General features: G+C 42.3%; 3 protein-coding genes across 3 annotated transcripts; all 3 read right to left on the reverse strand.

Annotated features, from left to right (window-relative positions):
- Positions 1-22,369: 22,369 nt before the first annotated feature.
- LOC138666842 (forkhead box protein I2-A-like) lies at positions 22,370-26,210 on the reverse strand. The gene is made up of 2 exons (XM_069755019.1): positions 25,640-26,210; positions 22,370-22,875 (listed from the first exon to the last, which is right to left on the reverse strand). The coding sequence occupies exons 1-2, from the start codon at positions 26,208-26,210 to the stop codon at positions 22,370-22,372; spliced, it is 1,077 nt and encodes a 358-aa protein (XP_069611120.1).
- A 14,606-nt stretch (positions 26,211-40,816) lies between these two features.
- Positions 40,817-45,780, reverse strand: LOC138666843 (forkhead box protein I2-like). Its single transcript, XM_069755020.1, has 2 exons — positions 45,228-45,780; positions 40,817-41,292 (listed from the first exon to the last, which is right to left on the reverse strand). The coding sequence occupies exons 1-2, from the start codon at positions 45,778-45,780 to the stop codon at positions 40,817-40,819; spliced, it is 1,029 nt and encodes a 342-aa protein (XP_069611121.1).
- A 10,785-nt stretch (positions 45,781-56,565) lies between these two features.
- LOC138666844 (forkhead box protein I2-A-like) lies at positions 56,566-60,084 on the reverse strand. The gene is made up of 2 exons (XM_069755021.1): positions 59,517-60,084; positions 56,566-57,020 (listed from the first exon to the last, which is right to left on the reverse strand). Exons 1-2 carry the CDS (start codon positions 60,082-60,084, stop codon positions 56,566-56,568), a joined length of 1,023 nt encoding a protein of 340 aa, XP_069611122.1.
- Between the last annotated feature and the right edge of the window lie 1,765 nt (positions 60,085-61,849).

A 61,849-nucleotide genomic window follows, 5' to 3' on the forward strand; every position in this document is an offset into this window, starting at 1 on the left:
TAGACTCTGAGAGGGTGAGTAAGGAACCAAACTGCAGCCGGATGACAGGAGGTTTCCGAAAGTGGAAACCCCTTTATAGGCTATTCCTAACATTTAATGTTATGACCTATCCAACAGATTGGAGTGATGGTCTCGAAATTCTCACTTTATTCTCTAAGGGACTGTCAGATATATCAGTCCCATGGAGGATGAATGGAGCAATGACGTTCATGCGCAGCCACTTCTCTGTTCTGATGGGACATTTCAATGTCTAGTCTCGGAAATAAATGGTAATTCCATTGATCCATTAGTTATCACCATTAGCCTTGACATGGAATGAAGCCGGCTTAGCTATTGAAATGAGCGAGTCAGCCAGACCCCTTCACACACAGTAATGATGATGACCTGGTGGCACAAAAAACATTATCCTGTGTCGGGCATAATTGTGCCTTTTATTAGAAAAATCATTGTCAAAGGGGTTGTCCAAAGCCAGCCTTCTATTTTTGCCTCCAAAACAGCCCCATAATTGTTCATAGGCTTGGATTGCAATTCAGTTCCATGTGCAATACCAAATGAATAAAAGTGGCCTTATTTCTGGGAAAAGGAATAAGTTAAGTTATTTTTTTTATCCTCCCTAGTTGAAATTGAATTTCTATCCAAATTCGAGCAAATCTAAAAAATCCCTCTAATTTCAGCGAATTTGCTCGCCTTTATTCTAATACATCAGTCTTAATGAAAACTTTAATGATTGCTTGGTGGGAATTTACACAGAGAGGGATGTAGCGAGATTGGATATTTCCACCTGGGGCCATTGGTCACAGCCCAGTGGTAAGAGGAAGATTAAGATCCTGGTAATAGAATTACAGGAGGAAAAAAATCCAGGTTTGCAGGAAAAATGTAGAACTCAAAGGGTGAGGAGGCCTCTCAGGTAACCACTTAAGAGTCAAACCCTCTTCTAAAAGAATTCTTTATTATTGATGAAGTAGGGGATAGTTTTTGGAAAGTTTGCTGTAGGCAACTCTCTGGTAAGTGCTCACTCCCTATTATATTCTGCTATGGTATGTTATGCACAATCATGGCTGAAAGCGTTGGCACCTTTGAAATAGTTCCAGAAAATGAAGAATTTCTCCCAGAAAATTATTGTCATTACACATGTTTTGTTTAAAATTGTTGTCATCTTTCCAAAAATGTGACTAAACAACTTTGTCAAGCATATGCTGCTCGTTCAAACGTACCTGTGTCAAGTAACAGGTGTGGGCAATATAAAAAAACACACTTGACATCAGATAAAAAGGGAAGAAGTTGACTCAAGCATGGCATTGTGTGTCTGTGTGTACTACACTAAACATGGAGAACAAAAATAGGAGAAGAGAACTGTCTGAGGACTTGAGATCCAAAATTGTTGAAAAATATCAACAATCTCAAAGTTACAAGTCCATCTCTTGAGATCTTGATGTTCCTTTGTCCACGATGAGCAACATAATCAAGAAGTTTACAACCCATGGCACTGTAGCTAATCTCCCTGGACGTGGACAGCAGATAAAAATTGATGAAAAGTTGCAATGCAGAATAGTGCAGATGGTGCACTAAGCAGCCCCATTCATGTTCCGAAGAAACTGAAGCTGTCATGCAGGCTCATGGTGCATCAGTGTCAGCACAAACTATCCGCTGAGATTTGAATGAAATGAGACACTAAGGAAGGAGACCCAGGAGAACCCCACTGCTGACACAGATACATAAAAAAGATAGACTGCAGTTTGCCAAAATGTATGTGAGTAAGCGAAAATCCTAGTGGGAAAGTGTCTTGTGGACTGATGAGACCAAGATAGAGCTTTTTGGTAAAGCACATCATTCTACTTCTTACTAAAAATGTAATGAAGCCTACAAAGAAAAGAACACAGTACCTACAGTCAAATGTGGTGGAAGTTCAAAGTTGTTTTGGGGTTGTTCTGCTGCCTCTGGTACTGGGTGCTTTGATTGTGTTCAAAGCATCATGAAATCTGAAGATTACTAAAGGATTTTGGGTAATGTAATGCCAAGAGTCAGAAGGCTGGGTTTGCGTTATAGGTCATGGGTCTTCCAGCAGGACAATCACCCCATACATATTTCAAGAATCATCAAGAAATGGATAGAAAAAAAAAAAACATGTTGGAGAGTTCTGAAGTGGCCAGCAGTAACTCCGGACCTAAATCCAATTCAATACCTGTGGAGAGATCCTAAAATTGCTGTTGGGAAAAGAGTAGTCCAAAAACTCCATTTGAAAGGTGTAAGAAGCTTGTTGATGGTTATAGGAAGGGGTTCATTGTAGTTATTTATTCAAAATGTGTGCAACCAAATTTTAAGTTGAGGGTGTTAGGGCTAGCGGAACGCACCATGTAAATATAGATGTTTTATTGAAATTGATGCGTTCGCAGCCCGGGGTCCACCGTACAGGAGTACCTGCTGCTAGCAAACGGCGGAACTATATGGCGGTATGAACTAACTCTGTTATTTCACAGAGTAGCCGTGAAAGCAAAGCACTGTGCCCTGTTAGACTTCACAGAGGCACAGGCTAACTACCCAACTGAGAGCAGTCAGTGGTCATGCATGCACACAAAACTCCTCGCCGGAGGTGCCAGCATTCTAGGGGCTTATTTCAGATGGGTCCCTGAGCACAAACTTACATGACCACACTGGCGCAAAGTACATAACATAGAAAGATACTAGCGCATGGCCGTGCGGCCATGCGAGCCTTAAATAGTTGCAGCACGTACAGGACCTTCCTAGAAGGACCAATGAGAGGCTGCCACATAGCCTGAGCACCTACAGGACCTTCCTGAAGGACCAATGGCTTTAGCTGCAGTATCTGAACATGTGACCCTCGATTTCCACTGAGAGATCTCACTCTGGGCATGCTCAGAACGAGAAGAGCAGGACTTAGTCCCAGAAGCGTCTGCTCGCCGCTGCCCAGCACTAACTTCAATGGCAGAAGCAGGAAAAGCAGAAGTAACTCTTTGTACAGAGTCGGACTGAGCGAGACGCTGGGACTGACATCTCCGCTGAGCAGGCTCCACTGTGGCAGGAGAAGAATGGGAGACCGCAGCAGAGATGGCCCGAGATTCCCCCTGTGCAGAGGCGGGAACTTGACCTCTAACAGAGGGTGCCAACAATTTTGTCTGACCCTTTTTGGGGTTATGTGTGAAATTATGTCCAATTTGCCTTTTTTTCTTAGTTTTTTGTGTTGTTCCATTACACAACAAGGAAATAAACATGTGTAACAAAACGTGCAATTACAATAATTTTCTGGGAGGAATACTTCATTTTCTGAAACAAATTCAAAGGTGCCAAAACTTTTGGCTATGACTGTAAAATTTATGGTTTACGTGTTCCCAGAGGCAGAGATTTACATCTTTATTTTCATAACCTCTGATCCGTAAGTGTCACCTTGTGTGGTGGCGCTAAGAAATGGAGACACACTGCAGGAGCTACATGGAGAACGGCTCTGACACTTGACTCTTACTGTATTATTAGGGTCTTGTTTTCTGGGTATTCTGATGAAGCAAAGCCTGAGTTGTGGGAATACATGTGAACTCTCTGAACTTGTCAGAGCAGGACATTTGCAAAGTGTGCGTGTATGACTATTAGGTTTCGACATGCCATAAGCGATTACAATATGATGTATTACGTCATAGTAGGAAATTCCTAATATATGAACTGAAAAATACATGCACAGTCCTCTGTTGCTTTCCATTGACCCAATGGCACTAAGAACTTGTTTATTAAAGGGAACCTGTCACCTGAATTTGGCGGGACCGGTTTTCGGTCATATGGGCAGAGTTTTCAGGTGTTTGATTCACCCTTTTCTTACCCGCTGGCTGCATGCTGGCCGCAATATTGGATTGAAGTTCATTCTATGTCCTCCGTAGTACACGCCTGCGCAAGGCAATATTGCCTTGCGCAGGCGTGTACTACGGAGGACAGAGAATGAACTTCAATCCAATATTGCGGCCAGCAAGCAGCCAGCAGGTAAGGAGAGGGTGAATCAAATACCTGAAAACTCCGCCCATATGACCGAAAACCGGTCCTGACAAATTCAGGTGACAGGTTCCCTTTAAGTCACTAGACTGCCAGTCACTAGACTGCCAGGGCTATTAATTCTGAACCCACTAGGCCACCAAGTGTATTATTACAACATCATTGGAATACTAGTAATATTCTCATTATTTAGAAGTGAAGCTGTAGATGTGCTGTTCCGTGTAAGTTATGCTCTTAAGTTTTAATGTGTTTCATGATATGTATATTCTTACATTTCTGCTCTGCTGCCACCCAATGGCCTTTTTCCGTATGGCAGCTTGTTATTAATTAATTCTTGTAGGCATGTCCTCCACTTCCGGTTCAAGGGTCAAGTCTTCTCTTCCTCTGGCAGCCATTTCATTTTCAGTTTACATGCTGTTGTGAGAGGGCACGCTTGAACCGGGCTTAGGAAGGCATCAGTCTTTCGACCTCTTGCTGTCACTAATACACTTGCTGTACTTGACTCAACTCTGTAGAAGTTACTGTATACCATCCTATGCTGTACGTCCAAATTTCCAAATGAACAAGTCATCTCTCCAGACGCTGAACAGCATTGGTCCTGTCTGCCCTACGTCGAGGAAAACTGAAGGTACGAATCTCTCACAACACTTGTCAACTACACCTCCATTCGCCTCATGTGGAGACAGAACAGTAGGAGATATAGAGGTAGTGGTAATACCTGGGCCCTGTTGCCAGAAGGGGACCAATGGTCCTCCTGCTACATAAGAACACAACAGTATTAGGTAGTTGTGAGTCCAGTTACAGATTTTGCATTGGGTTATAGAGATTCCAGTTATATGCCTGGTTACAACATAAGATTTGAGTATTGGTAAGGAAAATTCTTGAATAATTCTGTGAACGTAATACTGTTAGGCTCATCAGGTGAGGTGGATCCTCCAAGCCCAAGACCTGTGCAGGCACATGTGCCATGGATGTTGGTACAGCAAATAGGTGAGGCACGCAGGATATGAATAATTGGGATACTGGAAACTGCAGGCAGGTAGGAGATGTCCAGAAGACCACGGACAGGTAGCTGGAATGCTGGAAACTGTAGGTTGGAGACAATCAGGAGATCATGGACAGGTAGCTGGGATGCTGGAAAGCACTGTCAGGAGACATTCAGGAGACCACTGATAGGTAGATGGGATTCTGGAAACCGCTGGCAGGAGTCATCCAGGAGACCACTGACAGGTAGCTGGGATGCTGGAAACCACAGGCAGGAGACATCTGGGAGATAACTGAAAGGCACCTGGGATGCTGGAAACCGCAGGCAGCCAGGAGATGTCCAGGAAACCACAGAAAGGTAGCTGGGCTGCTGGAAACCACAAACATGCAGGCAGTCAAGCAGGTTAAGGTGTACCAAAAAACTCAGAGTTTTAGAAGCACGGAAGTTTTAATACCAAGGCACAGGTGTGTGTCTTGGGGAGCTTTATATAGGCTCAGGCAGATGATCACATGGCAGCATGCCAGACCATCTTCAAAGCCAGATGTAGAGCACAATAGTTTAGTGGTACGGGTTGAGGGATCCAGGACAGTTGCGTAACAAATGTAAGAAAGAGGCCACACCACGGTGACACTCGGGCATCACCAAGTTTCAAGACAATTCCTTGTAGACTCCGTGTGAAAAGCACGATGTGATTAGAGATGAGAGAGCAGAGTCATAAGAAGCTGAATTTGGGGGGTATCTGGCCAAATGTCGTGCACCCGCTGACTTTCATGTGCGGGATTTTAGGGGCTGGGATGGCATTTAAAGAAACCTTATATTGAAGCAGACAGCTGGGAAGATGTAAAGGATTGGCGATCTGAGCAGACGAGGCAGAAGGCGGCAAACAGAGGGCACCAGATAGAGTGACCATAAATGAGAAATGTATAGTCACTAGTGATGAGCGAGTATACTCGTTGCTCAGGTTTTCCCGAGCACGCTCGGGTGGTCTCCAAGTATTTGCTAGTGTTCGGAGATTTAGTTTTCATCTCTGCAGCTGAATGATTTACAGCTATTAGCCAGCTTGAATACATGTGGGGATTCCCTAGCAACCAGGCAACCCCCACATGTACTTAGCCTGGATAGTAGCTGTAAATCATTTAACTGAGGCGATGAAAACTAAATCTCCGAACACTAACAAATACTCGGAGACCACCCAAACGTACTCGGGAAAACCCGAGCAACGAGTATATTCGCTCATCACTAAGGCTGCCATCACATTAGCAGTATTTGGTCAGTATTTTACATCAGTATTTGTAAGCCAAAACCAGGAGTGGAACAAATAGAGGAAAAGAATAATAGTAGCACATGCACCACTTCTGGATTTATCACCCACTCCTGGTTTTGGCTTACAAATACTGATGTAAAATACTGACTAAATACTGCTAGTGTGACGGCAGCCTAATAGTCACTTTTCAGTCCCAGGAAGGAGGTTGCTTTGTTTGGCTTCCATATAACACCTAATAACACTTATTACCGTATATACTCGAGTATAAGCCGAGATTTTCAGCCCACTTTTTTGGGCTGAAAGTAACCCTCTCGGCTTATACTCGAGTCATACCAAGGGGTCGGCTGGGGATGGAGAGCGGAGCTGTGTAATAATACTCACCTGCTCCTTGCGCTGTCCCTGCATGTATGTTCCCCGGCGCGGCTACTTCTTCCTGTAGTGAGCAGTCACATGGTACCCCTCATTACAGTAATGAATATGGACTCCACTCCCATAGGGGTGGAGCCGCATATTCATTACTGTAATGAGAGGTACCATGTGACTGCTCACTACAGGAAGAAGCTGCCGGCGCCGGGGAACAGACGTGCAGTGACCAAGCCAGGAGCAGGTGAGTATAACGCAGTGTGCTATATTCACCTGTCTCCCGTTCCACCGTTGGCGCCGCTGCGTCTTCCCCGTCCTCTGCAGTGACGCTCAGGTCAGAGGGCGCGATGGCGCAATTAGTGCACGCCGCCCTCTGCCTGAAGGTCAGTGCAGAGGACGGGGAAGACTCAGCGGCTTTCGGCGGTGGAACGGGGAGCAGGTGAATATACTAAGGGCCGGGGGCCTGAGTGGTGAGTATGTGATTTTTAATTTTTTTAATTGCAGCAACAGCATATGGGACAAATGTCTGTATGGAGCATCTTATGAGGCCATGTGCAGCATTATATGGGGCAAATATCTGTATAGAGCATCTTATGGGCCATGTGCAGCATTATATGGGGCAAATATCTGTATGGAGCATCTTATGGGGTCATAATCCACATTTGTGCAGCATTATATTGGGCATATTTTAATATGGAGCATCTTATGGAGCCCATCATAAACTGTATGGAGCATTATATGGGGTGCATTTTGTATGGAGCATCTTATGGGGCCATCATGAACTGTATGGAGCATTATATGGGGCTACTGATTCAATATGGATATTCAAAAACACTTAACCTACTGATGTCTCAATTAATTTTACTTTTATTGGTATCTATTTTTATTTTTTACATTTACCGGTAGCTGTTGCATTTTCCACCCTAGGCTTATACTCGAGTCATTAAGTTTTCCCAGTTTTTTGTTGCAAAATTAGGGGGGTCTGTTGTGAATTCTGCTCTTGGGCTCCCTACGGTGGTTATGAGTGGTAGTGCTGCTGTCTTTGGATCGCAGCATTCATCAGGTGTGTCCACTTAGTGCTTTAACTGGGCTATTTAGTCTTGCTTGTTTCTTTAGTCAGTGCCAGTTGTCCATTGTTTTTGGAGGATTCACATCCTGCCTGGTCTCTCCTGTTTTTGCTGTTCATTTCAACAAAGATAAGTTCTGGCTTTGTTTTTGCTGTCCACATGCTGTGGGCCTTATAGTTCAGTGCATTTATATGTTTTGTCTTGTCCAGCTTGGTCTGTGTAAGGATTTATCCAGCCAAGCTGTATCTCTGGAGATGCAGATATACCCTCCATGTCTTTAGTCAGATGTGGAGATTTTGTATGGTCTGTGGTGGATATTTTCTAGTGTTTTAATACTGACCGCTTAGTACTCTGTCTTATACTTTCTTTCTAGCTAGAATGGCCTCCTATGCTAAATCCTGATTTCAGTCCGCGTATGTCATTTCCCTCTCCTCTCACAGTCAATATTTGTGGGGGGCTGTCTATCCTTTGGGGATTTTCTCTGAGGCAAGATAGTTTTCCCATTGCTATCTTTAGGGGTATTTAGTCCTCAGGCTGTGTCGAGGTGTCTAGGGAGAGTTAGGTACATCCCACGGCTGCTTCTAGTTGCGGTGTTAAGTTCAGGGTCCGCGGTCAGTACAGGTACCACCTTCTCCAGAGTACGTCTCATGCTGCTCCTAGGCCACCAGATCATAACAGGGGTCGGCTTATACTCGGGTCGGCTTATACTCGACTATATACGGTATATATATTTTTTATACATTACTAGATGGCAGCCCGATTCTAAAGAATCGGGAGTCTAGAATCCATATATAATTTATTTATTCAAATGTAAGAATAATACAATTAATAAATAATAGTAAGAAAGAACAAAAATAATAGGCAGTATATGGAGAAAACACCAAACAAAAGTTCAAAATTGGTGTGAAAATGTCACTGAACCACTTCACAACTAAATATATATAGTTTTGGTAAATGGTATTATCATTTTTTTGACGAAATTCGGCAGGAGCTTGAAGAGCAACGTCACTGGGCCCGCCTCCACGCAGTAGAAACTTGCTGTGAGGTAAAAATTCAAAAATCACACCAAAATGGCGGGCGGAGTGTGTCACAGTACGGCACGTTTCTGATTGGTCGCTCGCAGCAGGCGGCAACCAATCAGACACTGGACACTGTTGACGTCACTTATCTCCGGACATTAGCTCCGGACATTATCTCAGGACATTAGCTCCGGACATTAGCTCCGGACAGGAAGTTGGCACAAATTGCAGGAAGTAGTATTCTAGGCAATTATATATTAGATTATCCCAGTGCCCCAGAAGCCTCAGTTATAACAGCATCTTTTTTACCAAATATTTCCAGAAGGATAGACTCTTCTACTAGGATTGTGGGGTGGGGTGGAAGGCAAATTGTTAAGATTATCACCGATTGTCGCTGAAGGGGGCCAGGAATTTTTGGAAAGACCCTACTGTGCTTTCCAAATATGAACATGGTCACAGACATACGGTACTTATGGAAATAATGTAACTGATCTGGGGAATTAGACATAGATATCACATGTGGATATAAAGCGCTCTGCAAACATTGTGTCATTGTAAAACGGAAAATGCCTCATTATCACAAATGGCTTTTATTATATCTGTAATTTAACCAGTCTATGTCACATAAATATAATGTTATGTACTTAACTATATGATTATACCTCTATTATGGTTGTATTTATGTAATTATACCGGACCATGTGCCACATGAACGTAAACTAATATGTGCGTTATGATATTATTATTAATATTCTATTATACCTCTAATATAGCAGTAATTATGTAACTATATAATTACCCCTGTAATGTAGCTATTCTGTGTGTCAAATGATCATAAACTTATATGCACTTAACTATATTTCTGTATTAAAGGTAATCTGTCAGCAGGTTTTGCTATGTAATATGAGAGCAGAATGATGTAGGGGAAGAGACCCTGTTTGTGGCTATGTGTCACTTACTATGCTGTGTGTTTCTGTTTTAATGAAATCAGTGTTTTATCACCAGGAGATTATCGCTACAGGACTAAGTGTCTTGTGCCTTCTAGTCCAGCCACATCCCCACCACTGATTAGCAGCTTTCTGTCAACATACATAGAAATCAGCCAACCAGTGGTGTGGGCGGGGTTATACACAGCTCAGCATTGGAGCGCTGCTTGATCTGTAGCAGAGAAAATTGTGATTTTATCCCAACTGCCACACACAATAAACTAAGTGATACATTCCTGGAATCAGAGTCTCTGCCCCAACATCATGCTGCTCTCAGGTTACATAGTAAAAATAAGCTGATAGATTCCCTTTAAGATGAACATATTCCGCAAAATCCCTGCAAATACTGGTTACATCAGATGCGCGTTAGTGTTTGCCACATTTTCACCCATAATACCTACTGCAGATTCTTTTATTTTTCCTCAGATGCCCCATAGTTCCATCAGGTGTGCCGTTCTGGAATGTAATCGTACTGCTGGCCACAGATGCTACATAGCGGCTGTCTTCGATAGTCCAATACCTGCCCCAAATTCCCCTTGTGCATGCCACCCAAGTGCCTTAGTTCCTTTCATATTTTTAATTCCTATTGCATATGTTCCATTAGTGGCTCAGGTATCCCATGATGCCAACATAACACCTACCTAAGATGTGCTCATACTGCCAGCCATGGATCACTACATATTGCCTGTCCCGCATGCTTCATAGTACTGACTCCTCCTTAGTGGCGGTCAGATTTTCCCAAATATTGTGTGCTGACGTTTTTACAGTGCTGGAGCTGACCCAGAAGGCAGCCCAAGTACCAGCCTCAGATGCCCATGAGTCGTTGTCTGCTGCTCCAAGTGCCCGTTGCAGGTGCCCTCATAGGGCTTTTCAAAGATACCCCCCACAGAGCCCGCTTGAATAATTACCCACACAGAATCTGCCACCAAGGTTCTCATGCTCCTTGCTGAAGATTCACAAGAGTGTATAAAAAAATTATTCACAGTTTCATCCAGAAAATTGGTACAACCTTTTTTCTCAATTATCCGTGCGCAATCTGTTTTTTAGAGCAGCATCTATTAATCATTAAGACCATTTACATTTTCGCATGTTGTAGAATTGCAATTTATCTGTAAAAATCGGAGGCTATACCATGGCTCCTTATGGGATTGGATTTTTTTTTATACACCCATTGACCTGAATGGGCGAGTCTCATCCGATTTATGGAAGAAGTTAGTGTAGGCTGCAACTTTTTTAAAATCTAGGTTCGGTGAGTGGAAAAAAGTGCTCATCTGCACTGCTCATTGAATTGGTCCAAGTATTGTCCGTTTTTTTCACCAACAGCATTCGGACCGAAAATACGGTCATGTGAATGAGCCCTATCTGTGAAAGTTGTAGTTCTAGGCTTCAGTGCAAACTGTGGTACCGAGCCCCCCATCTGCTACTTGTCATTTGCAATGCCGGAGCCCTCTGATGTGGCTTTTTGTCCCCTTTAATTTAATGGTAATGTTAGGTAGAGTTTCTTGGTGTCTGTCCGTCTCTCCACCCTCCGCCGTCGTCGTCATCTCCTAGGATCGTGTCCGGTGATGGGGAGGTTGTGACTCCTAGTTAGATACTTTTATGTGCTTTTCTGAAGAAGTAGAGATCATTGATGTAAAATTGCCCTGAATGTGAAACCCTCCATTATAGTATTAGTGCCGCTGACTTATGGAGTTAAGGAAGGAAAAAATATCTTGCCCGAGGCTTTTTAGCGGAGAGGTTCAGTGTATAGCAAACCGAGGTTAAGTCAGAGACCAAGGTGCTAAATTGAATCATAGCTACAGGGGAATGTGTCAAAAGCTGGACATAATCTGTTACTGATTAATGACTTTCCTCAAAGAGGACAACTTCATATAGAAACCTATGTTTTGTCTGCGATGGAGATGGGCTGTTGAGAGAATCTGCCAACAAACACATTTGTGGATTTCACAAGTTTGCAGCGAAAGGAGAGAAATTCACGCAATAATTTAACAATTAAAAATCAACAAGGCCAAAGCAAAATCAGCAGCCTTCGAATGACATTTGTTCAAATCTCACAAGGCTGTCATCTGCTGAACATGTTCCACGTGCAAAACCACCGTGCATTTCACCACGTACCGGATGTGCTGCTGTAAGCTTTCCACAAGTAAGTCTAGGCTGACAATCCATGCCAAAATCAGGCAGTTTTGGGTACAGATTTGCATTTCTACTGTTGATCGGCTAAAATAAAACAAAAAAAAAACAAACTGTACACTTGCCATCTCAATCTTCTTCCACGGTTACACAAACCTGAACTAAAGAAATAAAATGTCATCACAGTGAAGAATACAGGGAAAACGATCTACCACAAATCCTTGCTTATTTTGCAGCAAAAAAAAGACAAAATGACCATTGAAGGTCAATTTACATGCAAAAATTTCTGTAGAAGCTTTCAAATCTTTTTCATCTTGCTGCTACTGCAATCTGAGAATCAGGTGGAAAATTCTGCAGTGTTTTCATCCTCTGAATATGCATCAGTACCACACGGACGGCCGCTGGGGAAGAAGCGCTACAGTAAGCGCTGTTCCCCTGCGTGTGGTGCTGAACGCGGCTGCCATTATTCTCCCTTGCTCGGCCGGCGAGCAGGGGATGATGAATGAAAGAAAAAAGAGACGTGGGGTCCCCCTATATTTTACAACCATCTCGGCAAAACTCACAGGTGCGGGCCATGCATATGGGCCCCCCAGCCTAAAAAAAGCATCTATTAGATGTGCCAATTCTGAAGCTTTGCCCACTTCTTCCCATTTGCTTTGTAGCGGTAGCAAGTGGGGTAATGAGGGGTTAATGTCACCTTCCTATATGGTAAGGTGACATTAAGCCGGCTTAGTAATGGAGAGGTGTCAATAAGACATTTATCCATTACTAATCCTATAGTCGTTAAAGGGTTAATCAAACACCACACAGTAAGAAAAAAGTCTTTTAATGAAATAAAATATACACATTTTTTCCATCTTTATTAGTCTGCCATTCCAAGTGAAGTCCTCCATCTCCTGGAAAAAATGTCAAAATAATAAACCAACAATATACCATACCTGTCCGACGTACAGTCAGTCCCACGCTGATTTTCCCACGCTGAAGAGTTCAATTTAGTTCAGGCCACCAGGGAGCGCAGCTTTGGTGACATCACCGCTAGTCACTGAAGCTCCGTTCCCAGCATTTCTTTAATTCCCCAGCCGGGAGCTGTAGCATTAGCAGCACTCCCAGTTGTAAACTGTAAATTCCCCTATATATGGATTACTGCATGGGACTGACTGTATCCTGGACAGGTATGGGTATATTGTTGGTTTAATACTTGACATTTTTTCCAGGAGATCGAGGGCTTCATTTGGAATGGTAAACTTAGGCAGGGGTCACACAAAACGTATAAAAATGCGGTCCGTTTTTGATGGCCAAGATACGCAGAAAATTTCCCTAACAGTGATCCGTATTCAATGCGAGGATGCGATTTTTTCTCCAAAAATTTCTCCAAAAATTATCCGTGTGTCATCCGTATGGCGAGACTCTCTCGCCGGCTTGCAAAATGGACATAGAATGGATCCATGGCCTCAAATACTCTCTCTCTCTATATATATATATAGACTGTATATATGTCAGTGAGACATTTATATATATATATAGATATATATATATAGATATATAGATATATATATAGATATATATATATATATATATATATAGATATATATATAGATATATATATATATATATATATATATATATATATAAAATTTGGTGGCTCTCGCTGTTAAAGTAAATGGTTAAATCATGGAAAAAACTGACATGTGCTTGAGCGTGAGAAAATATTCTGAAAAATCCCCACGCTCGAGTTCATATGAGGTTATACCAGCAGGGGGCGCAGCACCGCAAGACTAGGTAGCTACGTTCCCCTGCATTCCATTCATTCCCCACTTTTTACAGGCAGGAGCACAGCTGCATTAGCAGAGCTTCTGCTTGTAAAATTATTTAACCTTTTCTGATGGATTTACATCGTGGGACTTGACTAACGCCAGAGAGGTATGGGATATTGTTGTTTTTTTTATTTTAACTTTGTTTCAGGTGACAAGGGTCTTCAATTGGATTGAGCGTTTAATAAACTATTACAACACCCTGTGTATTTATTTCATTAAAATATTAGGAAAAAAGTATGTGTGTGTTTTTTTAACCCTTTATGAGCATAGGATTAATAATGGATAGGTGTCTTTTTGACACCTCTCCATTATCAACCTGGCTTAATGTCACCTTACAATAGCAAGGTGGCATTAACCCTTTATTACTCCATATCACACCACTACTCATGAGTGGGAAGAGAGTGGCTAAGTGGCGGGATATGCGCATCTTTCAGATGTACCTTTCCTAGGGAGGCTGGGGGCAGATGTTTTTAGCCGAGGGGCCAATATCCATGGTCCCTCTCCAGGCTATTAATATCTGTCCTCAGTCACTGGCTTTCCCACTCTGGTGGAGAAAATTGCGCAGGAGCCCACGCCAGTTTTTTCCATGATTTAACCCTTTATTTTAAACACATAGAGCCCTCAAATTTCGCACACACACACTTCTAACATTAGTATTGCGGAATATGTAAAAAAATAAGGGATATGAAATGGTTTGCTGTATGTAAACCATGTCTCATATCCTGTCGGGTTTTGGAAGGAGATAGCAAAAGCCGACAATTGAACTACCGGCTTTTCTGCTATCTAGTGCTGTATGAAATATAAATTATATATATATACACATATATATTATATACACACCTATACTATGTGTAGCCATTAATTTTATCTGTTCTATTCTAACCTGTCGGTGTGATTTTACTGTACACCGCGCTGAATTACCGGCTTTTCTATAGAATGTATTTCTCGCAAGTCACACTGCTGGTCCGTGTGTAATCCGTTTTTTTCTCGCACCCATAGACTTGCATTGGCGATTCTCGGCCAAGATACGCTGACAATTGCAGCATGCTGCGATTTCACTCCGATCCTGAATACGGCCGAGAAAACAACGGATAATAGGAGCTGCCCCATAGATTAACATTGGGCCGAGTGCTATGCGATTTTTTATCGCATTGCACTCGTCCGTATTATGGTCTAGTGTGACTCCGGCCTAATAAAGATGGAAAAACTGTGTATATTGTTTTATTTCATTGAAAGACTTTTTTCTCACTGTGTGGTGTTTGATTAACTATTTAACTACTCTAGGATTAGTAATGAAGAGTAGTCTTATTGACTCCATTAGGCCGGCGTCACACTAGCGAGTGTTACGGACGTATGAGCGCATTAAATAGGTCCGTAAAACACGCATTACACACGGCCCAATTATTCTCTATGCCCCTGCTCCTATCTGCCGTATTTTACTGATCCGTATTATACGGCTTTCTACGGCCGTAGAAAATCGCAGCATGCTGCGTTTGTCACCATATTGCGCAAAAAAAAAAAAAAAAAAAAAAAATCGCCAATGCAAGTCTATGGGGGCCCGAAAAATACGGATTACACACGGACCAGCAGTGTGACTTGCGAGAAATACGCAGCGGTGTTAGAGAGAAAAGCCGGTAATTCAGCGCGGTGTACAGTAAAATCACACTGACAGCTTACAATAGAATAGGTGGAATAAATGTGTACACTATATATATATATATATATATATATATATATATACATACATACATACACACACCTATTCTATGTCAGTGAGACACATATGTATATATATTAATATTTCATCCAGCGCTAGATAGCAAAAGCCGGCAATTGAATTACCGGCTTTTTCTTTCTCCTTCAAAAACCCGACATGATTTGAGACATGGTTTACATACAGTAAACCATGTCATATCCCCCTTTTTTTTGGCATATTCCACACTACTAATGTTAGTAGTGTGTATGTGCAAAATTTGGCCGTTCTAGCTATTAAATTAAAGGGTTAAATGGCGGAAAAAATTGGCGTGGCCTCCCGCGGAATTTTCTACGCCAGAGTAGTAAAGCCAGTGGCTGAGGGCAGATATTAATAGCCTGGAGAGGGTCCATGGTTATTGCCCCCCCCCCTCCCCTGGCTAAAAACATCTGCCCCCAGCCACCCCAGAAAAGGCACATCTGGAAGATGCGCCTATTCTGGCACTTGGCCACTCTCTTCCCATTCCCGTGTAGCGGTGGGATATGGGGTAATGAAGGGTTAATGCCACCTTGCTATTGTAAGGTGACATTAAGCCAGATTAATAATGGAGAGGCGTCAATTATGACACCTATCCATTATTAATCCAATTGTATGAAAGAGTTAAACAAACACATTATTAAAAAGTATTTTAATGAAATAAACACACCGTTTGTTGTAATATTTTAATGTGCGCTCAATCCACTGGCTGAAGACCCTCGCTCTGTGACAAAGAAAAAATAATAAACCAACAATATCCATACCTTCCGTAGATCTGTAACGTCCCACGTTGTAAATCCATCTGAAGGGGTTAATTTTTTTTTTTACAGCCAGGAGCTCTGCTATAATGCAGCTGTGTTCCTCGCTTTACTACTCTGGCGGTGAAAATTGCGCGGGAGCCCACGGAAATGTTTTCCGCCATTTAACCCTTTAATTTAATAGCTAGAACAGCCAAATTTTGCACATACACACTACTAACAGTAGTAGTGTGGAATATGTAAAAAAAAGGGGGATATGACATGGTTTACTGTATGTAAACCATGTCTCAAATCATGCCGGGTTTTTGAAGGAGATAGCAAAAACCGGCAATTGAAGTACCGGCTTTTAAGATATATATATATATATATATCAGTATATATGTTTTTATTATTTTTTGAGCACATGGATCCCTTGTATATCGCTATGTCAGTTTTGCAAGCCTGCGAGAAAATCTCGCAGTACGGATGCCATACGGATTACATACGGAGGATGCCATGCGCAAAATACGCTGACACACCCTGCCTATGGAGGAGATACGGACCACTATTTTGGGGACTTTTCAGCGTATTACGGCCGTAAATTACGGACCGTATTTTTATACGCCGAGTGTGAGGCCGGCCTTACTCTCCATTACCAAGCTGGCTTAATGTCACCTTACAATAGGATGGTGACATTAACCCCTCATTATCCAACTTGCCACCACTACAGGGCAAGTAGGAAAAACTGGGCAAAGCTCCAGAAATTATGCAACTAATAGATGCACCTTTTCTGGGCAGCTGCGAGCTGCTTTTGTTTAGGCTGGGGGCCATATCCATGGCCCCTTACCAGCCTGAGAATAGCAGCCTGCACCTGTGAGTTTTGCTGGGTTGGTTGGAAAATATAGGGGGGACCCCACTTTTTTTTTTTTTTCTTCTTTCCTTCATTGTCCCCTGCTCGCGCTGTTGCTGGCAGAGCAGGGGACAATGGATGAAAGCCGCGGTACAGCTCTAAACGCAGGGGAACAGCGGCTTTCAGTAGCACTTCTTCCCCCGCCGCCGTCCATGTGCACAGATCACAGTGTACACTGTTCTCCGTGTGCAGAACGTTTTGTGGGCCGTGTGTCTGGGTAAAAACGGACATGTCTGCGTGTTTTGCACACGGACAGTCAAAACACTCTGCAGACATCTGCATAGACCCATTCATTTGAATGGGTCTCCGTGTGTCAGTGTCTCCTGTATGTGAGAAAACGGTCACTACACATACCGGAGGCGCTGACGTGTGAAACCGGCCTAAGGCTAGATTCACATTGCGTTAGTGGGTATCTGCTAACGGAATCCACTACATAGCACCACTAACGCAATGTAACGGATCCGTTAGCGCACCCATTGACCGCAATGTATGTAACGCATCCCTAACGCATGCCATTTTTGGCATGCGTTAGCGATGTTCCGTTATTTTGTGATGAACCTCGAACGCTGTCTGCAGCATTTTTAGGTCCGTTCTCGCTAGCGCAGATCGGGCATCTGCGCTAGCGCAATCACTAAACGCGATCCTTTTTGGACATTGCATTAGCGTATGCACTAAACGGACTGCACTAATGCAATCTGAACCTAGCCTAAGAGAGGATTCACAGATAGATGCCCAGCAACGAGAATGGCCTTATCGTGGCTGCTGGGTACACATGAATTGGTCAATTTATGTGCTAAGTATTCTCAGTATTTCATATTTTCTAGTGCAGTAATGCAATCTTTCATATAGTTCATGTTTGCATGCTATAGCGCTACAGAGTGCTACTTTATTTGTTGGTTATGTATGGAGATGGCTACTGTTAGTAAGCACCTTTTCACACCTGATTTCTGTTTGGAAGCTATGGTCAGTCTTTTGATGTTTATAAGGTATCCAGTTGTGCTCAAAAGTTTTCATACCCCGGCAGAATTTTTGCTTTCTTGGCCTTTTTTCAGAGAATATGAATGATAACACCAAAACTTTTTCTCCATTCATGGTTTGTGGGTGGTGAAGCCATTTATTGTCAAACCACTGTGTTTTCTCTTTTTAAATCATAATGACAACCCAAATCATCCAAATGACCCTGATCAAAAGTTTACATACCCCATTTCTAAATACCGTGTATTGCCCCCTCTATCATCACTGACAGCTTGAAGTCTTTTGTGGTAGTTGTGGATGAGGTTCTTCATTTTCTCAGATGGTAAAAGCTGCCCACTCTTCTTGGCAAAAAGCCAAGGTTTTTTTTTTTTTTAATCAAAAACAGTGTTTACTAAATACTGTATGTTAATTATTTACTGCACTTTACTTATTTATTTTCATTAGGGTTTATTCACACATTGCTTTTTCTTTGGTTTTGCTTGTTTCTACGGCCAGTGTGAACATTCCTTTACATCATGCACATTTTCGAGTCATACTTCTACTCACTTTTTTGTTTTTCTTGTATAACTACGGTAATCATAGGCTAAATAGTTGCAAGTCGAATTTATGTATGTGGTAGCCAAGGTGATTATCTATAAAATGATGGAAGTCTCACGTTCAAAGCAGAAGTGTATGGTGATATACGGAGCCTGAAAGTAAAAATTTCAAAACTTGTTACCCTTTCGCTCAGTGTATATGAAAAGGAAAGAAGATTAAACATTGAAATAGGAAGAGCATTTAATTTATTTTTTTAAGGCGATTTTTATCATTTTTTGTTGGAACAGATCTACTAAAAAAATAAAACTGTTGAAAAAAACAAAACCAAAACAACTTGATTTATGTAAAGCTTTACAGTGTAGCAGGGGTGCAGTTAGAGTTGGGGCAACCAGGTCATGTGTTCTGGGTGTTAAGTTCCTGGTTCTGCTCTCAAACGTACCCCAAGTCTTCTGAAGGTAATTATGCTACTGTTTTGGGTTAGCTTCGGACCCGTTTAATCGGAGCTGGTGGCAGCATATCGTGTGCGGTGCCTTTGGGTGTCGTTGTAGCGACTGCAGCGTTGATAATTATTGTTCCTGCCTGAGCGGGAGTAGTTAAATCGCCTCGCTGCAGTGTGCCCCATAGCCAATACATAGCAGGCAGCCTTTTTGGAGACTAATTACCCTAGGTGCAGTACCTAGTCTGCCCTGAGGGAAAGGGGGGGCGCTAGAGAGCTGCAAGTTCAAGCAGAACTGTAAAGCGGGATATACATAAATCCCTGCAGTTCGTGGTATATTGAAGAGCAGTGGGATACCTAAAATAAGCCCCTGCTGTAAACTAAAGGTACCGTTACACTTAATGATTTACCAACGATCACGACCAGCGATACGACCTGGCCGTGATCGTTGGTAAGTCGTTGTGTGGTCGCTGGAGAGCTGTCACACAGACAGCTCTCTCCAGCGACCAACGATGCCCAAGTCCCCGGGTAACCAGGGTAAACATCGGGTTACTAAGCGCAGGGCCGCGCTTAGTAACCCGATGTTTTACAATGGTAACCAGGGTAATGTAAAAAAAAAAAAAAACAAACAAAAAACATACTCACATTCCGGTGTCTGTCACCTCCCCCGGCGTCAGCTTTCCTGCACTATGTAAGCGCCGGCCGTAAAGCAGAGCGGTGACGTCACCGCTGTGCTCTGCTTTACGGCCAGCTGGCGCGCCGCTGACACAGTCAGTGCGGGAAGCTGACGCCGGGGGACGTGACAGACATCGGAATGTGAGTATGTGTTTTTTTTTTTTTACATTTACAATGGTAACCAGGGTAAACATCGGGTTACTAAGCGCAGCCCTGCGCTTAGTAAACCGATATTTACCCTGGTTACCAGTGAACACATCGCTGGATCGGCGTCACACACGCCGATTCAGCGATGTCAGCGGGTGATCAGCGACCAAAAAAAAGGCCCTGATCATTCACAGCGACCAACAATCTCCCTGCAGGGGCCTGATCGTTGGTCGCTGTCACGCATAACGATTTCGTTAACGATATCGTTGCTACGTCACAAAAAGCAACGATATCGTTAATGAAATCGTTATGTGTGAAGGTACCTTAAGAGGTCAATAGCCTTGTGTGTGTTTTCTCATCACATTGTCGCAGTGGAGGGATAACTAAGATAAGCCCCCCTGCACATGTGATAGCCATCTGTTGGCCTAAAATCACCCCGATCTGTGACGTAGGGGTGACGGTTACGGTGTGAATCGTGACATATTGGTGGCAGCGGTGTGGATTTGTGACATATTGGTCAACCACTGAGGACTCTCAATTCTAAATAAGTTCCAGGTAGGCACTTAGACTGGCCCATTACATTTAGCAAGAAGGCTAGTGTGGTAAATTGAAAGTTTTGCTCTGGGAGAATTAAATCCTAGCTCTATGGTATAGTTATCAGAGATCTGTGTGCATTTAGTAAATGATATAATTAGCACACTGGATATTTGCATTCAGTAAATAACAGCAGTTACGGATACAGACAGGTTACATGGCTGAGGTCTATATTTTCAGTATGGGGCGGCTGCAGCTGGCATATTGCTTTATGAAAGAGGAATGTGCCAGCCTGTCATGCCACTACCAATCCATGGCACCGCGACTGCCCCTGACAATAACCGGTTGTAAACCTCAGCATTCAGGACGGCAGCAATTACAGAGCTCCCCTGCAGGGATCCGGATTTTTTGAGACGCTCCATTAAATCTCCCTTTTTTTTTTTTTCTTACATCACAATCACTGACATCTTCTTACAGAGAAACACAAAGAATTATTATAATTTTCTTTTCCGGGGGGGATGGAGAACACAAAACAACAACACAATGTGAGAACATGGAGGCTGGTGAGCTTCTACACGCAATGAATTACATCATCAGGTCTGGCGCAAGTATCAAAGAAAGCGGGGTAAATATTATGATCGGTGGATAATTAACTGTAACGCAACCAGTTATTGGCGTCACAGATGGTCAATGAGGGACTACAGCCCCGAACGAATGAGTGTGCGACCGGCGGACAGAGACTGGATGTACAGAGTCTGATGTGTGGCCTCAAAAGGTGTATCACTTGGGGGTCCGACAGATTCTCCTTAACACCTGGAAAAGTTTTACCCTAAAAAAAAAACAGGCATCCCGTATTCATTGGATAAGGAATAACTTTCTGATCATTAGGGGTCCGACCTCTGGGACCTGAGAACAGGGCTGCAGCGAGGAGCCATCATTGCTTATGGGACTAGCCAAGAGCCGCGTATGCACACATCTGCTACTTTCAGCACGTTCTGAAACCCTATTCTCTGGATTGCCGTGGTCCTAGTTCTAAGACCTCCAATGATCAACAAGTTACTCTCTATCCAATTGATAACTTTTTTTGGAATCACTTTTTAAAGACCAGCCAATTTCATGTTGCATTGCTACAATTCATCTTTTACAGTGGGGGTCTCCTTGGTGGACAGATGCCTAGGCATTCATCCCAACTGTGGTCTCTACCAGGCACATACCTTCTGAGTGTATGCACCTGACATCAGGCACAAAGACAGTGTGTACAGTGCCTAGTCTACGGCTCGTGGGATGACGAGAAGATCAGGCGATCAGTGATTGAGTCCTAGGGGAAAGTTTCACGCTTTCATCTGGAATCGATAGGATGAACATGGTGAACAGTGTTTTTTTACATGAAAAATTGCAATTTCTTAAAAAAAGAAAATCACTTTCAATAAAAGACATACACTGATCCATTAAGTAAAAATCTACTTTATCTTCCAGAGAAATGCAAAAATATATATCTTTTGAATACAGTCTCTTACAAAAGCTAAAAATCTCTAAAAATACAGTAAAAAAAGCCTACAACAAATGAACTACAAACATTGGTGAAACACCATGAGAGCAGAGCGCTAGCAAACAGTCCATGTTTGGGTCTGTTCTCACAGATAGTCCTTGGTAGAGAAAAGCCTTGTAGGGCCAACTGGGAATTATTTTAGGATATATAGGAGCCATATTACACCTCTAAGTGCACACAGAACCATATTTCACCAATAAACATGAGTTATACAGTTTGTTAACTCGAGCCCCCATTCTAAAAACTGCTACAAATAAGGTGGACACCAGTTGACCCTACACTACAATTTTATGCCACTTGGACCAATAACCAGCTTATGATGAGGTATGGTCATGAAAACCCAAACATGCCTGCAGATGGGCCAACCACCCCCTAAAGTATTGGCTGGAAGAGAGCAGCTTCCAAACAAGTCTACTTTAGGACTGTTCGCAACATAAGTTTAGTCTGTTCTCCAAGAGAAAGTAATGTACAGAGTAAAAACAGGCCTGAGCAGACGAAAACAAAAAAATAAAGTCTTCATCACACCTCCGCTTTCTGGTTATAAAGCATGTGATTCCCATGTAGAGGGTCGATGACGGATGAGCACAGACTACTCCGATTGGTTGGGCAACGCCAAGGCTTGAAGTTGGCTTGAGCAATAGATTCTCCAGGAAATGAGGAGATGTGGTTGTTGTCAGTGGGGTAACTAAGAGGAGCAAGTTCTGTGAAATAACCTTTGGGGGGTGAGAAGTAATCACTGGGCTGAGAGGATGACCCATTACCCCACACTGCATTTACGGCGGATGAGAAGTTGGCAAAGCAAGGGTTCTTGTTCAACGTGGGTGAAGATGCTGGAGACTGCTTAATTTTTTTGGCTGGAGTTCCCGGAAGACTTGCAGAAGACCCAAGAGAGGTCACTTTCTTTTTGTCACTTAGCTTTTTAGACGGGTTACTCCCATTGTCACACTTTTTCCGCTTTCGTTTGAAATTGCCGTTATCGAACATTTTGTCGCAGCTTGGATCGAGAGTCCAGTAATTTCCTTTCCCTGTGGAAACAAGGAACTTGGTGAGAAAACCCATAAAGCCATGTTTACACAGATTTTTTTTTTGCATATCCATTTCCAAAAAATTTTTCAATAAAAAATCCACTTTGCTACAAGGAGTTTTGAGTCCTTCAACCACACCACCCAACTCTGGTCTCTCACCACTGCCCTCTACTGGCTAGATCATATATTACATCACAAATCTCCAATAATACTGTAAACTGTGGTTAACCCTTACCCTAGTTGAAAAAGAAAGAGGAGGGTGGTAACGGGAAAGAAGAAACAATATTTAGTCATGTTCACCATCATAGCAAAAGTCTGAAGACAAACAAACAAAAAAAAAATATATATATATGCACAAAAGCAAGTCACTTTGGAAAGTCCTTAAAAACATGTGAGCATAGCCTGAGACTCCTTCAGAGTTTGCTCTTGGAGGTTTGATTCATACTAGATTGCGTTTAAGAAAAAAAAAGCTGTAATTTCCAGGTGTTTCAGTAATATATTTTTTCACATTCGTATGGGAGGAAAAAAAGAAAACTCACGCCTAGTGTGCACGCGCGTGTGTAGAGGAGGGGGTAGGTAAAAAAAAAAAATAAAAAAAAAAAAAAGAAGTGTATACAAAACCATACACTATTTACCACAAATTTCTTTGGATTTACTCAATGTGTAGCCAATAAAATTTGTTACCAAGTATGCAAAAGAACGAAAAAAAAAAAAACCAAAGCCATATAACCATACTGTATTCAAAGTATACAAATTAGGACAACCATATGTTTTAAGAAAAACAATATTGTTTAACAAAGTAGTGATTGTAGAGATTTGTGTCATCAAGGAAGTTTTCACTCAAAAATCTAAAGGATTGACCATCGGGACCCTTACTGAATCAGGCATTTATCACCTATCCTGTGGATTGTTTTAAAATAATTAATCTGATTTAGGAATTTTTTGAGTTAAATTGGAACGATCATCGCTTTGAATCATTTTAAACTGACCACATCATGGAATAGTGACTGCAGAGCTGAGTGAAGCGTAGTTTTTACTTTTTGATTTCTCCTCTCCATTGTAGAGATTTTAGCTTGTAAAGTTTAGGTTATAAAAATTCTGATAAGTTTAACTGGACGTTACCAACGATTTGTCTCAGGGGGCATGCACTTCCTTCACTGTATAATATTATTTACCAATCATAACCACGCAGAAAAGGGAACATGCCCCCACAACAGCTTAGAGCGGGTTTCTCCTGTGTGAGACTCCTCACTGATCTCACTGCTGAGAGCTGTGTGTGATTACAAAGTGCCGCGATTAAACAGTTATAGGGACAATCCCTTCACAGCGCTATCAGTTCTGCTCTGCCATGAGATGAAAGGTGTATGTAATCAGACTCAGCTCCTGAAACTTTGTAGTCACACACTGAGGAGAGCAGACTGTCTGCTATTATATGTCTCACAGTGAGAAACCTGCTCTAAGCTATTATGTGGGCGTGTTCTTTCCCTGTATGTTGCTGCCTGTTTCTAATTGGTCAATCTCACAAAGGGGAACAAAAACACGCCCAGATCATTTCTGGTACGTCAGGTTTACAATAAACTATAATCTAACCTTTACAAGCTAATATCTATGCAATGGATAAGAGGAAAAAAAAAAAAAAAAAAATCAACCCCACTACATTTTCCTCAGCTCTGATAACAGTTTTTCCATGATGTGGCCATTTAAAGCTAAAGTTGATGAAAGGTCCTCTTAAAGGGGTAATTCAGCCCCCTTCACTTCCATAACAGGTGGTGAGATGGGCATCTTTATAAATGACAAGTATACTTCACCTGTCCTATTATAATAAATAGCATAGGTCCAAGATGCCCACTGCTCGCACATGCCAAAAAATGACATCAATGCCCTGCTCAGGATCGGATGCAGAAGAGTGTGGAGTGTGGGGATTACCCCTTTACTATAGTTCAGGGTCCAAAATGGGAAACAGTTAGCGGTGTGTGCACTGACTTAAAAATGCCTCTTACTTTGTGACCCCCACATAGATCTATGCATTTTATATCCAACACAATATTAAATCTCCCATGTAGTGGCGCTGTAGAGCAATTTAACACCTTAATATGGATCTTGATATTTCAAAACTCATTACAGTTAACCTTTCCTTGCCTGAAAAAGCTGCTAATGGGGAACAATAGCACTGAAAGTTGGAAAAAAAAACAAACAAACAACCAAAAACTTTCAACATTCACTTAAATCTAGCCATCAGCACAACTTGTATCCAACACCTGACGGGACTACAGCTCCCAGGGTCTGTCTGGAGATACTTTAACCTGTAGTTTCCCCAAACATGTGAAAATTGTGGCACTTTATTTTATTTAATTTTTTTTTTAAATAGAGATGATTTTAGCCTCTGATACTGCCTAGAATGTTTTCATTCACTGACTGCAACCAGATGTTTAAAAATTAGTGATGAACTGCTAAGATAGTATAATTAAAACTGAAAATTAAATTATGAAAGTAGAGAAAAAACCCTTTATAAGCGATAAACACATTGCAGCAACTTTTTCCAAAACACCATTAGCTTTTTTTTTTTTTTTTTTTTAAGGTGAAAAAAATAAAATAAGTTGTACTTCTCTTGATGTTGGAGTGCAATTGCATAAAAAAGTTGCAAAATGTAAAAAAAAAAAAAATTAATATGAAAATAATAAATATTTGGATAACCAAAACTATGCCCCAGCAGCAACAATTCACAGATACATTCCAAAACAGATGCTTGGGTGCCACCGCTTACCTGGATCGCTGTCGTCCCTGGCCACCTTCTTGAAGCAGTCATTGAGGGATAAATTGTGTCTGATGGAGTTCTGCCAGCCGGCCTTGCTTTTCTTATAGAAGGGGAACTTGTCAACCACATAGTTATAGATTTGACTGAGGGTCAGCTTCTTCTCAGGAGCATTCTGAAGAGCCATGGCTATTAAAGCCGAGTAGGAATAAGGTGGTCTCACCGCTTGGATCAGGTCATCATGGTGTAGATAAGTCAACAAGTGCGTCTCTGCCATTCCATACTCCGTAGAAGGAGTCAAGACTTGGGCATTGCTGTTGGCATAGCCACTTGGCAAATATCTGGAGCCATTCCCATTGAGGTATGAAGGATTAATGGCCAAGCCACCAAAACACCAATATGGGTCGGAATTTGGCTTTGGATGGTTGGTTACACCATACATTGAAGATGGCCTCTGAGGCTGGAGCAGATTCTGCTGATGTAAATTAAAGTAATCTCTGGAGAAGACCTCCATGTCTGTTAAATCCTGCGTATAGGAGTGTCCTGGCTGGGAACTAGATGTATGCTGCCCAAAGGCATTCATGTTACTTCCTAAGTGCTGCTGGTTTGGGAGAGGGAACAGGACTCGTCCTCAGCCTCCTAATGATCTCCAAACTGGGAGGGTTGCATTGAAATAATGACCTTCTTCTCAGCTTACAGGGAGTTTCCAATCAAGCCCCAAAGTAGCTGAAAGAGGTTATAGTAATGAAGCCACCAGTGCCGCCCCAGTCCTCCCCTTAGCAGGACACGTCTCCGGTAGTCATTGTCTATGAAGATCTTCTTTCCATGCAGTGCATACAGCTCATCCTTTACCTGGCCTATCTTCTACTTGGTGCTTAGGGTTCGATTCAGCAAAGTGATAATGCAAGTTTTGTGACTGTGCGGTATATTTACAAAATCCCTTACAAGTATGTGTACAAGCATACTGGGAAAAGTACAACATTTGCATGGCTGCATTCAGATGTTGAGTAATTGGTGCAGATTTTACTGTTTCTTCATTAAAATCTGTGTATATTTCCTGCATTTATTTATACGTTTTTATTCGCATCTTTTGTTGCGGAAAAGCAACCAAACAACGTCAGGTCAACGGTTTAACCGAACAATTCCGCTATCTTATTGAATTGAAAGTGTAAAATCTAAACCAAAAAGGTGCATTTCTACAATGGATATTGACAGGCTGCAGGTAATAAAAAAGCCACAAAAGACAATTTTTACTTGGATTCTTCACAAAAAAAATGCAAGGCGTGGATGAGATAACCAGCAATGTGGACACGTTTTATCGTTATTTAAAACACTAGATTTCACACGTGTAAAATATGCACCAAATTCAGAACCCAGTCTCCGAGATCTGAGCTGGATCTGCCACATTGATATATGTCATATACTGGACTTTGGGGGGCGCCTGTCACATTGTTTATCACTTTAGCAGGAAAAAAAAATTCACTTTTCGTTCAAAGTCCTCATTCACAAGTCAGTGATTTTTCATATATGTAAAAAAAAAAATATGACCAATTATCATCAGAGTTTGGTCGATGTGTCAGATTTTGCCATCAGAGTTTCATCAATGATTTTCTTTTAGAAAGCTTTTCCACCCCCTTGTAGGCTGTGTGCACACGTTGCTGATTTTTCGCGTTTTTTTTGCGATAAAAATGCTATAAAACCGCAAAAAAACAGCATACAATATGCATCCCATCATTTAGAATGAATTCCGCATGTTTTGTGCACATGATGCATTTTTTTCCGCGAAAAAAAACACAGCATGCAGTAAAAAACGCAGCATGTTCATTAATTTTGCGTTTTTTTTTTCGGATTTCCCACTATAAAATGCATTGGGAAATGTCCGGAAAAAAACGCATCAAAAACGCGCAATAAACGCATGCCGATTTCTTGCTGAAAAATTAAGGTTTTTCTCAGGATTTTTCTGCAAGAAATCCTGAACGTGTGCACATAGCCGTAATGTTAAAAACAGACAACACATGAATGGTGTCCCTGTCCTGTCCATGATTTTCACCGGCTCTTGAACTTGTATTGGTGAGTTCCATGACTCAGAGGCCGCCGTCACACATGCGAGTTTTACGGACGTAAGAGCGCAGAATCTACGTCCGTAAAACTCGCAAAAAATACGGCACAATTATTCTCTATGCCCCTGCTCCTATTTGCCGTATTTTACTGATCAGTATTATACGGCTTTCTACGGCCGTACAAAATCGCAGCATGCTGCGTTTGTCACCGTACTGCGCAAGAAATACGCCAATGAAAGTCTATGGAAGCGTGAAAAATACGGATTACACACGGACAAGCAGTGTGACTTGCGAGAAATACACAGCACTGTTAGAGAGAAAAGCCGGTAATTCAGTGCGGTGTACAGTAAAATCACACTGACAGCTTACAGTAGAATAGGTAGAATAAATGTGTACACATAGAATAGGTATATATATATGTCAGTGAGACACATATATGTATATATATTAATATTTATTCCAGCGCTATACAGCTTGAAAGCCGGTAATTCAATTACCGGCTTTTTCTTTCTCCTTCCTAAAACCCGACATGATTTGAGACATGGTTTACATACAGTAAACCATGTCTTCTCTCCATTTTTTTTGCAGATTCCACACTACTAATGTCAGTAGTGTGTATCTGCAAAATTTGGCCATTCTAGCTCTTAAAATAAAGGGTTAAATGGCGGAAAAAATTGGCGTGGGCTCCCGCACAATTTTCTCCGCCAGAGTAGTAAAGCCAGTGACTGAGGGCAGATATTAATAGCCTGGAGAGGGTCCACGGTTATTGGCCCCCCCCCCTGGCTAAAAATATCTGCCCCCAGCCACCCCAGAAAAGGCACATCTGGAAGATGCGCCTATTCTGGCACTTGGCCACTCTCTTCCCATTCCCGTGTAGCGGTGGGATATGGGGTAATGAAGGGTTAATGCCACCTTGCTATTGTAAGGTGACATTAAGCCTAATTAATAATGGAGAGGCGTCAATTATGACACCTATCCATTATTAATCCAATTGTAGTGAAGGGTTAAATAAAACACAAACACATTATTTAAAATTATTTTAATGAAATAAAAACAATGGTTGTTGCAGTATTTTATTCAACGCCCAATCCAGTCACTGAAGACCCTCGTTCTGTGAGTAAAAAAACATAATAAACCAACAATATACTTACCCTCCGCAGATCTGTAACGTCCAACGATGTAAATCCTTCTGAAGGGGTTAAAACATTTTGCAGCAAGGAGCTGTGCTAATGCAGGCTGCTCCTCGCTGCAAAACCCCAGGGAATGAGGCTAAAAATAGATCAATGATCTATATTTAGCTTCATTTGCGGTGAGGCGCCCTCTGCTGGCTGTTGATAGATCGTGGGAAATTACTTAGAAAGCTCCCAGGCTTTCTAGGTAATTTCCCACGATCTATGAACAGCCAGCAGAGGGCGCCTCACCGCAAATGAAGCTAAATATAGATCATTGATCTATTTTTAGCCTCATTCCCTGGGGTTTTGCAGCGAGGAGCAGCCTGCATTAGCACAGCTCCTTGCTGCAAAATGTTTTAACCCCTTCAGAAGGATTTACATCGTTGGACGTTACAGATCTGCGGAGGGTAAGTATATTGTTGGTTTATTATGTTTTTTTACTCACAGAACGAGGGTCTTCAGTGACTGGATTGGGCGTTGAATAAAATACTGCAACAACCATTGTTTTTATTTCATTAAAATAATTTTAAATAATGTGTTTGTGTTTTATTTAACCCTTCACTACAATTGGATTAATAATGGATAGGTGTCATAATTGACGCCTCTCCATTATTAATTAGGCTTAATGTCACCTTACAATAGCAAGGTGGCATTAACCCTTCATTACCCCATATCCCACCGCTACACGGGAATGGGAAGAGAGTGGCCAAGTGCCAGAATAGGCGCATCTTCCAGATGTGCCTTTTCTGGGGTGGCTGGGGGCAGATATTTTTAGCCAGGGGGGGGCCAATAACCGTGGACCCTCTCCAGGCTATTAATATCTGCCCTCAGTCACTGGCTTTACTACTCTGGCGGAGAAAATTGCGCGGGAGCCCACGCCAATTTTTTCCGCCATTTAACCCTTTATTTTAAGAGCTAGAACGGTCAAATTTTGCAGATACACACTACTGACATTAGTAGTGTGGAATCTGCAAAAAAAATGGAGAGAAGACATGGTTTACTGTATGTAAACCATGTCTCAAATCATGTCGGGTTTTAGGAAGGAGAAAGAAAAAGCCGGTAATTGAATTACCGGCTTTCAAGCTGTATAGCGCTGGAATAAATATTAATATATATACATATATGTGTCTCACTGACATATATATATACCTATTCTATGTGTACACATTTATTCTACCTATTCTACTGTAAGCTGTCAGTGTGATTTTACTGTACACCGCACTGAATTACCGGCTTTTCTCTCTAATATATGTGTCTACTGACACACATATATATATATATATATATATATATATATATATATATATATATAGACAGTATATATATATTTTCTTTTCTTTTTGGGACACATGGATCACTTCTATAGCGGTATGTTGGTTTTGCTAGCCTGCGAGAAAACCACGCAGTACGGATGCCATACGGATTACATACGGAGGATGCCATGCGCAAAAAACGCTGACACACCCTGCCTACGGAGGAGCTACGGACCACTTTTTTCGGGACTTATCAGCGTATTACGGCCGTAATATACGGACCGTATTGTTTTACGCTGTGTGTGACGCCGGCCAGATAAAACAGTCCATAGAAATACAGACATGATACCAGCTCAAGAAGATTCCATGAAAAACAGATGTCTGAATGAGGCCTAAGCATACATTTAGATCAGAGGTCTCAAACTGCATTCCTCGAGGGCTGCAAACAGGTCACGTTTTCAGGATTTCCTTGTATTGCACAGATGATAATTTAATCACCTGCACAGAATGATTCCAGCACCTTGTGCAATGCGATGGAAATCTTGAAAACACGCATGGTCTGAGGCCCTCAAGGAATGCAGTTTGAGACCCTTGATTTAGATGAACGTCTTCTTCTTCATCCATCTGCTCAATATGTGCAAAATGGTCAATACATAGAACAAATATCAGCCTATGTATGCTAGTATAAGGCTATTTTCCACATAGACCCTCTCCGCTGTTTCCTCCTACTCTGTCCCTATCTCCAAACTGTACCTCACGCTACTCCTCCACACTGTACTCCTCTCCTTAAAAAACTTATATTGACCATATCCTCGTTTCAGTCCACAGCAGCCTCCATCTTCTTGTTGGGATTGTCTCGAGGTGACCCAGTACTGGTGCTGCGATGCAGTGCTATCATCACACCACCCAACATCTCTTGTGTGGTGCTGGCCTCCAACAAGTCAGCGGCCGAAGTAGCCTGTGGCCTGCTGGGGTAAGTATCAGAACAGGGAGCTGATGGCTCTCTGTTCCACTACAGTTGTTAATAGTATTGGCACCCTAATGTAAACAATATTTTTAAAAGTTTTGCTGGCCGATGTAGCCCTCTGTTGGGCTAGCCTATCTGGCATTTACCAGATTTGCCCTGCTCTTGGGGCCTGTCCCTGGGGAGTCGCTTTAGACGACCAACTCAGGCAAGATGCTCATCTCAACTTATTGCAGAAGCGAGCCCAACCTAAGCTGTGCCCTTTGAAAATAATAGTTATTACAATCAGGCTCTTCACAGGTATGTCTGAAATTAGGATTGTTAATGTAGCGAGATGGACAATATAGACTGAGTCACGAGTCACTGTAAGGCTAGGTTCACATTGCGTTCCTGGCGTCCATTAGACGGACTACGTTACACCGCGGCATAACGCGGTGTAACGTAGTCTGGTAACGCCGCCATTGAATGAAATGTCGGACGCATCGCTAGCGCACGCCCACAATGGGCGTGCGCTAGCCATGTGCCGTCATTGAGTGACGGACCCCGAGACGCGGGCTGCAGTGTTTCCGGGTCCGTCACTGCTAGCGCAGATAGAGCTAGCAGATGCTTTATCTGCGCTAGCGGGCTGCCATAACGGCACTTGCGTTAACAGCAGCCCGTTAACGTATGTGTTTAACGGGCTGCTATTAACGCAATGTGAACCCAGCCTAAGCGAACACCGCCATCTGCTGAATCAAACTGAGGGAGTGAATTTGCCTGCTGAACCTGATCAGATGACACACAGGAAGGACTTGCTGAATGTAAAAAGACCTGGCCAGGCTGAGAAGGGCAGTTGGTGCCAGAATCTGCACCAGGGCAGGTTGTATGCTTCCGAGGTGGGCTTGCAGCCACCATCGCCACAAGAGTCAGAGAGCGGTCAGATGCTGGAGAAGGCCTAAGTTCTGAGGAAGATTAGTGCCCCGCTCAAGCGGAAGGACATGAACAGAGCCAAGCAAGGGCAGAGAGACGCTGTGGCAGATTTAGGCCAGGGTCAGACCGAACGTATAAAAATACGGTCCGTTTTTCACGGCCGAGATACGCAGAAAAGTTCCTGAACAGTGATCCGTATTCAATGCGAGGATGCAATTTTTTCTCCAAAAATATCCGTGTGTCATCTGTATGGCATCCGTACGGCGAAATTTTCTCGCTGGCTTGCAAAATGGACATAGAATGGATCCATGGCCTCAAATATTCGTGAAAACATATATACAGTCTAAATATATATATATGTCAGTGAGACATATAAATATATATATATATATATATATATATATATATATATATATATATATTTATATGTCATGCAGCGCTAGATAGCAGAAAAGCCAGTAATTCAATTGCCGGCTTTTGCCATCTCCTCTTCGAACCCGACAGGATATGAGACATGGTTTACATACAGTACCATTTCATATCCGTTATATTTTTACATATTCATCACTAATAATGTTAGTAGTTTGTATGGGCAAAATTTGGGAGCTCTAGGTGTTAATATAAAAGGTTAAATCACGGAAAAAACTGGCGTAGACTCCCGTGCAATTTTCTCCGCCACAGTGGGAAAGCCAGTGACTTGATGACAGATATTAATAGCCTGGAGAGGGTCCATGGTTATTGGCCCCCCTGGCTAAAAACATCTGCCACCAGCCACCCCAGAAAAGGCACATCTGTAAGATTCACCTATTCTGGCACTTAGCCACTCTCTTCCCACTCCCGAGTAGCGGTGGGATATGGGGTAATAAGGGGTTAATGTCACCTTGCTAATGTAAGGTGACATTAAGCCTGGTTAATAATGGTGAGATGTCAATAAGACACCTATCCATTATTAATCCAATAGTAGTAAAGGGTTAAAAAGACACACACATTATGAATAAAGTATTTTAATGAAATAAATAAACACATGGGTTTATAATATCTTTATTGTACTCTCAATCCACTTGAAGACCCTCGTTCTTCTGCAAAAAAGGAAAATAAAAAAGCAACAATATCCCATACCTGTCCGCCGTCCAGTCATGTCCCACGCTGTAAATCCATCTGAAGGGGTTAAATATATTTACAACCAGGAGCCTACTAATGCAGCCGCCCATGGCTGTAAAAATTTCCAATCAAGTTTCAAAGTAGCTGAAAGAGGTTATCGTGATGAAGCCAGTGCCGCCCCAGCTTTATCCTTATCAGGACACTTCTCCAGTAGTCACTATAAGGGCTCCTTTCCACTTGCGAGATAAACGTCCGTGTCTCACATGTGAAAACCAAGCTGTGGCGCCGGCACTCCAGAGCGGAGAGTGCAGCTGCATAGCAATACAGTTAGGTCCATATATATTTGGACAGAGACAACATTTTTCTAATTTTGTTTATAGACATTACCACAATGAATTATAAACTAAACAATTCAGATGCAGTTGAAGTTCAGACTTTCAGCTTTCATTTGAAGGTATCCACATTAAAATTGGATGAAGGGTTAAGGAGTTTCAGCTCCCTAACTTGTGCCACCCTGTTTTTAAAGGGACCAAAAGTAATTGGACAGATTCAATAATTTTAAATCAAATGTTCATTTTTAGTACTTGGTTGAAAACCCTTTGTTGGCAATGACTGCCTGAAGTCTTGAACTCATGGACATCACCAGACGCTGTGTTTACTCCTTTTTGATGCTCTGCCAGGCCTTCACTGCGGTGGTTTTCAGTTGGTTTGTTTGTGGACCTTTCTGTTCTGTCTTTCTTTCTGTCTTTAACAAGTGAAATGCATGCTCAATTGGGTTGAGATCAGGTGACTGACTTGGCCATTCAAGAATATTCCACTTCTTTGCTTTAATAAACTCCTGGGTTGCTTTGGCTTTATGTTTTGGGTCATTGTCCATCTGTAGTATGACACGACGACCAATCAGTTTGGCTGCATTTGGCTGGATCTGGGCACACAGTATGGCTCTGAATACCTCAGAATTCATTCGGCTGCTTCTGTCCTGTGTCACATCATCAATAAACACTAGTGACCCAGTGCCACTGGCAGCCATACATGCCCGCGCCATCACACTGCCTCTGCCGTGTTTTACAGATGATGTGGTATGCTTTGGATCATGAGCTGGACCACGCCTTCGCCATACTTTTCTCTTTCCATTATTCTGGTAGAAGTTGATCTTGGTTTCATCTGTCCAAAGAATGTTCTTCCAGAACTGTGCTGGCTTTTTTAGATGTTTTTAGCAAAGTCCAGTCTAGCCTTTTTATTCTTGATGATTATGAGTGGCTTACACCATGCAGTGAACCCTCTGTATTTACTTTCATGCAGTCTTCTCTTTATGGTAGATTTGGATAAAGATACGCCGACCTCCTGGAGAGTGTTGTTCACTTGGTTGGCTGTTGTGAAGGGGTTTCTCTTCACCATGGAGATTATTCTGCGATCATCCACCACTGTTGTCTTCCGTGGGCGCCCAGGTCTTTTTGCATTGATGAGTTCACCAGTGCTTTCTTTCTTTCTCAGGATGTACCAAACTGTAGATTTTGCCACTCCTAATATTGTAGCAATTTCTCGGATGGTTTTTTTTCTGTTTTCGCAGGTTAAGGATGGCTTGTTTTACCTGCATGGAGAGCTCTTTTGACCAGATGTTTACTTCACAGCAAAACGTTCCAAATGCAAGCACCACACCTCAAATCAACTCCAGGCCATTTATCTGCTTAATTGAGAATGACATAATGAAGGGATTGCCCACACCTGTCCATGAAATAGCCTTGGAGTCAATTGTCCAATTACTTTTGGTCCCTTTAAAAACAGGGTAGCACATGTTAAGGAGCTGAAACTCCTAAACCCTTCATCCAATTTAAATGCAGATACCCTCAAATGAAAGCTGAAAGTCTGAACTTCAACTGCATCTGAATTGTTTTGTTTAAAATTCATTGTGGTAATGTCTATAACCAAAATTAGAAAAATGTTGTCTCTGTCCAAATATATATGGACCTAACTGTACATGGAGCCGCACGCTCCGCTCCTAAGTGCCAGCGCCACAGCTTGATTTTCACATGCAAGATACGGACGTTTATCTCGCAAGTGGAAAGGAGCCCTAAAGCCGGTGTCCCACTTGCAATGCGAGAAACTTGCGCGAGTCTCTAGCTTTAATACTTGCAATTGCAAGTGGGAAAACTGCCTAAGGATCTTGTGTCCATGCAGTGTGCATAGTTCATCCTAGACCTGGTGCTTTGGGTTAGACTCAACAATATCATTATGCTAGTATTTGCATTGAGCGCTATATTTACGAAGCCCTGTGCACATACGCGTACAAGCATAATGGAGAAAGTGGGCTGACATCGCTTATTTGCTGGGATCGTATGTTGAGTATTTGGTGCGGATTTAACCATGTCTGCATCTAAAGTCCGTGCATATTTTCCACATTTATCCTTGCATTTTTATGTGTGTCTTTTGTTGAGAAAACGCAACCAACCAACGCCAGGACAGTGCTTCAACTTGCGGATTTATTTTTCCTATTGAAATTAAACTAAATAAAGGTGAAATTATGTGGACAAAATTAAGTTAAAACTTATCCACTTTGCTTATGCTGTAAAATATTGCGTGTATAAAATCCCTACCAAATACCCAGTGTGTGAACCCAGTCTACAAGGTCTGCAGTGGAATTGCCTTGCTGATGTCTCAGCCACGTATTGGCCCTTCTAGAATGACCACTGAACCATTCATCAGTGGACAGATTTTCATCAGTCTTTGCTCGTTGTGTCAGTTTTTAGCATCAGAATCTCATCAGTGATTTTCTCATCTAATTTAACAAATAAATAAATTATCTATTACAACGTTAAAGAAGCCTTCCCATGAAGTTTTATTTTTCATTAAAACTGTACATGTGTGAGTGTATTAATACGCCGTTCCGTTCCTCTTCTCAGTGACGTTTTTGCTGTTCAAACTCTCCGGCTGACTCTTCGCTCTATGCCTGAACCGAATGTCTTCTTTTACAATGTAAACCACTGAGCCTCATTCAGACACTGCATATTTTCACTATGCAAAAATTGCATTGGCCAACAGTACCAGCACAGTGGAATCTCATGCCCATGGTGCCAGTTCCCACGTAATGACATGCTATACACATCATGTCTTTAAATGGGTTGTTGCTATCTCCAAGATCCTATCCAAGTATGTAGTCGATGTAATAATAATATTATTAGAAAATCGCTCCTATTAGAAATGTAGCACACTGTCCACACTGAACCCAGCGGAACCAAAGAATGGGAGAAGAGTTTCAGGAAGAACGAGTCAAAAAAGAACACCGGGTCAGGTGACACCTGTGGCACAGTTACCCAATATAAAAAGCTGGAGTGTCAAGACAGGAAGTCAGTTGGTGCCAACAAGTCAAACCAGTGGGACTTCTGGGCAGAGGACTCTCTTGGAGAATGAGACAGGTGGGACATCATGGGCCAGTGACCAAGATCTGGACAACGCCAGTCAAGGCCTGGGATCCATACTGTTCTAGTCTAGACCGGAGGCCCAGCCCTTATCTGTCACAGCCAGATAGTCAACCGTCGCAGGTCAAGCACCGAAAAGAGATTGTGGACTGCCATCCATAAGTGGATGTCCGCTGTGGTAATTCAGAAGCACAAGGGAAGCGGACCGTTGCCTCTTATGCTGACGTATGATACAGGGTTTGGTCCAAGGCTTTGCAGAAGATGGGAAGGGGAACAGTCAGTGTGAGGAGGACCCAAAGAGCATTACTTGACTTTGTCAGGAGAACTTGCAGCCTAGCGGGAAATATTGGTGACCACCCATTTGTGCCTATAGCTTAAGTGGAAACATGCTAAAGGCCGGGGTAACACTTGGGAGTGTGATGCGAGCCTCTCGCATCAATACCCAGCACTGCCGCCGGCACTCGTGACCGGAGCGTGTGGCTGCATAGAAATACATGCAGCCGCACACTCTGGTCCGAGTACCGGCGGCAGTGCCAGGTATTGATGTATGAGTTTCTCAGATCACACTTGCAAGTGTGACCCCGGCCAAAGAGACATACTCCTGTGGCCTTATAGCTGTGAGTGCCAAACTTGGGAGTCATCACACAAGGGACATTAGGGTGTCGCTCCTATTGGAAAATAGTCAAATAAGACAGAAAATCTGGGCTGTAACTGTTAAAATGTGTATGTCACTTGATAATATTTTATTACTTAATATCCTGTACTTAAACAATTGACTCCTTGCAACATTAACCCTTTCATTTCTGTTAAGCAAATTAAATAGTTTTGTTGGTTATTTCTGCGTGTTGCATCCTAGAAACCTGTTTACATCAATATGCTCACCATAATGGGGTCGGGTTGGAGGGAAGGGATACTGCTGTCATGATGCCTCCGAGGCTCTGCCAAAGTAATGTCAACTGCCAACCATTTCAGACAAATCTGCTCTCCAATATGGTGCTCCTTCCCTTCTGAGCTTTGCACTGTGCCGAAAAGTAGTTTTTGACCTCATTTGGGGAAATGATGTACTCAGGAGACAGTGTAACAAATTTTGAGGTAAATTTTCTCCTATTATTCCCTTTGCATATTAAATACTTGAGCTTAAAAGTTTTAGTGTAAAAAAAAAAAACTTTTCATTTTCATAGTCCAATGTTATACAATTCTGTGAAATACCTGTGGGTTTAAAATACTCACGATACCCCTAGAGGAATTCTTTTAGACATGTTTCCAAAATGGGGTCACTTGTGGGGGTTTCTGCTGTTTTGGAACCTTGGCGGCTCTCTAAATGTGACATGGCGTCCAATCTATTCCAGACAATTTTCCACTCTAAAAATCAAACCTTTCATTTGCCGAAACAAGAGTTTGAGCACATATAGGGTATCCGTGTACTCAGGAGAGATTGCATAACAAATTAAGTGGTCTATTTTATCCTATTACCTTGTGAAAATGAAAGATTTGGGACTAGAACATTATATGGGGTCTGTTATTTTGCATAGAGCATTATAATGGGGTGTCCCTAATTCTGTATGGAACACTATACTGTTCAGTCTAAAATGAAAACCGTGTGCTGCATCAGTACCATGTGGACGGGCGCCAGGGAAGAAGCGGTACAGTAAGCACTGTACCCCTGCGCCGGGTACTGAAGACAGCTCTCATCATTTGCCCTTGCCCTGCCTGTGATTAGTGGGAACAGGGAAGAATGATGAGTTATATTGAAGTGAGAACAATGACAGCAGGCAGTGGCTTTTGGGACTATTACTCCCATCAGCTTACCCCTGCTATTACTAATAACCGGGATAGTAGGAGCGGCTGATGGGAGTTTATCAGCAGGCTCTTAAGTTATAAGTGAAAAATGGTGTGGGTTCCCCTCTATTTTCTATAACCAGCCAGGCAATACTCGCAGCTCGGGCATGCAACCCTCAGCTGTCTGCTGTAACAAGAATAGAAGGGTCCCCATGCTTTTTTTCTCTCTTATTATTTAAATAAATAATTTAAAGAAATGTTGTGAGGTCCCCCATTTTTGACAACCAGCCTTGCTCAAGCAGACAGCTGGGGAGCTGGTAAGGGGCCATTGATGTAGGCTCCCCTGACCTAAAATTAGCGACCTGCAGCTGCCCAGAAAAGGCACATCTATTAGATGCGTCACTTTGCCCAGCTCTTCCCACTTGTTCTGTAGCGGTGCCAAGTGGGGTTCATATTTGTGGGGTTGATGTCACCTTTGCATTGTCAGGTGACATCAAGCCCACAGCTTAGTAATGTAAAGGTGTCTTATAGACACCTCTCCATTAATAATCCTAAAGTTTGCCTAGCTGGTTATAGAATATAGGGGGAAAACCAAGCCACTATTTTGTTATTTATTTACAGCGCAGGAGCCGGCTGATGAATACTTCCATCAGCCACTCCTGCTGTCACCGCTATTTGCTGCAGCAGGAGCCATCTTCAGAACCCAGTGCCGGGGAACAGCGCTTACTAAAGCGCTTCTTCGCTGATGCGTGTCACACGGATGACATCAATGTGTGGGATGTTTTGTGGCCCGTGCTGTCTGTAAAAAATGGACATGTCTGTTTTGCCCACAGACTGTATCAGTGTCTCCGGTACATGTGAAAACTGTCACCACACGTACTAGAGACCCAGATGTGTGAAGAGCCCTTATACATAGGAAAAATGTAAGGAAATATACATGTACCTGACAGTTTACACCTGCCCAAGGCTTGTGGGATGAGTATGGGACTAGGAAACCAGTGATGCAGTCCTGTCAGATTTTGTATGTTCTTCTTGATTTGATAATATGGTTTTAAATCCTAAACCGTTTGCAGTGTTCCATTTAAAGAAATGTGCAATGTTATTCTTTGTGCAGAATTTATTTCAGTCTTCACACCTTGCAATGCATAAGGCAAAATTATCAATAAAACCTGCATGTCACAAGCGGATTTGGATGATGAACGCTATGTTTATGCAGTAGAACATTCTCATCAAGTATACAATGTATGCAGTCAGCTTAGAAAAGAATCCTGGAAATTTTTGATCATTGCATTTACAAAGATGCTTGGCACGATATAGTTTTGTACAAGGTTCAACCAAGGATTTTCTAAAAGATTATTACTCGTAACAGCGGTTACAACCGGACTACAGAAATCTAAGAAGGGGGTTGTCCAGTGGCTATAAAGCCTTTAAAAGAGAAGCTGTCACCATGAACATGCTGTCTTATCTGCAGACACCATGTTATAGATCAGGAGGAGCTGAGAAGATTGATGTAGTTTTGTGAGGGGAAAAAAAAAAAAAATCTGTATAAATTGGTGTTTTAATCCTCTGCTTGAGATTTTGGGTCCACTGGGCGGTCCTATCAGTGATTGACAGCTCTCTATATGCACATTTACACAAAGAAAGCTGTCAGTCACTGATCGGACCACCCACTGGAAAAAAAAATCATCACAAAGAGCAGAGATTTAAATGATTAGAACAGTTTATACGAAAATCTTTTCAGAAAACTATTTATCCACCTGCTCAGTTCCTCCTGCTCTATAACATGATGTCTGCATAGTGGACTGCGATGTCATGGTGACAGGTCCTCTTTAATGGGTCTAATGTGGACAGGTACAGCTTCATCCTGTGATACCCACACCTTGACTAGAAGAACCAAGAAGGGAGACCAGCAGAAGAGCGGTGGCACCGGTTCAGTAGATTTTACTTGAGCCACCCCGAGTTGACCCCCCTTCCCCCCCCCCAACCCCCCAAAAAATTAGGAGTAGTTAACCCCAGATGGGCGATATTTAGCAATGCTGCATATTCAAAGCGAGCAAAACCCTCACTAATGTCCCCTGACAGAGCCTAACTTTCTAGTATAAGTCAGGCCCGAACTTCCTGGGTTATGGGATACTACTTTGCATGGTGGGCTCTCACAACCTGGAAGTTTAGGCTCAAAGGTTCATATAAAGTCAGGCCTTTTCAGGTGGCTTTAGACAGGTTTCGGCACAGTTTTACTAATATGCAATTAGGTGTGTGTAAGTGTATAAACAAAGAAAAACAAAAATTTATATAAAATACTGCTTACAACATGGTCATGAAAACCATCAACCACATCCGCAGATTGTCCAAACACATTAATGTAATGGCTAGAAGAAAGCAGCTTCCAACGAGCATCTCCTTTTCTAGGATTGAGGTCAGTGACAATTCACCATTGGGTGAATCTAGTCAATTGATTTAAATAATTTACAATGAAGCATCAAAACCGGAACCAGCAGGTTAAAAGAAAAACCTCATCACAACTCGGCTTCCCGGTTAGAAGGCATTTGGTTCCCATGTAGAGGACTGATGAGAGAAGAGCACAGCCTCCTCCAACAGGTCAGGTAGTGTCAAGACTTCAGGTAGGTTGAATTGAGGAGTAGATTCTCCAGGCAGCGAGGAGTTGGGGTGGTAGTCACTGGGGTAAGTAGATAGTTCGGAGAAATAGTCTGTGAACGGTGAAAGGTCTTCCATGAGTTGAGTGGACGCCCCATGATTCATTTCTATTACTGTGGATGTGAAGTTGGCAAAATAAGGGCTTGTGTCTAGAGCTGGAGAGGTCACTGAAGAACATGTAATTTTACTCGCTGGAGATCCTGCAAGGCTGCCAGAACTCAGAGACTTGACATTCTTTTTGTTATCCAGCATTTTAGAATGTTTAGTACATTTGTTACACTTTTTCCACTTCCCTTTGAAATTATTATCCAAGATCGTGGCGCAGCTGGGATTGATAGTCCAGTAAGCCCCTTTACCTGTGGAGAGAGAAGTGACAAGGAACTTTGTGAGAATAGCAATACCCCTCTAGAAATTATTTCCCAACCCACCTTCAAGTTTTGAAGAACATTTAGTTCTGAGCCAGGCATTTTAGCTATATACAGTGGGGCAAAAAAGTATTTAGTCAGTCAGCAATAGTGCAAGTTCCACCACTTAAAAAGATGAGAGGCGTCTGTAATTTACATCATAAGTAGACCTCAACTATGGGAGACAAACTGAGAAAAAAAAATCCAGAAAATCACATTGTCTGTTTTTTTATCATTTTATTTGCATATTATGGTGGAAAATAAGTATTTGGTCAGAAACAAACAATCAAGATTTCTGGCTCTCACAGACCTGTAACTTCTTCTTTAAGAGTCTCCTCTTTCCTCCACTCATTACCTGTAGTAATGGCACCTGTTTAAACTTGTTATCAGTATAAAAAGACACCTGTGCACACCCTCAAACAGTCTGACTCCAAACTCCACTATGGTGAAGACCAAAGAGCTGTCAAAGGACACCAGAAACAAAATTGTAGCCCTGCACCAGGCTGGGAAGACTGAATCTGCAATAGCCAACCAGCTTGGAGTGAAGAAATCAACAGTGGGAGCCATAATTAGAAAATGGAAGACATACAAGACCACTGATAATCTCCCTCGATCTGGGGCTCCACGCAAAATCCCACCCCGTGGGGTCAGAATGATCACAAGAACGGTGAGCAAAAATCCCAGAACCACGCGGGGGGCCCTGGTGAATGAACTGCAGAGAGCTGGGACCAATGTAACAAGGCCTACCATAAGTAACACACTACGCCACCATGGACTCAGATCCTGCAGTGCCAGACGTGTCCCACTGCTTAAGCCAGTACATGTCTGGGCCCGTCTGAACTTTGCTAGAGAGCATTTGGATGATCCAGAGGAGTTTTGGGAGAATGTCCTATGGTCTGATGAAACCAAACTGGAACTGTTTGGTAGAAACACAACTTGTCGTGTTTGGAGGAAAAAGAATACTGAGTTGCATCCATCAAACACCATACCTACTGTAAAGCATGGTGGTGGAAACATCATGCTTTGGGGCTGTTTCTCTGCAAAGGGGCCAGGACGACTGATCCGGGTACATGAAAGAATGAATGGGGCCATGTATCGTGAGATTTTGAGTGCAAACATCCTTCCATCAGCAAGGGCATTGAAGATGAAACGTGGCTGGGTCTTTCAACATGACAATGATCCAAAGCACACCGCCAGGGCAACGAAGGAGTGACTTCGTAAGAAGCATTTCAAGGTCCTGGAGTGGCCTAGCCAGTCTCCAGATCTCAACCCTATAGAAAACCTTTGGAGGGAGTTGAAAGTCCGTGTTGCCAAGCGAAAAGCCAAAAACATCACTGCTCTAGAGGAGATCTGCATGGAGGAATGGGCCAACATACCAACAACAGTGTGTGGCAACCTTGTGAAGACTTACAGAAAACGTTTGACCTCTGTCATTGCCAACAAAGGATATATTACAAAGTATTGAGATGAAATTTTGTTTCTGACCAAATACTTATTTTCCACCATAATATGCAAATAAAATGTTAAAAAAAACAGACAATGTGATTTTCTGGATTTTTTTTTTCTCAGTTTGTCTCCCATAGTTGAGGTCTACCTATGATGTAAATTACAGATGCCTCTCATCTTTTTAAGTGGTGGAACTTGCACTATTGCTGACTGACTAAATACTTTTTTGCCCCACTGTAGCTTCAAATGTACCGGTGTCTGAACAGTCCTGAATTATGTCCTGCTCTTCCCTTAATCACATTGAGATCTGACAAGATAAGAGTTTAACTCCTTAGTGACCGGGCCAAATTTTTAAAATCTGACCACTGGCACTTTATGTAGTAATAACTCTGGAACGCTTCAGCAAATCCCAGAGATTGAGAATTTTTTTTGTTTTTTTTTAACATTTATGATAATGGTAAATTTAGATTTATTTTTTTATGAATAAACACAAAACATATCAAAAATGTGTCAAATGTAAAAAAAAGACTGTGCAATTTTCAAACTTTGAATGGTTATCCCTTTAAATCCAGACAGTCATACCACAGAAAAACATTAAGAAATAAAATTTCCCAATGTTTGCTTTAAAATCACCATTTGTAAAACGCAGTTTTATTTTGTTAGCATTTTATTAGGTTTAAAAAAAAAAAAGTATCAGTAATTGTTCATTTTTTTCAAGGAAATATACAAAAAAAAAAAATGTTTTCAATTTATCTACGTGTTTTTTTGTTTGTTTTTTTTTTAAAGGGACTTATCTAGGTTTGAAGTGACTGACTATTGGAAAAACCCCAATAGTTATGCCATTTTAAAAACAGCGCCCCCTGACATATTGAAAACTTCTGTAGTTTATTAACCCTTCAGGTGATTTTCAGGAATTAATGCAAAGTGGCATGACAGAAACGAAAGGTATATTTTTACCACCTAAATGTTACTTCTGAACAGGCCGCTGTAGCCGACAGACTAAAGCCCCCGTCACACACAGCGAGATCGCTAGCGAGATCGCTAGCGAGATCGCTGCTGAGTCACAAGTTTTGTGACGCAACAGCGATCTCAGTAGCGATCTCGCTATGTGTGACACGTAGCAGCGACCAGGCCCCTGCTGTGAGATCGCTGGTCGTGTTGGAATGGCCTGGACCATTTTTTGATCGTTGAGGTCCCGCTGGGTAGCACACATCGCTGTGTTTGACACCTTACCAACGACCTCGCTGACAGGACGTCCCATTGAATCATCATGAAATAGCATCGTTCTACAGGTCGCCGCATCGCTGCTGCGTCGTTGGTGAGATCTCACTGTTTGACATCTCACCAGCGACCACATAGCGACGCTTGAGCGATCCCTGACAGGTCGTATCGTTGTCGGAATCGCTTAAGCGTCGCTACGTGTGACGGGGCCTTAAGGCCGCTATTTGGCCGTGAATTGTCACGGCAAACATCAGGACCACACAATTGTGATCTCAGGGTGCCCTCACACTCTGTTAACCATTTATATGATGTAGTTAGTATTGACAGCAGCATCTGAGGGGTTAAACAGATATGGATGGTGCCAACAATGAACAGGGCGGATGCAGAAAGATTTCAGATATGGTGTAAAGTCGACAGCTGCTGGATTGTCACCTGTGTGGGGGTGCTGCTCTTATATTTCAGGTCACTAAAACGACATTGGCGGTCATTAAAGGGTTAATACTAGAGATAGGATAGGAAGTAGCTGAGCTGCATTCTACCTGCCGCTCACGCACAGTCACTGAGGTCATCAGCCTCGCTCATCACGTGATGCAGAAGCGAGCGGGAGTCTTCGCTAAAATGACCTCTTGCCTTTGTGACTCCCACATAGTTCCATGCATTTTACCGACAACCTTTGATATTATTGTCCAACATGTTATACTTGATCTCTCCTGTAGTGGCGCCACGGAGCCAAGTAGCATACCAAGGTGGACCTCCTTGCCAAAGCACAACATATGCAGGACACTACAGCTCCCAGGGTTTGATGATGCTTTTTTTTTTTTTTTTTTTTTATGTTAGTTATTCTTCAACTAATAAGTTTAGGCTTTCTAGTATATAGCAAAAAATTGGACAACCTTTATAAAATGAAACACTGTAGCATTTTCCCTGATTAAATTTTTTTTAAATTTGGTGCAAAAGTGTACAATATATTTACTGAATTAGCAAAATTCAAAAGATGTTTAGAAACCTGCATAAAAATAAAAAAAAGATATGGGGCATGATCCTTTCGATAGGTTTTAAAACCTATCTTCAAACGTGAACAAAAATTGTGCACAAACTTGCAAATGAAGACTTCAACAAAAATATATTTATAATGAAAGTCACGCTACAGCAGCAACAATTCACAGATAAACTCCAAAATACTTATAAATAGATGCTGGGACCCCTACAGGACCACTCACCTGTGTCACCAGCACCCCTGGCCACCTTTCTGAAGCAGTTGATGTACGACAAGTTGTCTTTGATAGATTTCTGCCAGTTAGTCTTTCGCGTAAAATAGGGAAAGTTATCGACCACATAGTTACAGATCTGGCGGAGGCTCAGCTTCTTCTCGGGTGCGTTCTGAAGAGCCATGGCTATTAAAGCCGAGTAGGAGTAACTGGGTTTCACCATTTCAATTATGTCATCATGGCTTAGAATAGGCAAACAGGGCATCTCTGGCTCTTCATACCCAACAGGAGTCGAAACTTGGGCGTCACTATTGGCATAATCAATAGAGCCATTCCCATTGAGGTGTGAAGGACTAATGGTAAAGCCATCTAGCCACCAGTATGGATCAGCATTTGACTCTTGGTAGTCAGTTTGATCATGCACTGAAGTTGGCCTCTCAGGCTGGTGCAGGTTCTGCTTATGAAGATTAAAATCGTCTACAGAGGAGAACTCAATGTCCAATAAATCCTGAAGATAGGAGTATCCCGGCTGGGGAATGGATGCATACTGCCAAAAAGTATCCATGCTAAGTTCCAAGTGCTGCTGACTCAAGAGAAGGAACAGGACGACTCCTCCTCAGCTCTCCAAGCTGAGAATTTGCATTGGAGTAATGACCTTCTGCACAACTTGAAGGCAATTTCCAATCAAGCCCCAAAGTAGCTGAAAGAGGTTATCGTAATGAAGCCAGTGCCGCCCCAGCCCTTCCCTTAGCAGGACCCATCTCCGGTAGTCAACATCTATAAGGATCTTATTTCCATACAGCTCTTCTTTTACTTGATGCTTACGGTTAAAGTCAACAAAGTCATTCTGCTAGTTTTCAGATTGAGCACCATATCTAATAAATCCCCTGCATCAACAAGCATATTGGAGAAACTGGGGCGGCACAGCTTATTTGTACGGTTGAGGTCATACGTTGGGATTTTACTATTTCTCCAACTAAATTACATGCACATTTTTCGCATTTATCCACGCATTTTCATGTGCAATTTTTCTTGCGGAAACTTAACCAAACACCAGGACAGAGGTTTAACTTCCAAATTTAGTTTTTCCATTGAAATTAAAGAGTAAAATCTAATTTTAAAAGAAGAATTTCTGCATTAGAAATTGGCATGCTAATGATAAAAAATAGCCCCATAGAATAAAACGGCTATGGGTTCTATCCGTGAAATGCACAGAACAAGAATGTGAATACGGCCTAAGGTTAAGTCCGCCCTTTGCGTTTTTAATAAGTTTTTGGTAGTGTTTCGCTACCAGTATAAAGAAACATCTTAGGGCCTGTGCATACGCTGCAGACTTGTTAAGTTTTTGTGGCTTTTTTTTTTCCTGTACAGATTTCCCACAAAAGCGTGAAGGGTTACCTGATGCCAGCAAAGTGAAGGAGAATCCTGAAGCCTCATGCACACGTTGCTTATTTTTGACTTGCAGATTTAAATCTGAAGAATGTCAATTCTCTTAGGCTATGTGCACACGTTGAATAAAATTTCTGCATCTCTCGGCAGTAAAAACGCATGTGCAAAAAAGCGCATTTTTTTATGCGTTTTTGTCTGATTTGAGTGAAGTCAATGGTGAAAACCACACAGAGAATTGACACGCTGCAGATTATTTTCTGCATCAAATCTGAAAGTTACAAATAAGCAACGTGTGCATGACACTTCAGGTTTCTCATTCACTTTGCTGGCATCGGGATTACTTCAGGTTTTGATAGCAGATCTGCATGGCAAAAACGTACCAAATCTGCAATGTGTGCACAAGCCCTTAGGCTATGTGCACATGTTGTGGATTTTGCTGCGGATCCGCAGCAGCTTTCCATGCGTTTACAGTACAATGTAAACCTATGGAAAACGCAATCCGCAGTGCCCATACTGCGGAAAAAAAAGCAGCGGAAACGCTGCGGGATACATTCCGCAGCGGTTTACACCTGCTCCATAATAGGAATCCGCAGGTGTAAAACCACAGGTGGAATCCGCACAAAATCCGCATAAAATCCGCAGCAAATCCGCAGGTAAAACACAGTGCCTTTTACCTGCGGATTGCTCAAATCCGCTGCGGAAAAATCCGCACAACTCAAAACTACGTGTGCACATACCCTTAGCGTCTTTGCTGCAGATTTTACCCAAACTAATGAGTGGGAAATATCTGCACCAAAAACACATGTGAAAAAGGCACCTATTTTATGTTGTTTTTACTGCCAAGAGATGCAGAAATTTCTGCACCAAATCGTCAAAGTGTGCACATGCCCTTATTAGGCTGCCGTCACACTATCAGTATTTGGTCAGTATTTTACATCAGTATTTCTCAGCCAAAACCAGGAGTGGGTGATAAATACAGAAGTGGTGCATATGTTTCTATTATACTTTTCCTCTATTTGTTCCACTCATGGTTTTGGCTTATAAATACTGATGTAAAATACTGACCACATACTGATAGTGTGACGGCAGCCTTACAGTTCCAGCTAAGTGGATGGGATTGTGGATGCGGTCAGACTATTGTATGTAGTGATGAGCGAATTTGTTTGGAAAACAATCACCAAACATAAATTTTGCACGAATATGGCACATTCGGATTCGTGATCGGAAACACGAGGAAAATGTTATAAAATCGGGAAAAATTGGTAACCTTCAGTAAAAAGTGCGGTAAAATATTTGCGTTGCCACAAAAATATTTTCAGCATTTTAGCAACGAAAATGGTGGTGTATCATGAGCGTTTGGCATGTGTTTGAGGGGAGGGAGTTTGCAGAGCTCACAGGCGCGGCGTTCTTGTAAACAGTGATTTTTTTCCCTAACTTTGTGTGCACATTGCGGCTAGCCAATCAGGGCTCAGGAAACACCCACAATGTCCAGACACAATGGCTTCGTCATTGGTTGCTGAAATCACATGTCTCTCTCCATATAAATAGCGGGCATCTTGTTTTAGCGCCATTTTGACACTGTAACAGCACAGGCTGTTCCTGACACTGGCACTGTTGGCAACAAGATTTTAGCTAGTTAGTTAGGTGGTTGTATATCAGTCAGATAGTGTAGCTAGCTACTGTCCGGTGTGGCTGTTAAATTTACCTTCCAGAACTTTTTTTTTTTTGGCCATTACTGAGGTCCACAGACAGAGCCAGCATGGCACATGTCCTACAAGTGTGTTGTGCACTTCTTCTATTGTGCTCCATGCACGGGTATAGCATTTTAACTATTATTTTTTTCGCTAGCTAAATGTGAAACAGCCTGCTGTATCCCACGTTGCCATTTTGTGGCGGTGATATGAACCTGTCTGCAGACCTAAGGCACATTAAAAAAAACAAATGATAATTTTTCAGTTTCAAAAAGTTAGACAACTCGCCGTATCGCACTTTGTCGGGTTGAAATTAAGCTGCAGAGGCCTGATCCAGAGGCCACAAAAAATTCTTCTGTTCCTATTGTCATACAGTAGGGGACCTGATTTTAAAATAGTTTGTAGCATCTTGTGTGTTATAGAGGCCTGATCCATAGACCACCAATAAATTATTTTGTTCCTAGTGTCATACAGTAGGGGACCTGACTTTAAAATAGTTTGTAGCATCTAGTTTGTTAGGCTAGGGTCACATTGCGTTAGTGCAATCCGTTTAGCGCTAGCGGGTTGCGCTAACGCAATGTTTTTAACGGGGCCGGGTCGCGGTAACGTCCCCGCTCCCGGGAACGGACCGCGGGCGCGCCTCGGATGCTGCAAGCAGCGTCCTCGGCGCGCCAGGAAACACCGGCGCATCGCTAGCGCGTGCCGAACATGGCACACGCTAGTGCTGCGCATTCCCATTGCCGTGAATGGGCGCGCTAATGGATGCGTTGCACGGCGTTAATTTCGCCGTGCAACGCTGTCCGTTAGCGCGTTCCCATTAACGCAATGGGAACCTAGCCTTATAGAGGCCTGGTGTACGTGAGGTAAGTGGTAATGTTTGTGAAGGCGCTTGTCAAGTAACGTCATGTCCAATGCAAAGACAACTTCGATGGTGTCAGGCCCTCATTTTTTAAAATGTAAAAAATCCTGGTTGGGTGCCCATCTGCTGGATTGGGTGTAGTGGAAGAACTGTCAGTCCCTATTAAACTATTTCTACTGTAGTGAAATTGATGCCACTTTTGTGGTGTAAAGGTACCGTCACATTTAGCGACGCTGCAGCGATATAGACAGCGATGCCGATCGCTGCAGCGTCGCTGTTTAGGTCGTTGTGTGTTTGCTGGAAAGCTGTCACACAGACAGCTCTCCAGTGACCAACGTTGCCGAAGTCCCCGGGTAACCAGGGTAAACATCGGGTTACTAAGCGCAGCCCTATGCTCTGCTTTACGGCCGGCCGGCGCTGACAGTCAGTGCAGGGAAGCTGACGCCAGGGGACGTGACAGACACCGGAATGTGAGTATGTAGTGTTTTTTTTTTTTTACTTTTACAATGGTAACCAGGGTAAACATCGGGTTACTAAGTGCGGCCTTGCGCTTAGTAACCCGATATTTACCCTGGTTACCAGTAAACACATCGCTGGATCGGCGTCACACACGCCGATCCAGCGATGACAGCGGGTGATCAGCGACCAAAAAAAGGTCCTGATCATTCCCAGCGACCAACGATCTCCCAGCAGGGGCCTGATCGTTGGTCGCTGTCACTCATAACGATTTCATTAACTATATCGTTGCTACGTCACAAAAAGCAACGATATCGTTAACGAAATCGTTATGTGTGAAGGTACCTTTAGGCCCATATTTGTTTAAATGTAAACACTCCTGGTTGGGTGTCCATCTGTTGGATTGGGTATAGTGGAAGACCTGTCGGTCCCTATTATACTGTCTATACTGTGGTGAAATTAATGCCTCTTTGGTATTGCTTGCCAATAATTTTTGGAAATGTGAACACTTCTGGTTGGGTCTCCTTCATTTTATTATTATTATTATTTATTATTATAGCGCCATTTATTAACATGTGAGAAAGGGTATACATAGCAAAAACAAGTGCAATAATCTTAATCAATACAAGTCATGACTGGTACAGGAGTAGAGAGGACCCTGCCCGCGAGGGCTCACAATCTACAAGGGATGGGTGAGGATACAGGAGGTGAGGGTAGAGCTGGTTGTGCAGTGGTTTGGTCGAGTGGTGGGTTACTGCAGGCTGTAGGCTTGTGTGTTGCCTGTAGTAAAAGGCCTCCGAGAGCATCAGGGCTCCACTTCCTTGGAGTCAACTTCCGTGTTACTACCCTTAAATGTTTCCTACAATGGTAGTCTACAAACTGATATTTGTGCCACCGAAGTGTGACATGGCATGAAAGTAGGTAAAGGTGTTGTATATGGTATCAGGGCTCCCAGCACAAAGGAGGCCTACACCGATCCCTCACCCACCACGTCTTACTGTGACGTTCAATTGAAAGCTGTAAACGCTGTCCTAGACCCCGATACCTCACTGAGGCCTCTTTCCTAGTGTCTGTCCCTCATTTGATGTTTTGGTGGCAGCATTTGGGGCCGTTATAAGGTGTTGTGCCTGCGTTTGTTTGTGCCTCCTATTGACTTGAATGGCGTTCGGTTATGTTCGGCGAATATTGCAAATTCAAAGATTGTAATCCGAACCGAACATTGAAATATTCGCTCATCTCTAGTTGTATGCATCTCATGTCAGATAATTGGGCAGGTTAGGCGAATGACACTCGGATCAAACTTGGTCAGCGTTTGATCTGAGTGTCAGTTTACGTTGATCCAATTCTTTCGAATGAGAATCGTATCGCAGGGGCGGAAAAGACAGAAAACTTAATTTCTCAATCTTCTCCATTTTCTTTGCCTGCGTAAATCGGACTGCACTCAGATAGCATCAGAGTGCAGTCTGATGGTTTACAAATACCCATAGACTTCTATGGGCCAATTATTGGATACAATGGCAGCATGCTGCTAATCGGCATCAGATAAAAGCTCTAGTCAGCACTGCCCTATAGTATAACATTGTGCCCAAGTTTTATTTGATAAACCATCACACGCCAGTGTGAACGACCCCTTAAGAAAATCTCATATTAATAATTTGTCCCCAGTGTACCATCTAGATGTTTTCCTGTCAACTCGGAGATGAAAAAGTGACGAGCTGCAGCAGTCAGATCCAAATCCTATTTTGTCCTTTTTATGCAGCACATTGATGTGACTTTTCAAAATACGTCGATATTTCTGTGTATCAGGTAGTGTGAAAACACTTTGTCCCGATGCATCAGTGTCATTTCTTCACTTTTCTGAAATAATTTTCTTCTTTTCAGTGGCTTTAGTATTTGCACCTTATTCTCCATACATTCTTCAAGATTTTCTTTTTTAAGTTTTTCTTCCACAACTTGAATGGAATGCCACTTTAACAATTTTTTTTTTTTGCAGGGGTGGAAGGGGGGGAAAGGGGGCGCACAATTTTTTTAGAAAATGGGTGAATGTTTCAACTTTTGGTGGTATATGACTGTTCACATAATCCTATGAACAATGATGGGGATAGAACGATCACTAGTACGATTTGTTCCCCATAAACAGTATCATGTTATCATCAGAACATCACCTGTTCACATGGGGCAATGTGCTGTCGATAATGGCGATTATTGTCCCAGCATAAACAATCCAGTGTTGCTCATTTATCAGGCGATAATTGTCATATTTACATGGGCGGATAATCAAAAAATGATTATTAGGGTGCGGTCAGACGGCCGTAGAACCTGTCATCCGGGAGAATCGGGCCAATTATGCGAATGACGCTCTGATCAAACTCTGGAAAAAGTTTGATCATTGTATCAGCCCAGTGTAATCCGATTCTCTCAGAGAAGAAGATGGAGAACACCATTTCTCTGTTTTCTCCATTCTGCGAGTCCGCGGAGATCGGACTGCACTCAGATGTTTTCCACACACCCTTAGGGTATGTTTCCACATTCAGGAAACGCTTCATGTTTGACGCTGCATAGAGACGCAGCGTCCAGATGTTACAGCATAGTGGAGGGGATTTCATGAAATCCCGTCTCCACGATGCGTGTCCATTTACCTTGCGGCGATGCTGCGCCACCGCAAGGTATGATACAGGGCCCTATGTGTGGGGTGCGATGATTCCAGATGTGTGCAATGAACACATCTGGCATCATCGCGTCTCCAGAAGGGGGCTGGGCTTTGGGCGGGGCGAGTTTGCCGCTCCGTCAAGACCGCTGGCCATCCTGAATGTGGTCACGTACCGTTAGACTTTAATAGGTCACTGCCTTGATTTCAAAGTGAAGAAAAAAAGTCATCAGCATTCACCCATTGAATAACATTGGTCCGAGTGCTACCCGATATAAAAAAAAAAAAAAAAAATCAGATAAATAACATTCGTCCAACGTATATGTGGATGTGAGCGAGCCCTTACTATGAAAAAAAAGAAAAAATCAATTAAAAATACATAAAAGGTTCAAATAATCCTTTTCCCCAGTTAAAATTAAAGAGAATACGAGAGAAAAAAAAAAAAAGTGGTGACACCACGTTCAGAAAAATCAACTTCTAAAATTAATCGGTAAACCAAAAAAAAAAATTAAAGGACAAAATTATGTTTTTGGGTCACAGCATTACCTCAAAAAATGCTGCACCAAGCTGTATTAAAACATTTGTCCTAACTTGTTAGTCATAAAAACATCTTCTTGCCTCGCAAAAAAACAAAACAAGCCAGCTCTAGCAAAAGAAGCATTAAAACTTTATGGGTCTCGGAAGATTGTGAAACAAAACCTAAGTTTGTTTTTTTTTCTTTAAAAAAAAAAAATAAAAAAAATTTCACTCCTAAAATAAAAAATCTGGGCAGGTCTGGTATTGCCATAATCATACTGATAATGAAAAAACAGACATGTCAGCATATTTTGCCTGCGGACACACAGTCCGTAGAAATACAATGATATGTGCACAGACCCATTCACTATTGCACAGGCATCACCATCTTGGAGGAGGAATATATATTTTTATATCTAGCAAGGTGGCACTGCCTGCACAGTAGCAGCTATCATATCACCTCTATATACACAGATACCCGCTAATGCGCCTTTTCTGGGGCGGCTCAGAGCTGATATTTGTAGCCTGGGGGCGGAAGGGGAAGAGGAGGCAGCATCCATGGCTATTAATATGAGTCCGCAGCTGTCTGCATAGCCTTTGCTGTTTTTTTTTTTTCTCTATAGAGTCGCCCATTTTAATAGCCAGTAAAGGCTAAAATTATATATTTTAATAGCCTGGGAAGCTAAATGGGTATTACCCCCTTCCCAGGCTATAAACATTAACTCCCAGCCGTCGGTTTTCCCTCTGCTGGTTACGAAAGTTGTGCTGGAGCCCAGGCCATTTTTTTCTGAAAAATGATCTATAAATTACATGTACAGTAAGCTGCACACTGTACTAATTGTATTTGTCACTGACATCTGTGTGTAATCCATTTCTTCTATCCTGTCTGCTCCTGCTGTGACTTTACACTACATAGCTCCTGAATTGCCGGATTATATATACGATCTGTCACACACAAACACTACGCACTAACCTGGCAGTGTGATTTTACTGTAGCAGCACATGAATTGCCAGCTTTTCAAAGGATCTAGAGGTATGGTTCTACAGGAAGTATGGTAGTTTTTTCTCTCTGGGGGGGTCACTCAACTTTATTAGAATGCAGAAAGAGACAAGTTAGCCCCCAAAATGCACTAAACATGCGTATTTGCTGCAGCTTCTTTCCTGCCAAGAAATCAGGTTTTGCTTCAGAAAAAAAAAAAGCCCAGTGTGAACTTACCCTTATAAGATTGGAGCTTAGTCACATTTGTAAGTTATTGATGTATAGGATTTAAAAGCATCTAATATACTGACTGCACAATAACTTTTTTACTATTATTGAAGCTTGTACAGGTATAGCTGAAATAATTGTATTTGTAGATTTAAATAAAAAGGTTTATATATCGATTAGCCCTCTATTATATATCAATAGTTCAATACCCTAATTTTTTATTATTTTAGAAAACAGATGTGGATTGAGTTACCAGTAAAGCAAATATAGTTTATTAAATTACTAGCCTAGATCAAACCATAGTTTTTCAAAAGACAGAATATATAATTTTTAATATAAATAGAGAGGCAGGGTGGAAACTTCCTAATGTCCCCCTATAGGGCCTAACTTTCTACACACACAAGCACACTGATGACATCTGTGTCATCAGTGCCACATGTACTGGCGGCTGGGAAACAGCTGTACAGTTAGCGCTGTTCAGACGGCACATCATTGTCCCCTGCTCTGCAGCAATCAGCGAGAGCAGGGGAGAATGATGAGAGTAGTTGTAGGAGGGTGGTGCTGTTCTGAACAGTAAGGAACACGCTGTTACTTTAAGGTCGGTTTCACACGTCAGTGGCTCCGGTACGTGAGGTGACAGTTTCCTCACGTACTGGAGTCACGTAGACACATTAAAATCAATGTGTTTCTGCACATGTCAGTGTGTTTTCATGGACCGTGTGTCCATTTGGAAAACACGGAGACATGTCAGTGTTCGTGGGAGCGCACGTATTACACGGACCCATTAAAGTCAATGGGTCCCTGTAAAACACGTACCGCACATGGATGTTGTCTGTGTGCAGTCCAGGAGACAGCGCTACAGTAAGCGCTGTCGCCCCAGCGTGGTGCTGAAGCCACCATTTATTTCTTCTCTCCAGCAGCGTTCGCTGGAGAGAAGATATGAATTTTTTTTTTTTGGTGTTTAAAAATAAAAAAAAATTAAAAAAAAAAAAAAAAGATCCCTGTAAACAACCCCCTCCCACCCCCTGTGCGCCCCCCGCTGTTAATAAAATACTTACCCGGCTCCCTCGCAGCATCCTCTCCGTGCCGCACCTTCTCCTGTATGAGCGGTCACGTGGTGCCGGCCATTACAGTGATGAATATGCGGCTCCACCTCCCATAGGGGTGGAGCCGCATATTCATCACTAATGGGCGGCACCGCCATATGGCCTTTATTGATCCGTTGCTTCAGAAGTGGATGTACCCACATCTGTCTCTGCCTCCTCGAATCTATAATAACTGGTTATGGCTGGCCAAAACGTTGGGAAAGTACCCAGTTGTAAAGCACACGCTCCGTGGTGTTAGAAGTCAGTAGATCAGACATGTTGCTCATCAATCAGAAGTGCACCAACACAAGCAGGGACTCTACTGCATAGATTGGTGGCTGGCACCTGTTTTAGGGCCATTAAATAATGTTCTTGTTGAGGATTTAAACTTTTTCAGGTGGAAAAACCGTTAGATGTCCATTTTGCAAGCCTGCGAGAAAATCTCGCCATGCGGATGTCACACGGCTCTCAAACGGATCATTTGATGCGAGAAAATTACATCCTCGCACTGCACACGGATCACTGTTTTGGTAACATTTGTGCGATTCTCCGCCGTCAAAAATGGACCGTTGTTTTATACGTTGTGTGTGTCCCCGGCCTTATTAGTTGAATGCAACTCTGAACACTTTGCCCTGCTTGTGCTGATCTCCAGCAGAGCAGGGGAGAATGACTAGAGTGGTCTTCAGCACCCGGCACTGGGGGAACAGCACTAACTGTACCGCTGCGGCACATGGTTGCCACAAGTAACACATCTGGTACTGGTTTTTACAGTACTGTAAATATCAGAATGTGTGAAACAGGCCTTAGAGTGTTTTGTGTATGTTTGTGTGACACTTAGAGATGGATAGAGCATGCATCACTTCAACTAAAGACAAGACACCAATTCATTAAGAAAATTCTACCTTTATCTTCCATAAAGTGCAAACAATGACTACAAGGTATAAAAATACAGTCTCCTCACATAGCTAACAACTAAAAATACATTGAAAAAAAAAAAAATTATATATATATATATATATATATATATATATATATATATATATATATATATATATATATATATAAAACCCAACAAGTTTTATTTCTTACAGAAATGCCATGATGGCACATTGTCCATGACTAGGAATGTGCTCACATTACTGGGTAGAGTAAGCCTTGTAGGGACAAATAGGATGTTTAAAATAAAATACAAAAGCTATATTACACCAGTAAGCTGGACTACTACATAGAGTCCCCATTATAGAAACCACTAATCAGAACGTGGACACCAGTTGTCCCTACACAACAAGTTTATGCCTGGTGGGCCATTAACATCTTACTGCATTCTTATTAAACCGAAAAACAGAAAAGAGGAGCTTCTGAACAAGTGTCTCATTCTTTTCCCCGCAGAAAGAGGAATTGGAGGCAAGTGACAATTTAGCAGTACATGGGTTCAGTCCATTGATTTAAATAAAAGTACACTAAAAGAAACAGGTTAAAAAAATTAAAATAAATTCCTCATCACACCACTGCCTCCTGGTTATAAAACATTGGTTCACATGTAGAGGCTTGATGAGAGATGAGCACAGGCTCCTCCAATTGGTTGGGCAACGCGAAGGTTTGAGGTAGGTTGACTTGAAAGGTAAATTCTCCAGGCAGCGAGGAGTTGTGGTGGTCATCAGTGGAAGAGCGTTTGTAGAAAGAGAAGTCTTCTGTGAGCCAAGCGGACGCCTCATTACTCCCCATCCCAGAGGATGGGACGTTAGTAAAACAAGTGCTCATATCCAAAGATGGAGAAGACTTAATTTTACTAGCTGGAGATCCCAGGAGTCCGCCACACTTCAGGAACTTCCCATTATCTTTTTCTGTATTCTTAGAGGGTTTACACCCATTGCTCCTTCTCTGCTTTTGGAAACGACCATCATCATTTAATCTCTTATCACAGTTTGGATCTAAAGTCCAGTAAGACCCTCTCCCTGTGAAAACGGAAATGACAAAAATTATAAAATAAACTTGGTGAGAAAAACATTAAGTTTCTATGAAGAGATTCCCACCACACCAGCAAGAAGGTTTCAAAAACATTTATTGGGAGAGGAGAAACCCTACCACACATTTTTATTTTTAAATTTATTTTTTTTTAACCGCTGGAAAAAAGAGGATGAAGTGTAAACATAACAGAAGGCTACGCTCATGGGAAGTTTGAGGGTTTTATTTTTTAGCTTTGCAAACAAAATAGCATAAAAAGAAAAAAAAAAAAAAAATCTGCATTTGGGGCAGGGGAAAAAAAAAAAATAAATAAAAAAATAAAATCATGGTGCCAAAAAAAGTTTACTAAAATATATGTGTTTTTACGAATATTTGAGGCCATGGAATGGATCCATTCTTTGTCCATTTTGCAATACAGTGAGAAAATCTCGCCGTACGGATGTGGAGCACCCCCAGACGCAGGGCCGCGGGTTACTCGGTACCGGTCCTCTCTGGCTCAGTTCTGGGGACGTCACGGTGGCTGGACCCGGTCCGTGACCCTGCTAAGGGGCGTCCAATGAAAGGTGATACGAATCTGTCAAGGTTTAGTGACGCCACCTGTGGTATTCGGTCAGGGTGACCTACGCTGCTTGGGGTCCACTGGGGTGATGTGATGGCAGCTAGATGGTGTACCTTCCCACAGGTGAAGTAGGTCCCCAGGGCTTGCCAGTAAGGTGGATGGTGATGGGGTGAGGTGCAGACAATAACGAGGACACAGGGTGCAGTCTCTACCTCTTTACTGGTGACTTCAGGATCCTCAATCCAGAGTACAGTTAACAGGGCTGTCTGAGAACGGCCGGTCCGCAGGCACATCCAGAGTTCCCTTTGCAGGTGGAAATCGTTGCCTACCACTAGCGCCTGCGTGTTGTAATGCTTCCTCACAACTTCTATTCTCGTTCGTTCCAGTGCTTTCTATTCTCCGTCCCCCAGGTTTGTTATGGCTAGGACGCACCCGTTAGACGGGTAGGCTCGGAGCTCTTCCGGGACCCTAGAGACGCCCTCTCCACGCGTTGCCCCCTATGTCTGCTTAGGTGATGTAAGGTAGACAACCAACCTATAATTAACTGTCCTGCGGTATTTGAAGTAAGGCATAAAGTCAGTTACTTCCTCAGTGTTCCGGGCACCGGCTACGCACCTCAGTGGCATGTTGCCGTTCTCCGGGCACGACTCCTACTGGCTCTCCTTTGTGCTTTGATCTCGTTTCTCACTGTCCACAATATCCTTTGCTTCGTGTCTCTTTCTAAGGATACCACCGCAAGGTAGTGCAGGTGCAGTTCCGTTTCGTTCTGTTCTTGTCGCTAGGTACCCACCCATTGCCAGGTTCCCACGCCTGACAGGGACCCCCCTGAGTCTTCCCCGCAACACCCCCTGCCACGGGATGTTGCCTGGACAAAACCCAGTCAGCTTCTGACTAACTTCATATCCAACCCCTAGTTTTACCAGTGTGAGGAGTGGCCTAGTAAATAAAACCTTTTCCTCCCCCTAGTGGCCGGAGTGTGAAGTATAATGTGTGCTGGTGATACCTGGTCAGATGAATTCCTTTAGTGCCATCAGACGTACCATCACTCCCCTTAGTGGCAGAGAGACATTACTGCAATGACCAGGTCTCTGGGGCGCTGCAGATGCCATACAGATTATTTTTGGAGAAAAAAATAAAAAAAATTTGCATCCTCGCATTGAATACGGATCACTGTTCAGGAAATTTTCTGAGTATCTCAGCCATCAAAAACGGACCATATTTTTATACGTTGTGTGTAACTCCGGCCTTACACGGTGTCATCTACTGAGCCTTCAGTTCCAGTGTCCATGTAATATATTGGATCTCTCCTGCAGTGGCGCAGCAGAGCAATGTAACATACCAATGCGGACCTCCCTGTCAAAGCTCAACATATGGAAAGGCACTACATCTCCCAGGGTGTGTAATGGATGTAATTTCATCAGTTAAAAGTGGCATTTTTATTTACAGAAGTCTACACAAAACCTGGAATGTTCTCATTCATTGACAAGCAATTTGTTTTTTTATTTATTTTTTTTTTTAATTAAAGTTGAACCATTAACTTACAAGTTCGAACTTTCTTAGTATAATGGAATTAGAGGGAAAACATTTATAAGTGATAAAATATTTTGAATCGGGGCTTTTTTTTTTTTAACAAAAATAACCGAATATCAAACTTCAAAGATTTTTTTTTTTTGCTTTTAAACACTTGCCTTGAGTAAAATAAATAGATTAAAAAAAGATAATACAGGTCTTATGGCTGTCAGTTTGCAAAAATAAATTTTTATGTTCCATTACAATTGCACAAAAATTAGCAAAATTTCTAAAATTTGCAAACGATGAATTGACTGAAAACTTTTAGATAATGAAAACCAAGCTCTGGAAGCATCAAGTCACATACACACTCCAAGACACTTATAACCAATGCTGCGGACCCTAAAGGACCTCTCACCTGGATCGCTGTCATCCCTGGCCATTTTCTTGAAGCAGTTATGAACGGACAAGATGTGTTTCATGGACTTCTTCCAACTGTCTTGGTTCTTCTGGTAGAAGGGGAACTTGTTAATCACATAGTTGCAGATCTGACGGAGGCTCAGCTTCTTCTCGGGTGCATTCTGAAGAGCCATGGCTATTAAAGCGGAGTGTGAGAAAGGTGGTCGAACCTTTTGAATCATGTTATTAGAGCTTAAATAAGTCAACGAGGGCTTCTCTGACATTTCATAACCAGCAGAAGTCAAGACTTGGGCTTGGTTATTGTCATATCCACTAGGCAAATATCCAGAGCCATTCCCATTGAGGTATGAAGGATTACTGGCCAAGCCACCAAACTTCCAATATGAGTTGGTATTTGCCCGTGGATCATCTGTTACACCATACTCTGAAGCCAACCTCTGAGAATGGTGTAGGTTCTGCTGATGTACATTACAATGGTCTCCAGCGTTGACCACCAGATCCTCAAAATCCTGTGCATAGTAGTATCCTCGCTGGGAACAAGATGCATGCTGCCCAAACATATCCATACTAATTCCTAGGTGCTGCTTGCTCAGGAAAGAGCTCAAGACTTGTCCTCAGACTCTTAATGAGCTCCATGCTGGGGTTTGCATTGAAATAATGACCTTCCGCACAACTTGCAGGCAATTTCCAATCAAGCTCCAAAGTAGCTGAAAGAGTTTATAGTAATGAAGCCGATGCCGTACCTTATTTCCATGCAGTACGTATAGTTTATTCTATACCTGGCTCATCTTTTACTGAGTGCTTTAGAACAGATTCTATTATTTGAGAGTCATATTACAACGCCACAAACCCATACAGGCATAATGGAGAAAGTGGGGCGGCACAGTCTACTTGTACGGTTGAGTTCAAACGTTGAGTATTTGATTTTTACAATTTCTGCCTCTAAAGTCTGTACCTATTTTCCACATTTACCCATTCATGTCTTTTGTTATGGAAACTCAAAAAAAGTAACACTAGGGATGCAGTTTAACCTCCGGATTTAGTTTTCTCGTTGAAATTAAAGGGTAAAATTTAAACTAAAAAAGTGAATTTCTGAAATAGAAATTGACGTGCTGCAGATAAAAAACACAATTTCTGCACAAACAAAATGCAAGCTGTGGGGGAAATGAAGTTAAAACATATCCACTTTGCTGCTGCTGTAAGAAAATTAGCACCAAATACTCAGTGTGTGAACGCAGCCTACAAGGTCTGCAATTACGGTGTTGACAGCGCTGTCACATTCTGGTCTTCTGGAGGGATTTTTGCGCCGTTCCTCACTGTTATCTCAAAGCCTTTAAACAGAAGTGAATGATTTTTCTTATATGCAAGATATGGACAGATTTTCATCAATGTGTCAGTTTAAGGCCAAATTCCCACATTCAGTATTTTACATCAGTATTTGTAAGCCAAAATCAGGAGTGGAACATTTGGAGGAAAAGTATAATAGAAGCACGTCACCACTTCTGAATTTTTCACCCACTCCTGCTTTTAGCTTACAAATACTGATGTAAAATACTGACCAAATACTGAACATGTGCACTAGGCCTTAGGCTGGAGTCACACTCAGCGTAAGGCCGGCTTCACACTTGTGAGTTTTACGGACGTAAGAGCGCAGAAACTACGTCCGTAAAACTCGCAAAAAATACGGCACAATTATTCTCTATGCCCCTGCTCCTATCTGCCGTATTTTACTGATCAGTATTATACGGCTTTCTACGGCCGTACAAAATCGCAGCATGCTGCGTTTGTCACCGTACTGCGCAAGAAATACGCCAATGAAAGTCTATGGAAGCGTGAAAAATACGGATTTCACACGGACAAGCAGTGTGACTTGCGAGAAATACGCAGCGCTGTTAGAGAGAAAAGCCGGTAATTCAGTGCGGTGTACAGTAAAATCACACTGACAGCTTACAGTCCAATAGGTAGAATAAATGTGTACACATAGAATAGGTATATATATATATATATGTCAGTGAGACACATATATGTATATATATTACTATTTATTCCAGCGCTATACAGCTTGAAAGCCGGTAATTCAATTACCGGCTTTTTCTTTCTCCTTCCTAAAACCCGACATGATTTGAGACATGGTTTACATACAGTAAACCATGTCTTCTCTCCATTTTTTTTGCAGATTCCACACTACTAATGTCAGTAGTGTGTATCTGCAAAATTTGGCCGTTCTAGCTCTTAAAATAAAGGGTTAAATGGCGGAAAAAATTGGCGTGGGCTCCCACGCAATTTTCTCCGCCAGAGTAGTAAAGCCAGTGACTGAGGGCAGATATTAAT

The sequence above is a fragment of the Ranitomeya imitator genome, chromosome 2 (genome assembly GCF_032444005.1).
Source record: "Ranitomeya imitator isolate aRanImi1 chromosome 2, aRanImi1.pri, whole genome shotgun sequence".
NCBI classification, from domain to species: Eukaryota; Metazoa; Chordata; class Amphibia; order Anura; family Dendrobatidae; genus Ranitomeya; species Ranitomeya imitator.

Coding starts and splice junctions, on each gene's coding strand:
- LOC138666842 (XM_069755019.1), bottom strand. CDS start 26,210: ATGAATGCCTTTGGGCAGCATACATCTAGTTCCCAGCCAGGACACTCC. Junction 22,876..25,639: donor CAGGGACGACAGCGATCCAG/GTAAGCGGTGGC, acceptor TTGTTTCCACAG/GGAAAGGAAATTACTGGACT.
- LOC138666843 (XM_069755020.1), bottom strand. CDS start 45,780: ATGGATACTTTTTGGCAGTATGCATCCATTCCCCAGCCGGGATACTCC. Junction 41,293..45,227: donor CAGGGGTGCTGGTGACACAG/GTGAGTGGTCCT, acceptor CTCTCTCCACAG/GTAAAGGGGCTTACTGGACT.
- LOC138666844 (XM_069755021.1), bottom strand. CDS start 60,084: ATGGATATGTTTGGGCAGCATGCATCTTGTTCCCAGCGAGGATACTAC. Junction 57,021..59,516: donor CAGGGATGACAGCGATCCAG/GTGAGAGGTCCT, acceptor CCGTTTTCACAG/GGAGAGGGTCTTACTGGACT.